The sequence below is a fragment of the Salmo salar genome, chromosome ssa15, assembly GCF_905237065.1.
Source record: "Salmo salar chromosome ssa15, Ssal_v3.1, whole genome shotgun sequence".
NCBI lineage: Eukaryota > Metazoa > Chordata > Actinopteri > Salmoniformes > Salmonidae > Salmo > Salmo salar.
In genome coordinates, this window is record NC_059456.1 from 28,386,514 (window position 1) to 28,453,570 (window position 67,057).

Sequence of the window (67,057 nt, forward strand, 5' to 3'; positions counted from 1 at the left end):
GTCACATGATCTCAGTGTATGTATACACCTGTTCTGAAAGGCCCCAGAGTCTGCAACACCATTAAGCAAGGGGCACCACCAAGCAAGCGGCACCATGAAGACCAAGGAGCTCTCCAAACAAACAGGTCAGGGATAAAGTTGTGGAGAAGTACAGATCAGGGTTGGGTTATAAAAAAAATATGCCAAACTTTGAACATCCCACGGAGCACAATTTAAATCCATTATTAAAACATGGAAAGAATATGGCACCACAACAAACCTGCCAAGAGAGGGCCTCCCACCAAAACTCACGTACCAGGCAAGGTGGGTATTAATCAGAGAGGCAACAAAAAGACCAAAGATAACCCTGAAGGATCTGCAAAGCTCCACAGCGGAGATTGGAGTATCTGTCCATAGGACCACGTTAAGCCGTACACTCCACAGAGCTGGGCTTTTACGGAAGAGTGGCCAGAAAAAAAGCCATTGCTTAAAGAAAAAAATAAGCAAACATGTTTGGTGTTCACAAAAAGGCATGTAGGAGACTCCCCAAACATATGGAAGAAGGTACTTTGGTCAGATGAGACTAAAATTGAGCTTTTTGGCCGTCAAGGAAAACAATATGTCTGGCACAAACCCAACACCTCTCATCACCCTGAGAATATCATCCCCACAGTGAAGCATGGTGGTGGCAGCATCATGCTGTGGGGATGTTTTTCATCGGCAGGGACTGGGAAACTGGTCAGAATAGTCAAAAAAAAAAGAATAGTCAAAGCCCAGACCTCAATCCAATTGAGAATCTGTGGTATGACTTAAAGATTGCTGTACACCAGTGGAACCCATCCAACTTGACGGAGCTGGAGCAGTTTTGCCTTGAAGAATGGGCAAAAATCCCAGTGACTAGATGTGCCAAGCTTATAGAGACATACCCCAAGAGACTTGCAGTTGTAATTGCTGCAAAAGGTGGCTCTACAAAGTATTGATTTTGGGGTTGGGGGGGGGGGTGAAGGGTTATGCACGCTCAAGTTCTGTTTTTTTTTGTCTTATTTCTTGTTTGTTTCACAATAAAAAATATTTTGCATCTTCAAAGTGGTAGGCATGTTGTGTAAATCAAATGACACAAACCCCCCCAAAAATCTATTTTAATTCCAGGTTGTAAGGCAACAAAATAGGAAAAATGCCAAGGGGGGTGAATACTTTCGCAAGCCACTGTATAATGTGAAACCGTGCAGATGTGCGTTCTTCTACAGCTAAGCTAGATATAACAGGCAGCATACAATATTATGGGTAATTTAGAAAATGCCACCAGGGGTCATCAGAGTTTGTGGTTTTAAGAAAGTGATTGAGCCCAATGCTACTTCCTTGTAAAAATGCATGTAGATACAGTGGTGAAAAAAGTACCCAAAAGTCATACTTGAGTAAAAGTAAAGTCACCCAGAAAAATACTACTTGGGTAAAAGTCTAAAAGTATTTGTTTTTAAATATACTTAAGTATCAAAAGTAAAAATATTTCCAATTCCTTATTGTAACGCGGGTCGTATAAAGGTGACCAAGGCGCAGCGTGTAAAGTGCTCATATTTCCTTTTAATGATAACACTTTAACAAAAACGACAGCCAACAGTTCCGTCAGGTACATAGACAAAACGGAAAACAACTACCCACAAAACCCAGGAAGAAAAACCCCTACTTAAATATGATCTCTAATCAGAGGCAACGAGGATCAGCTGCCTCCAATTAGAGATCAACCCAAACAGTCCCAACATAGAAATAGAAAAACTAAAACTTAAACATAGAAATAGAAAACATAGAACAACCCAAAACACCCCCTGTCACGCCCTGACCTACTCTACTATAGAAAATTACATCTTACTAGGATCAGGACGTGACACTTATATTAAGCAAATTGGACACCACTATTTTCTTGTTTTTTAAATGTACGTATAGCCAGGGGCACACTCCAACACTCAGACATAATTTACAAACGAAGCATGTATGTTCAGTGAGTCCATCAGATCAGAGGCAGTAGGGATGACCAGGGATGTTCAGTTGATAAGTGTGTGAATGGACCATTTTCCTGTCCTACAATGCATTCAAAATGTAACGATTACTTTTGGGTGTCAGGGAAAATGTATGAAGTAAAAAGTACATTGCTAAAGAAAATAAATGTAAAAGTTGTCAAAAATATAAATAGTAAAGTACAGATACCCCAAAAAACGACTTAAGTAATACTTTAAAGTATTTTTACTTAAGTACTTTACACCACTGTGTTGGTAGTGGTGTTGTTGTGTGTTTGTTCTGATGTTGTTTTGTTTGTTTGTTTATGTGTTGTTGGTGGTTTGTTTTGGGAGGAGGGGTGCTAGGAGGGGGGAGGAACATTTTTCAAGTGTTACCACAACAGCAGTTGTGCAAAGTGTTCATGCCAACACAAATGAACGGCATAAAACATTTGAATTCAAAATGAGGCCTACAACCCATGTTCAACCCTCGTCTGTATGGGACCAACAGTATGTCCCTTCTGTGTCCCTCTTTCTGAGCTCCCTGGTCTATTTTAAACGCTTAAGGTAGGCATAAACCTATTGTTAATATCGCCTAATCACTCATGTAATCATTGTTCATGCCTAAAGGAGTACCAGTAAATAAAACAGCTTTGTATCAGCACAAACTTGATCGCCTCTAGTTTTCAATTTGCCATAAAATCAACTGTGAAGTAAGTTAATAAACATTGATTTACTATGTATTTCTTTACATTTTTAGATTTAATTAAAATGATTTCTATCCCAGTTGATTTAGCCATTGAAGGTATATACGTGTGCACACTGAAGCACTGAGAGTCAGTTTTCTTTGACTACTTTTTCTCTTATCCTGCTTTTTAGAATTATGAATGCTATCTATGTAGCCTTAAATGTTTACTCAAAACATTTTCTGTACATAATAGTGTTCTGCAGTCCTGAGGTTACTCTTTTAAGGACTTATGCAACTTCACATTATGTTCGTCTGCCTGATTAAGTTATCTTCTCACTCTAGCCAATATCATCCCGCTGACTGAGTGCAATTCTGGGAATCCTGATCAAAGAGGTTCATAGATTTCTTTATGGAGGTGAAAGGGTGGACTATGGATCCGTCTCCGTCCATTCATACGTTAGTCACACACGATATGTCAGACACCACTGGCCTGATTTTAACGAAACTTGGGTAAATGATGCATCTTGCCATAGAGATCCGGCATTTACAAAATACCTTTGATTGGCCCAAGGGGGGCGCTATATTAATCAACTGAAATGTGTTTGTGTTACTGTTGCCTTATCTTAATGTACATATTAAAATGCCTCTGTTTACACTTCTGTCCATTATAAACGTGTACATATGATATTCAGTTGGTAAAATAGCATTCAGGGTCTTGTAGATAGAATTTCAGGGAAGTATAATTAAGCATACAGCAAACAAATGGCTGAAATACACATTTTTTCAATTACGTTTATCCATTCAACTAACCTATTTTGGTTGGTAGAGTAGATTATTCATGTTAGTAGGCATGTTCTGAGTGACTTGCAGGCCACCAATCTCATCTGACCACATTAATCGATACAACACAAATATCAGAACAGGTATAGAGTAAATCACATGTAACAATGATAAATAATGTGCTACAGTGCTTGAGCACCAGTGACAATGTTTAAAAAAATACACAAGTTTATTTTACAACCCCTTACTTCAATCACTTGTTTCTAAAGCATGAAAAACCTTAGTTTGTAAATTATAATAATAAAATATTACAATAATAAAAAATATTATAATAAAAAAGCTAATCTAATACAATCAGAGAGTCCAATCAAGTCCAGTGCTGACTGACAAGTCTTGGGAGTGTTTGTGAAATGAGTTAGGCCTACCTTTGCCCTGCCACAAGGACTGCCTGAACTCTGGAACCAGGGCGGCACTCTGGCAGTACTGGATCTCTGAAAGAGGGTTGTGAGAACTATAAAAGCAGATAGCCAAAGCAGAGGAATCAAACTTTACTGAAAGAGTGAAGAGTCCTCCTCTTCTATCCCGAAGGCTTACAGAGCTTCTTCCAACCCATCATGGGGGATACTAAGCTCTGCCTTCTGCTGCTGCTAGGCACCTATGCCTTGGCCCGTAAGTACAATTTACACATTGTTTTTGAGGTCCATTTTTAATACATGATTTTCATTCTCTACACAAACATTTTGGTAGTTTTGTGCTGCAAGCATCCAGTTGTGTTGAAATAGGTCTACATTTAACAAGAGACAATATAACTAATTCTGGGTAGCTTACTTACACTTTTTTTAATTGTCATTGACATATAGGCCTATATATATAATGAAAATATGCAGATACTCTGAATACATTTTACAGACAGACAATTGCTGTAATGGATCATGTTCTGTGCACTGGTATTTCAACTTTTTTCCTAATCCTTTTTTATTTTCATTATTCACAGAGCAAGATATTGGGAATTCTGAGGGACAATCTCCAACTTGTCTCTGTAAGTTTTTATTTTTATTTATTTAAATGTTAGATGAAGGTATTCTTCCAGTAGATAATGGTCTCTAGGGAAAAATGGGTTTTCAACTAGTTAGTTGCAAAATGTCAACGAGAAGAGAGGAGAAACAACCATATTGCTAGCTAGCTAGGAATCAAGCTTCAGGGGATTTTGTTTTACCTCACGATTACAATGAAAATACGTATTCTTCCAGACTCCACTCGAAAACCATAGTGGAATAAGAAAATCTTTATTATAACGTTTACTCCTTGTAGCCTACTCACAACAACTCTAGGGATCATTGCTAAAATTCACATAGGCCTACTGAACTTGCACTGGTCAGCTGAAATGTGTGACTTTGAACTCTTATGATGATATCACCAATCACTATCAGGTTGACTTTGCTAGCTAGCTACTGTCTGTAGCTATTTAGTTTCACCCCAGGATTACAATGAAAATAGCTACATGGTTTTCCAGACTAAGATACTAAGCGAGTTGTGTCAATACAACTATGATATGGAATTTTTGTGAATTAGCCTATAGACTATACTTAATTTGCAAACATTTAAAAAGAGTGAATGAACAGGATGGGACAAAACTTACGCTTAGCTTTTTCTCTGGTAAAATTCTGATAATTAACGTAGACTAATTCTGACGTCATCAGAACCCAAAACAGGATATCAAACAAAAAAGGAGAGTGATTTTGTAAGAAGTTATCACTGCTTGTTAAAACCATAGAGGAATAGGCAAATCTTTGTTTCAACTCCTTGTAGTCTAGTACTCACAACGGTTCTAGGGAACACTACTTCACCTAGGTCTACTCAATTTGCACTGGTCTCAGCTGAAATGTTTGACTTTGAACTCTATAATGAGATCATCGATCAGTGTCATGTTGACTTGCCAAAAGTCAACACTATCAATTTTATCATGCGAAAGATAGAGTCCAGAACTCCTTATCTCACTAGAGATTAGGTGTCTTTCATAACATGTCCCTACGTATTGCTCCCCTTTTGCTAATAACTGTAATTGCAACGTTAGTAATTTATGCCCCCTTATTTTTAGTGGCAAAGAGGTTCAAGAACTTCAGAAGATTTCTTTACCAGTATGAAGCCGAGACCCTTAATGGCGTAAATGGAGCTACCAACCTCAAGAATGGCCCTAAAGTAACCTGCAAGGTACGTGACAGACAGCTGAGCCAAGAGCCTTCCAGCAACTCTTCTGTGCTCTCACTCAACTTCCATTCCTCCCTTACAGAAGGGGACATTAAAGGGACAGTCCTCTGACCGTTCCTTTTCTCCTTCTTCTCACAGGTTGAAATTGATGTGCCCCAAACATGCAGTTTCATCCTGCGCACCCCAGAGTGCTCCCTGAGCGAGGTCATCCACGTCGACACAGAGGGTTCCGCTGTGTTCGCGCCCGCTGCTGGTGCTGAGGCTTTCCAGGCTGCCATGGCGAAGTACGTTATCACGTCACTCTTATCCCACAGGGATTTACAGACCTTTTCTATTGCTTGATAACCCAAGATGATAGAATAAGAGTATACTTAGTTCACTCTGATGAAGGTTTGATGACCAAAAGCTCAATGTAAATAAATAGAAAATTGTGCATTGATCCTGAATGTGTGGAGATTCCTTTTCATTTCAGAATGAGAGTATACGAAGTAAGATGATCACTCCTTTCTTGTCCAGGAACCCCCTGAAGGTCATGGTTGAGGGACAGACAGGTGTGAAACTCTTCCCTGAGGAGGATGAGACCACCACCATCTTAAACATCAAGAGGGGAATTGTCTCAGCCCTTATCGTGCCTGCTTTGGAGGAAGAGAAGAACAAGGACATGGTAAGAGCTGACCAAGGCAATTTCCTCACCTGCCAGCTCACAGCCAATTAGTCAGTGACGTGACATAACAGTCATCAGGTCCATATAGGTCTGGGTCATCAAGGCAATTTGATTTTGTTTGTGATGTATCAAGATACAAATTACATAATAAACAGATAAGATGCCACTATCTAGGGTGATAAATACCAAACAACAAGTTGTTACAATGACTACCTAGAATGACTGCACCATAGATAAAGCTGCAGGTCAAAGTCCTTAATAGCTTCATCTCAAAACTTTGTGTGTCCATCTGTGGTCTATCTTATTGAGTTGACCATTCTAGATCTATAATTTGTAGATATCCTTCTTGGTACCAGTCATGTGACAAGGAATCACAGATACCGAAGTATATTGGGTTAACCTTATAATCGAAATGGATGTATGTTCGTCATTCACTTTAACAAAAACTCTCTCAACGTTCAGGCCACCCTTCATGGAGTTTGTGGCACCAACTTCGCTGTTAACTCCAAAGAAGACATCGCCACTGACGTGACCGTCACCAGAGACCTGTCCAAATGCGACAGCTTCATTGCACAGAGGGACCACACCAGCCCCCTGGCTATCATCTCTGGCATGGTAAGAGGGGGGAAAAACGTGCAAAAAGAGAACTTTATGGTGATCATTTACAAAAAAACATTTGGTCATTCTTCGATTAAGCATTACATTTTAATAGAATATCATAGATTCAGCCGCGGGCCAATTTTTTTCTTGAGCGGATGGTCACTGGGCCCGAACATAATTGCAAATCATTTGTAGACTGCAAATTTACCACAGGATGACCAAACAGATTAAAATATTTGACTAAAACATCATCATTGCTTACATTTGTATACATTCACATATATCTCTCTATTATTGTTGGAAATACTTTGGAACAGATTTCCCAAATTAAAATCACTTGGAGCTGATTTGCTGGTGTTTTTAGTCTTTTATGTCCAACAATGAAAAAATATATAACTAACTCTTTTATTTATTTATTTTTTACTTGGGGGGGGACAAATAAAATCACGGCAGTTGGGGAACCTTGATTTACACCATAAACCCATGATGATTATTGTTCCTGACAAAGTGTTTAATTGTGCTTCCCTGTCAACAGCAATACCCACTGTCCAAGCTGATCAGCAGCACCCAGACTTGCAACTACAAGTTTGACAACCAGAAGAAGCACATGACTGCTGGGTCCTGCACTGAGAAGCACATCTTCCTGCCTTTCTCCCACCAGTAAATCCAGACAACTTCAAATCTGTTTAATCCTATGAATAGAATACTGAGTCTGCAATGATGTTAGCCCAGATTTTATCCTGGCCAGTTTAGAATTCGTCACATGTTCTTCAATCCTCTTCCTAAATGCAGGACTGAGTATGGAGTATCAACACTGGTCAAACAGACTTTGACTCTCCTGGAGACTAGCAAGATCAATGAAAGAGTTTTCAACCACAGTAAGAATTTCATTTTTTTGTTCCCTTTACTATTCAACCTTTTAAAAAAAAAAGAAAAGCAGGACAAAATTCGTCTTTTACCCAAATTATAAACAGAATGTGTACTGTACCAGGCGGCCTTTACAGAATGACCTTTAAAACTAAATGTCTTCTATCTTACTCTCTAAAGATGAGGCCAACCTCAAGGGTCTACCCATGGAGGCTGCTGAGGACAAAGCTGCCATCCAGACAGCAGATGCTGCTCTTGCCACCCTGAGGGAACTGAGCATCCTGTCCGAGACCAACCAGGGCCACCAGCGCGCCAGCACCTTCCAGAGACTCGTGTCTGAGCTCCGGGGACTGAAGGGTGAGACTATGAGCCCTGCCGTCCCTGAGATGGTGTCCGTATCGGACACCCTGACCTGGCAGGCCCTGGCCCAGTGCGGTACCCCTGAGTGTAGCAGCGCCATGCTCCAGCACCTCAGGACCTTCGAGCCTGAAGCTATGGAAGTCGACGCCGCCGTCTATGCCCTGGGACTCCTGCCCAACCCCTCCCGCCTCCTTGTCAAAGACATGCTCAGCATGGCTCAGTACAAACAGAGCAAGCCCATCATGTTTGCTTTAGGCAATGTCGTCAGAAAGTAAGTCCAAAATGTATACTCTACTTGGTTATTGACTGATAGACAATGACTGACGGTTTCAATTTAGTTTAATAAATATTATTGTCCAAATGTTCATTGCCACCCTCTTGTTTTGTGTTACTAGGCTCTACCAGGCTGAGGGCAAAGTCACCCCCGAGATCGCTGCTGTGTCTGAGTTCCTTGCCTCCCTTTTGGGTGCTGATTGTGCTGGAGAAAAGGAGCTGACCTTCCTGACCCTAAGAGTATGTTGTCACCTGTTGCTCAACTAATTAGGTTCTTCTCCCACATAATCACATGACATGGAAAGGTTGACTTCTTTGACTGCTTATCTGACTCTCTCTTTATTTGTAATGGACTCCAGATTATTGGCAACATAGGAGAAGCCATGGAGGCCGCCGACGCTACCGTGAAGACCACCCTGCTGAAGTGCATGAGACAGCCCACCACAACCCTGCAGGTCCAGCTCGCTGCCATCCAGGCCTTCAGGCGCATGTCTGTGACCGATGAGGTAAACTATATACAAACTCCAAAGTGAACTTGAAGGAATAAAAAGGAGTGTAGGAGTGCTGATCTAGGATCAGGTCCCCATATAATGTTTTTCATTATGATCTAAATAGACAAGCTGATCCTATATCACCACTCCTACTCTGAGACTTTGTGAATAAGGGCCATGCACTGCTATACTGTGGCACACATTCTCCTTTCAAGAATACATTGACTAATTAGCTGCCATTTGGTTTTTCCTTTCCAGGTGCGCTCTAACCTCCAGAGGGTGAGCTCATACGCTAAGGGTGCCGTGCAGAAGAGACTGGCAGCCTACCTGATTCTGATGAGGACACCTGAGGCAAGTGACCTGGAGCTGGTGAAGAAAATACTGAAGGCGTCGATGCAGGAGCAGAAACCAGACGTCCAGGAGCAGAATGCGCAGGTCAAGGCCTTCGTGACCTCTCACATCTACAACATAATCCACTCCAATGACCCCGAGACTATAAAGTATGTATAAATATCATCTGAAACAGACTGTCATAATATTATACAAGAAAGTTAAGTATCTAGTGTTAGTACTGATCTTTAATATTCTGTAATCCTAATCTCCAGGCTGGGCGACAAGATCCTTGATGTCCTCGCTGACCCTACCATGGCAACCACTCATGGTGACTACACTACAATGTCTCGCAACTACAAGATGGATGCTGCCATGAACAACATGAAGACCAGCGTGCAAGGAAACATGATCTTTGATCCCACCAGCCAACTGCCCAAGGAGATCATGCTTGAGACTACCCTAAAGGCTTTCGGCTATAACATGGACATATGGGAGGTATGTAATAACAGAAATATGTTTTTATGTCTAGTAACCCATAATAATAGGTTTGTAGTGTGATTTTGTTATATCCACTCTACATTGAATTGACTGTTCGTTGGGTTTTTTTGTCTATAGATTGGCATAGAGGGAAAAGACTTTGAGCCAACCATTGAAGCTCTGTTCGGAAAGAGCGGGTTCTTCCCTGACACCGTATCCAAGGCTATGTACTGGGCTGGAGACAAGATGCCAGACCAGGTGAACGAGGTTCTGAAGAACTTCGCTGCCCCATTGAAGAATGAGAAAACAAAGGTGATTACCACACATCTTGTAAAAAAAAAAGTTATTACTCCACTGCATTCAGTTTGTGTTACTATTGTCATTGTTAACTCTTCTCAAATCTTTTCTTCAGGTCCCAGAGAACATCATGAGGGAGATTATCCGCAACTTCAACAAGCTGGCGAAGGATCTGCAGGCTCAGGAGTCCCCTGAAGCCATGGCCTATCTGAGGATCATGGGAACTGAGCTTGGATACATCAAGGGCAGCGAGCTGAAGGGCATTGCCCAATACGCAGCCATGTACGCTGAGATCCTCCTCAAGGACATGCCCACGCAGGTAATTCACATGTTTACATATATGTGTACCTCCAAGTGTGAAGAACCCTCTTGTTTTTTCCTGCTAAGAACAATTTAATGTTTATAACATTTTTCAAGAATGTATGACTTTTAAGTCGCTTTGGATAACAGATTCTGCTGAATGGTATATTTTATATGTATTTATTGTTATGACATTGATTACATTTCTTCCTGGGTTTAGTTCATGCAGAAAATGGTGTCAGGCACTGACAATGAAGTGTTCGCCCATTACATCTTCATGGACAACAAGTTCTCCTTGTCAACTGCCTCTGGCTTCCCTCTGAAGTTCTCTCTGTCCGGTACCTTTGCTCCTGGAGCTAAGGGAGGCCTCCGCTTTCACCGCAACATGGTAAATATCCCACTCTCTGTTATCTTCCTGCACTCAATCAACATTCTTTCACAAGATTCTAATTCCATTTTTTGTTGAGTTTTCAGTAACAGTAGTTTTCATACTATTAATACATTTGTATCGAATTGTTTGTAGAAATGTATAAAAATTCTCAAGCATTTGTAATAAACATTTTTAATAATAATATATGAAACATTTATAATAATGAAGGCATTTATACATAAGAGTTTTGTAATGTTCCTCTCACTGCAATCTTTTTACAGCAGGAAGTGTCCTTCATGCCCTCTGTGGGAGTGGAGTTTGTGACCCAGATGGGAGTCCACATCCCCGAGTTTACCAGCTCCGTTGTGGAGATGCACACCAACATGTACCACGAAAGCGCTGTCAACGCCAAGATCACCATGGAGCAGAACCAGATCAAGCTGGGTATCCCTGCTCCTCAGGGCTCCACCCAGCTCTTCAGAGTCAGGTACATAAAAAACAAACAACAAATTCTCATTTTCAATTGAGTAAATGTATCAAAAGTCACATGATTTGTTAATTTTTGTTCTTTTGCACTTCTTCAACAACAGCAACAGAATTCTGACAGTTACCTCTGGTCAGGCTACTCTGATCCCCCCCATGGATGAGGGCAGGACCAACGTCGTGAACTGCAGCCCTCTCTTCTCTGGAGTGAAGTACTGCACCACCGTCCGTTACAACTTAGCTGGTGACAACGCTGCTGCTCCTTATTTCCCTCTCAATGGAGAGACTAAGTAAGTACAACATTTGAGGGAATCTGGATATGTTTATGGAAGGATATTGCTAATGCACCATATTTGAAGATCAAACTAGCATCATACTGAACAACAGTCTCTCTGTTCTAGGTTTGCTCTTGACATCCAGCCCACTGGCGAGGTCTCTGAGTACACCGCCACCTTCGCCTATGACCTCCTCAGCGAGGGAAAGGAGGGACGCCAGAAGGTTGACACCGTGAGGATGACACTGAGAGCGGAGGGTAGGAACATCTCTGTCCAAGCACTACATTTCCCATGGTTCATACTGTTTGGTGTGAATCAGTGGTTAAAATCAACTCACTCTCTTCCTCCTTGTTTCCCTAGGTGCTAAACCCACTGAGGCCACTGCCACCATGAAATACAACAGGAACAGGAACATCCTGACCACCAACGTCCAGATCCCTGACTATGATGTGGAGGCTGGAATCAGGATTGGTCTCACAGAGACCAATGGAAAGTCCATCACCATCGACATCACCAACAAGAACATCCCTCAGCTGTCTCTAATTGGCCGCGCCAAGTAAGTAAACGCAAAAGCCCTCCCCTTTAGCCACATTCATTGGTGCATGTCTTCATAGATCAGCACATGTTGGAAATGAATTGAATCACTAAGAGATTCTGATGGTTTTCTTTCCTCCAGGCTTGAGGCCATGAGCGACAGTATGCTGCAGGTCCAGCTGGTTGTCCCTGCCCTCAAGACTGACGCAGCTATCACTGCCACTATGAAGAGTGCAGAGGAACTCACCCTGGAGCTCAGGAGTGACATCAAGCTCCCCGAGACCACCTCCATTCAGGGAGTCATCTTCAAATACGGTACGCTGATTCTACAAATTCATAACACACCATTGTGTAGGGAGGAGGTCTATCTTTATGTGGTATGTTTATTTGACTAGTATGCAATGGACATAAGGTTCAAAGTTGAATGTACTAATAATACAACATATTTTCCTTTTAGATGAGAACAAGGTTGAGGTTCAGCTGGTGTCCGACATGGGTTCTGAGATCCAAAAACTCATCCCTCATACCGAAGCCCTCCAAGCCTTGCTGAAGCAGCTCTCTGAGGACATCCTGGACAAGCAGGTGGTCAAGACCGACATGAAACTGCGTCACATCTTCACCAAATCTCTTGAGGTAAGACAACACCCAAATCCTTTTCGTACAGTCTCCTCAATTCTTTCTATGTTTTATTCTTCCATAGAAGTCAAACCAATGGTGGGAGATCAACACATAACAAAATAGTTTTTTAACAGGCCGTCAACATTTGGATGGACAAGATCACCTTGGATGTTCCCATGGTTGAGACACTGAAGGACAACATGCCAGAGCTGGCGATGCCCACAATGCCCGAAAGACTGTTCCTGAAATCGTAAGAACATCTGAAAGCAGTAAACTCTTTTTGGGTCTCTTTTTTATAGAGCCTAGTAATTTTCTATGTGATGTCAGTGTCCAGTATCATAGTCTGATAGTAACAAACTATTTGCATTATTTCATTCCTTCAACAGTGAGAGCACATTCAAATACCAGTTCAACAAGGACCGTGTCACCATCACCATTCCCATGCCATTCGGAGGAAAGTCATCTGAGGAGCTGAGGATCCCTGCCATGCTGACCACCCCACATCTGTCCGTGCCCCAGGTCGGTTTGGAGCTTGCCTCCAAGGAGGTCCAGGTCCCCACCTTCTCCATCCCCAACGACTACAAGCTCACTGTGCCACTCTTCGGAATGGTTGAAGTGTCTGCTAAGGTGAACAGCAACTACTATAACTGGGAGGGAATGGTCTCCGGTGGCAACAACTCTGTGGAGACCCCCAGCTACATTGCCAAGTTTAAGGTGGTGGCTGACAGTCCCATTGAACTCCTCGCTTTCACATCTGAAGGTAAACCTTTTCTCTTAACTTTTTTTTTGCCTTTTTGATTTTTATAACCTTAACAAAAGTTCATTGAACTTCCAAATCAGAAATGTTTAGTAGTTTTACAGATTGCCATTTTATCATGTTTGGAAAGAAAGAAACATGTTACATAATGACTTCAAATTAGATCATACAATATAACCTACCTTGAGTCAGTTTGACTGATTTACCTTGTGTGTACTATAGTGACTTCATGTCCCTTGTTTTGTCTCATTACAGGAACTGCCCTCATCACTGACATGCCAGAAGACTCTCTGAATGCGATTTTGAATGGTTCCCTTAGCCACAAGCTCATTGACACCAGCTTTGAGGTAATGGAAACCGTCAGTATGTCAGACAAAGTGAGAGCCACAGGCAACCACAAGATTCAGGTCTTCAGCCCTCTGGGTCTGCAGACATCCCTGGACATCACTTCACAGGCCTCCCTGGCCTCTGACATGCTCATTGGAGATGCTAACATGGATGGTAGTGTAACCCTTGGATCCGTGACTGCCAGCACCACCTATTCCCAGTCTTTCTCTTTCGAACACATGAAGAAAGAAGCCAGAGCCGAGTCCACACTGAGGGTGAACTCCCCAATCCTGGAGATTGTCAACAAGCTCAAGGCCGGCTATGCTAATGAGCAGCTTCTGATTGAGTCCAAGACCAACCTGAACAACGACCCCATTAAGCACACCACCAAGTTCAGCATCAGCTACAAAGAGGCCCAGCTGACGATCCATTCCGACTCTGTGACCAAGGCTGAAGAGAAAATGATCCGCAGCAAAGTGGACTTCACTGCCTCCAGGGATGAAGCCATCATCAGGGTAGAAAACCAGGCTGATGATACCGAGAATCGTGCCTACTCCCTGCTCTCCGGAGCCCTGAACCCCGCCAGCCTGGAGATCAATGCAGACGCTTCCGTCAACATCTTCGGCAGCCGCGCCTTCCACAAGGCTGCTCTGACGATGAACCAGGAAGGTCTAGCAACAAGTGCCACCACCACCGCCCAAAGCAGCCCCATAACCTTCGAGAATGTCTTCAATGGTGGAGTCGATACCACCGGGGCCCATGTGTCCGTCAACACCAAGGGGGCCTTTGGGGAGACCACCGCCGACCTCAACTTGGAGGGGAAAGTGGCAAGCTCTGAGGTCTACCTAAACAGCATTTTCAAGGGCAATCTCTTCGATGCCAACACCATGAACAGAGTGAACCTGAAGGTGAATGAAGACGGCCTGGCCCTCACCAACAAGCTGGTCGCTGAACTGTATCAGATGGAGACTGAGAACACACACAGCCTGACTCTCACTCTTAAATCCCTGGCCCTCCGCTCCAAGACCGAGAACTTCTTCAACAAGGAGAACACCTACAAGCACGACATCTCTGTCGACATTCAGCGCTTGGGTGTTGCTGTGAATGTGAAAAACGACCTCAAGATCACAGAGATTAACTTTGTCAACGAGGCTATGTTCAAGGTAGAGGATTACAAGATGGAACTGACCGGCAGCCTGAAGGGAGTCTCTTCCGAAGAGGCCAATTTCAAGCACACTTATGAGATCAGTTTTGCTGACATGACCACCACTGCTAAGTGCAACACCAATGGAAAATATGCACTCTCTCAGATGACACACACTGCTGACCTCGAGGTTGCTGGTCTGTCCACCAAGTTCAACAGCGTGGCTAGCATCAACTCTCAAGCACTGAACTTGGACAGCACTGTCAACGTTGTCGCTGAGCCATTCATGGTTGACATTTCTGCTCTATTCAACTCCAACGGAACTCCGAATATGTTTGGAATTCAGAACATTGAGCTGTTCAACCAGTTCCTGTTGAAGGCAGAGCCCCTGGCTTTCTCCCACTCCCACGAATGCAAGGCCTCCACCAGCCTCCAGCTGGAAAATGGAGACTCTGTCAAGACCAACCTGGACAACAAGATCACCAGTCGTCTGACTCCTCAGGAGCAGTATGCCTCAATGAAGATGACATCCAAACTGAATAACCATGAATTCAACCAAGAGCTTAGCGCCGTGAACAATGCTGAAACGATGGGAATGGAGATGAGAGGAGCTGTCTTCACCACCATCTTGAACAAGGCCGGTGAAAACGAGGAATACGCCATCTCTGGTTCCCTGAAGTACGAGAAGAATGTTGACAGCCATTTCATTCAGCTGCCATTTGTTGAGCATCTCCCTGCAGTCATTGAACAAGTCAAAATTGCCACGATGATGACGATGGAAAACAGCAAAGGCCTGCTGCTGGATATTGACACCAAATACGAAATTAGAGCCAAGATCCAGGGGAAAGTGGGTGAACTGAAACAAGTTGTTGAGAGCTTCGACATCAACCTGTTCATTCAGGACCTGAAGAACTTCATCAATTGCATTGATATCCACATTCCTACACTGATGGCCAAAATTCCCATTGAAGAAATCATGAATGTCCTGAAGTCAATCAGGGACACTATTATGAGGTGGATCAAGAAAAATGACATCACTGGCAAGATGAATGCTGTTTACACCAAAATTGAAGAGATCCTGTCCAATTACGAGGTTGAAAAGATGGTTGAGAACATCATGGATGAGGTTGTGGAAATCATGAAGTCCTACCAGCTCAGAGAACACATTCAGTCAGCAAGCAATGCTCTTAAGTCTATTGATATCCAAGTCGTGCTGAACAAAATCATGCCACATGTGAATGAGTTTGTAAATGAACTGAATGCCTTTGACTTCAAGCAAATGGTCGACAACATCAGTGTCTATTTCGATAGACTGACCGAGAAGATCAGGTCTTTTGATTATGACACATTCGCCGAGGAGCTGAAACAGAAAGTCATCGAACTGAGCAGGGTCCCCTGTTTCGGAAAACTCAACGGAGAGTTCAGTGTCATCTCACCTGACTACAGTATGAGCACCAATGCTGAGTTCCGGAATGCCACAACTACCGAAGTGACACCAGAGTTCTACGCTGTCCTCAAATCTCAGGCCACTTCTACCTTTGATCTGCTCGCCTACACCCTGGATGCCAAAGTTGACATTGCTGTGCCCAAGATGAGCCACCTGTCTGTCTCTGAGAACATCAAGATCATGCACACGGAGTTCTCTGTGGACCACCAAGGAACAGTTGCCTTCTACGGCACATCAGTCCAGGCTTCCTCCAAGACCAATGCCAAGGCCACTACTGAGCCCTACACCGCCGAGCTGGTTAGCAATGCCTTCTTCGACATGGAGAATGGAGTCTCTACCACACTGGAGACCACCTACAACCACAATGTGAACCTCCCATTTCTCAACATCTTCAGCGAGGCTGCAATTACCCAGAAGGCAGTTGCTCTCCTGGAAGGTGGCATTGTCACTCTGACTCTTACCAATGAGGGTAACGGTAAATCTGCCATCCAGGATTACTCCGATGAAGGAACCCAGAAGTACGACATGCAGATTGTAATGTCCCTCAACACTGTCAAACTGATCTTCACTGGGGCAACCGACACCAACAACCTGAAAATGAAGCAGAATGTGAATGCTGAAGCCAGCATTTTCAGTCACATCATCATTGAAGCCAACACTGAGACCGAAACTCCCTTTATCAAGAGCAGTGTTGCTGAGCTGAAAGCAGAGGCTAAGATGCAGGATCTGAAAATTGAGGTAACTGCCTACTGCAACACAGAGCTGGTAGGCAAAGTTGAGGGAATTATTTCCAACTCAGTCAACTTCATCGCTACACCCTATGAGTTTGTGTTTGACACCAAGAACAAGGAAAACACCAAGGTTGCGCTTCCCTTCAAGCTGACTGGAAAGATTGATCTTCAGAATGACTTTGCCTTTACCCTCAACTCTGGAGTGCAGCAGGCTAGCTGGACTGGACTGGCACGATTCAACCAGTACAAATACTCACACTACTTCACAATGGACAATGGTGAGCAGGAAATCCACGTCTTCGCCCAGGTCAATGGAGAAGTGAACCTTGATGCGTTGAGGGAACCTATCTCCATTCCCAAGAGAGCTGTAGAATTCATAGGTAGGACTGAGTTCTCTCTGTGGGAGGACACCGGTCTGAGTGTGCTCTTGACCACACCTCAGCAGACCTTTGACATGGACACCAAGCTCATATACAAGAAGAACCCTGAGATGATCACCATTGGCATTGACATGGAGCCAATCTTCAATGCCATCAACAAGCACACCAGAAGTCTGAACAAGAACATGATCGTTGGAAGGGACAAGGCTGTTGCCATTCTCTCTACCTCATTTGACCAGGCGAAGGCAGAGTACGAGAAATACAACATTGAGCTACCCAAAACTCTCACTGTTCCGGCACACATAGTTCCAGTGCTGAATATTGAAGTGTCTGGTTTCACCATTCCTGTGCCTGACTTCAGTCTCATCACAATGCCTACTATGCATGTTCCATCTGCACTTAGCAAGCTGACCCTGCCAAAAATCACTCTGCCAAAAATGCAGAGCAACATCATGATCCCTGTCTTCGGTGACCTGACCTACGAGTTCTCCATGAAGACAGCTGTGCTGACAGTGAAGGCAAATGCTGCTGTCCTCAATCAGGATGACATCATTGTCCGATTTGACGCTTCCTCCACCTCTGAGTTTGATGCTCTGAAGGCCAAGATTGATGGTACCGCCACCTTGAACAGGAACAATGGAGTGAAACTGGCCTCTATCCTGAATTTGGAAGCCATGTGTGTTGAGGGCAGCCATGACAGCACCATCAGCCTCAATAGCGACGGTATGGATGCCTCCATCACAAATACAGCTAAGGTCAATGTCCCTACCCTCTGGACTCTGGAAGTCAACCAGGAGGTCTTTGGAAATGCCCAGGAAGGCCTCATCATCTCTGTGTCTTCTCCAAATGCCGGACTCCTAGGACTCCAGCTGCAGGCCAAGAAACCAGCCCAAGTGAAAGGAAGACTCTACGGCAGATACCCGGTAAGACTCGTGTACATTTCAATGACTTGATAAGTACTGTTTGCAATGTGTTCATGACAGCCATGTAGAGCATCTTACAATGCTGTTTCACTCACCTATTTCTGTTTCTGTTTTCATTCTCTCATGCAGTCTGAACCCACCACTGATGTGGAGATCATGGCCCTGAAAATGTCTGTGATCAACTCTGAGAAGCTGAACGTTCAGACCACCTGGAATATGGAGGTTCCCACTGAGGTGCTCCTGGTAGTGAAGGCGAAGGTGCCTGAGATCATGTCAGCAGTTTACATGGAGGATATCCTGTCTGTTCCCCAGAAGATAGCCGACAAACTTGAGGGTAGCATAGAACAGATCACGGATCAGGGCAAGGTCATCTACAAGAGGGCTGCAGAAAACATTGCAGCTATGGACCTTACACCCATCACAGACAAGCTCTCCGACAGCGTCATGTTCGTCCTCAGGCAGTACCAGAAGAATGTTCAGGTTTTGCTCGATGCTGCCATCAAGTTCCTGAGAGAGACCCAGTTCCAGATGCCTGGACTTGAGGGAAAGATGTCCGGTCTTGAGGCCTACCAGAAACTGAGTAGATTCTTTGCTGAATTGATTGAGGAAGCTATCAAGAAGGTTCCAGAATTCTTTGCCTCCCACGGTGCAGCTCTCCTTGAACAGATCAGAAACATCAAATTCACTCTTCCCGGCTCCAGCAACCTGGTCAGCGGGAGAGAAATCCTGGATGACCTTATGGCTGCCATTGAGAAGATTCAGGAGCAGGTGATCATCATTGTGAAGAGAGTCGGAGATGTCCCTCTGGAGGATATTGTGAGCAGGCTGTCTGCATTCCTGCGCTTAACCGTGACGAAAACCGAAGAGCTCATTATCTCCCTGAAATCTCAGGATGTGGAGAAACTCACCATGTGGATGAGTGACGTCTTCAGCGAAGCCATCAGCACCCATGCCATGTCTGATATTGCACAGCAGATCGAGGAAGCCAAGAGAATTATCCGAGAATATCGCGACCTCTTTGCTGAAATGTCCATTGAGCAGCTCAACGCTGACATCCAGTCTTGGATTGACTCCATGATTCAGAGTATTAATGCCATCCACACCAAGGTCACTGAGTTCCTTCAGGACATTACCAGAAATGCTGAGCCTTTTGTGACAGTGAGTGACAAACAGATAGACATTGAAATTCCTATTCCATTCATTGCTCAGCTTGACATGTAAAACATATACGCCCAATTCATTGGCTTTCACCTTGCAAACATAACTGTTATTCTCATGTAGCCTATTCATATTATAATGAATTTCCATTTATTTTTTGTAAGTTACTAATTTAGTTTATTATTCACAAGTTAAGACAGCCAACTTGACTGTTTTCATTTTGCTCCCTATGTGTCTTGTTCTTTTTTTAAACTTGAAAGAAAAACATGAATAAAAGACCATTTCATGCAAATGACGAGATTCATTTTTCTATATCACTCCCCACCCATTCATAACCTTGCATCTATCTTGCTCGGCCACAATCAATAACATTAACAGATCAAGCCTATGTTGTCTTGGGTCCTTGGTGGGTCTCTCTGATTTTGGTCAAATACCTTATGAAACAAAGCTTTTTAATTAAATTAAATGTACTATGGTAATACACTAAAATACACTGTTATGTATTTAATGTACTTGATCTATTTATAAATATAATTAGCTAAAATACAACAACTATATATTTTACTTAAACGTTTTACTTTTACACAGAGCAATATTTCAGTAGCCCTAAAGAAGATGCTGTTGCAGTCAAAAACCTATTGAGTGTTTCCAATGCCTAGGATTCATACACTAAATATGAGAAAGAAACTGAATTATTTCTTAATATGAGGGATTATACAGCCTGACACAAACTTGTTCAAAAGCTAGAACAATAAGGAATTTATAAAAACTTTTACAACACACTCTCTTAACTATCAAAACGTACTGTCCTTCACAGTATTAAGATATTTCACTGCATCATCACATTTGTATTCATCAGGTAATTAATAACCATACAATCTTATGGCATTCCATCATTAACACTCTGATGTAACTTTCTTCAACAAACATGCCCACCCTTAAGTTGAATGAAATCCTATGGTCTAAATATAGACTATGGCAGACAAAAATGACTTCATTGCTAGTGTGTCTCTGGAGAGAAGTTTTATTGTAATTTCCACAGTCCTTGGTTATGATACTGGTATGCCCAGTGCTGTAAAGCCAGTGGGTAAAATCCTCAACTCCCTCCTAATGGAACTTCTAAAACTATATCATCATCCGTCACTATTATTATGGGTGGCAGGTTGCCTAGCGGTTAAGAGCATTGGACCATTAATTGAAAGGTCGCTGTTTTTAATCCCCTAGCCGACTAGGTGATAAATCTGTCGATGTGCCCTTTAGCAAGGCACTTAAGCCTAATTGCTCCTGTAAGTTGCTATGGATAAGAGTGTCTGCTAAATGACTAAAATGTCAATGTAAAATGTATTACGACAACCAACTTTGTGATCATGAAACACACTGTGATCCATCGGTGTAGTTGTGTAGAATATTGTCTGTGTAATTGATATATGGGTTCAATTCTTGCATGCAAGCTCATGAACTGCTGTTCCTGGTACACACACTATTTCATGGGCCTGGATTTAAAACCATTTGTAATTTTAAACATCTTCACTGGAGCGTTTAAACAGAGTATCAAGTGTAGTGTACTTTATGTTGTTGGAGATGAAAATAGTGGAGAGTTGCTGTACTGTGGTGTAGGCCTAGCTAGCTCAATGTTAGGCTTTCAATTGAGGGACTATGAGATCATTAGAGGTCTTTGTTTATAATGATCAGTTCTCTGTTATACGTAGTAGCCATAAAGACGACTGGTATTAATATCCCAACTTCCCTGTGATTTACAAGAACAGTCTGATGTTACTCTTTGTCATATAAATGGGAAACCCGTTGGCACATAGGGGGATGGAGATCCATTGATTAGATATTGATGGTCCTGCTGCCGGCAATTGTTCCCTTGATTTCTCTATTGCTTTTCCAATTAAAACGTTCCATTATTTTCATTTTTAGTACTATTCAGAGATACAAAGTGGAGTTTAGTTACTAAACTCAGCAAAAAAAGAAACATCCTCTCTCTGTCAACTGCGTCTTTTTTCAGCAAACTTAACATGTGTAAATATTTGTATGAACATAAGATTCAACAACTGAGACATAAACTGAACAAGTTCCACAGACATGTGACTAACAGAAATTGAATAATGTGTCCCTGAACAAAAAGGGGGGGGGGTTAAAATCCAAAGTAACAGTCAGTATCTGGTGTGGCCACCAGCTGCATTAAGTACTGCAGTGCATCTCCTCTTCATGGACTGCACCAGATATGCCAGTTCTTGCTGTGAGATGTTACCCCCCTCTTCCACCAAGGCACCTGCAAGTTCCCGGACATTTCTGGGGGAAATGGCCCTAGCTCTAACGCTCCGATCCAACAGGTCTCAGACGTGCTCAATGGGATTGAGATCCGGGCTCTTTGCTGGCCATGGCAGAACACTGACATTCCTGTCTTGCAGGAAATCATGCACAGAACGCGCTGTATGGCTGGTGGCATTGTCATGCTGGAGGGTCATGTCAGGATGAGCCTGCAGGAAGGGTACCATATGAGGGAGGAGGATATCTTCCCTGTAACGCACAGCGTTGAGATTGCCTGCAATGACAACAAGAATCAGTCTGGTGATGCTGTGACACACTGCCCCAGACCATGACGGACCCTCCACTTCCAAATCGATCCCGCTCCAGAGTACAGACCTCGGTGTAACGCTCATTCCTTCGATGATAAACGTGAATCCGACCATCACCCCTGGTGAGACAAAACCGCGACTCGTCAGAGAAGAGCACTTTTTGCCAGTCCTGTCTGGTCCAGCGACGGTGGGTTTGTACCAATAGGCGCCGTTGTTGCCGGTGATGTCTGGTGAGGACCTGCCTTACAACAGGCCTACAAGCCCTCAGTCCAGCCTCTCTCAGCTTATTACAGACCGTCTGAGCACTGATGGAGGGATTGTGTGTTCCTGGTGTAACTCGGGCAGTTGTTGTTGCCATCCTGTACCTGTCCTGCAGGTGTGATGTTCGGATGTACCGATCCTGTGCAGGTGTTGTTCCACGTGGTCTGCCACTGCGAGGATGATCAGCTGTCCTTCCTGTCTCCCTGTAGCGCTGTCTTAGGTGTCTCACAGTACGGACATTGCAATTTGTTGCCCTGGCCACATCTGCAGTCCTCATGCCTCCTTGCCTCATGCCTAAGGCACGTTCACGCAGATGAGCAGGGACCCTGGGCATCTTTCTTTTGCTGTTTTTCCAGAGTCAGTAGAAAGGCCTCTTTAGTGACCTAAGTTTTCATAACTGTGACCTTAATTGCCTACCGTCTGTAAGCTGTTTGTTTCTTAATGACCGTTCCACAGGTGCATGTTCAATAATTGTTTATGGTTCATTGAACAAGCATGGGAAACAGTGTTTAAACCCTTTACAAAAGATCTGTGAAGTTATTTGGATTTTTACGAATTATCTTTGAAAGACAGGGTCCTGAAAAAGGGACGTTTATTTTTTTCACTGAGTTTAGGTTTTGGTTTAAATCAACCTGCAAATGCACAGATGCACCAATCTATGTATTATTGCAGAGATTATGCAGCGTAATGTTACATACTTCAGTTTGTTTCCTACCAATTTACTTTTGTTGATGAATTTATCTATGACTGAGATTTAAAAAAAATTGGACAGTCCCTACCAAAAAAATGTCCTCTACTTTGCCTTTTACATGGGAAAAAAACTCATTATTGGAACATTTAAGATCGTAGTATCCGAAGGCAGACTTCCTCCATTTTGAACCAGACTCAATAGCTATCTTTAAACTTGTTTTAACAATGAAAACCATGTTTTCTGCCTATCCTTCAGGAAGAATTAAATCATACATGATTATATATGGTAAAGGGAGGAAGGAAGAAATGGTATATGAAAGAGATCGAGAGGGTACATTGTGTCCTATCCTGAACATAAACAAAGGGTCCAGCAACAGAACTCTATAGTAAAGAATGTGACTTTTAAGTAATTGCAACCGAGAAAAAAAAGCAACCCTTAGAGAACCCCCCCCAACTCCAACAAGATCGTTATATTGCACAAAAGACCCCCGCTGTCCTTGGAGGGGGTCAGGGGGAAAGGAAAGAAAGGAAATTGTATAATGTCTCCAATGGATGTTCCAATGCTGTCATCTGTGGAGACCCTCCCAGGCTCCCACCACATAAAGCACAGTAATGTCACAGTAATGTACACAGCATCATTTAAGTTTTATTGGCCAGTGTTTGTCTCCTATAAAAATGAAATACTACTTGGATATACAGTACCAGTCAACATTTTGGACACACCTACTCATTCAAGGGTTTTTCTTTATTTGTACTATTCTACATTGTAGAATAATAGTGAAGACGTCAAAACTATGAAATAACACATATGGAATAATGTAGTAACCAAAAAATTGTTAAACAAATCAAAATATATTTTAGATTTTAGATTCTTCAAATTAGCAACCCTTTGCCTTGATGACGGCTTTGCACACTCTTGGAATTCTCTCAACCAGCTTCACCTGGAATGCTTTTCCAACAGTCTTGAAGGAGTTACCAACTGCACTGCGGACCAACTCATCCCAAACCATCTCAATTGGGTTGAGGTCGGGTGATCGTGGAGGCCAGGTCAACTGATGCAACACTCCATGACTCTCCTTCTTGGTCAAATAGCCTGTACATAGCCTGGAGGTGTTTTGGGTCATTGTCCTGTTGAAAAACAAATGACAGTCCCACTAAGCGCAAACCAGATGGGATGGCGTATCGCTGCAGAATGTTGTGGTAGCCATGCTGGTTAAGTGTGCCTTGAATTCTAAATAAATCACTGTCAGGGTCACCAGCAAAGCACCCCGACACCATCACACCTCCTCCTCCATGCTTCACGGTGGGAACCACACTTGCGGAGATCATCCGTTCACCTACTCTGCGTCTCACAAAGACACGGCGGTTGGAACCAAAAATCTCAAATTTGGACTCATCAGACCAAAGGACAGATTTCCACCAGTCTAATGTTCATTGCTCGTGTTTCTTGGCCCAAGCAGGTCTCTTCTTCTTATTGGTGTCCTTTAGTGGTGGTTTCTTTGCAGCAATTTGACCATGAAGGCCTGATTCACGCAGTCTCCTCTGAACAGTTGATGTTGAGATGTCTGTTACTTGAACTCTGTGAAGCATTTATTTGGGCTGCAATTTCTGAGGCTGGTAACTCTAATGAACTTCTCCTCTGCAGCAGAGGTAACTCTGGTACTCCCTTTCCTGTGGCGGTCCTCATGAGAGCCAGTTTCATCATAGTGCTTGATAGTTTTTGCGACTGCACTTGTAGAAACTTTCAAAGTGACTGACTTAAAGTAATGATGGACTGTCGTTTCTCTTTGCTTTTTGAGCGTTTGCCATAATACGGACTTAGTCTTTTGACAAATAGGGCTATTTTCTGTATACCACCCCTGCCTTGTCACAACACAACTGATTGGCTCAAACGCATTAAGAAGGAAAGAAATTCCACAAATTCACTTTTAACAAGGCACACCTGTTAATTGAAAATGCATTCCAGGTGACTACCTCATGAAGCTGGTTGAGAGAATGCACTTTTATGGTTACGACATGATTCCATATGTGTCATTATATAATTCTGATGTCTTACAATGTAGAATAGTAAAAAATAGTCAAAATAAAGAAAAACCCTTGAATGAGTAGGTGGGTCCAAACTTTTGACTGGTACTGTACGTAGTTACCAAATTGTAATAACAATGTTTTCTGTGGACATATGACTAGTTGACCCCAAGTATCATTTCACACATTATACATGTGGATATTTGTACTTTTTAAAGATGTGAATAAAAATATTTCTTATAGTTCTCAAAAACTTGATTACTGAGAATTAAATAGTTTAAAATAGGTCCCACCCATCACCTGTATGTTGATTCAAAGGCAATTTTAACATGGTACTGTAAAGGTAGAGCACCAAAAACATCAATAAAACACAGGGTTTATTGAGACACTGACAAAGACATATCAAGATGTCTTGTTAACTGAGCGCCTTCTCAAACATTCACTATGCAACTCATTTTTTAAGCTTTAAATTGAATTCCTTTCACCTTCCTCTGTAACCTGGCTGGGCATCTAAGAAATGAGGTGTGCTACAAAAGTCCCCCTCTGTTTTTCATGCATAATGTTTTTCATCCCTCCTTCTCCACTGCACCGGTTTTTAGACAAAGTAGCTTAAAACGACAGCGCAATATCCTGACAGTTCTCTTGATAGAAACATCGCAAAATAATAAATTATAGAAACACACTTGCTATCTCCCTGATTTAAACCAATAATGGAGACAGAGAATAGAAGGGGACAGAATTGTGTCATTGTCCTAAACCACTAAGCTGACCACCATCACATTTAGTAGGCCTACCAGTGCTTCCAGTCAATTGTGTGTGGTTGGGTTGTGATGGAAAGCAGTCTCCCAGTCTTCCTGTTCACCCAGTCCCCCCATATTACAACAGTGCCTTTGTGTTTTCTGTCCTCATTTCATCCCCTTGTGCTGTAATACTATTTCCAATATACATTTATTATTTTGATAGCTGTTAAAATAGCTTTCCATACCACCTAACCCCTTTCTGCATCAGAGGTAGTTTGTGTTGTCCTGAATTGTGATGCTAAAAAGTCAAATAATTAGGTTTTACCATGTGCATTTACAGTTTACATCCACAGCAGCAGGCCATACAAATAGAATTCCATTGGCAGTAGGCTTTACACATTCTAATCATATCTTTATTATTTAAAAACATAAAACAATAGAAACTGACAAATGTGAAACTAAGACAAAATATTGCACTTTGGGGATCTTTTGAAACTCCTCCACATACAGTATGTGAAATAATAGCATTCATGCTTTACACAGTGCTGCAGTGGTGTCCCTGTCATGATAATGCAATGACACACGCCTTTTAAAAACATTAGGAGAGCATCATAACAAACAATCACGGAAATGTTCCTTACAAGCTAGAATGTTGAATAATTTAAGTTTGAATTTATTCTACCGGTTGCCTGTGTGATTGGTCCTTCAGCTGCTTGGAATTTGAGGCAAATATCTAGACTTTTTAGAGTGCTGGTACTGAAGTTGAAATTTCTATCACCTGGCACATTTACAAATCCATGTAAACACCGGTTATTAGGCATACATCACGTCCATGTAGTTCTGTTTTGTGCACATGCCTTTGTTCATGAGCAAACATCTTGATTGCCACACACAGACCTGCGTTTTGAAGTTGGTTTAATAATACGTCCCTATGGATATTTTGTCTCAAATGTCGACCAGCTGAAGGGCCAATACCACTCACAATCGGCAGATTAAGTTGAAATATAAATTGTATTCAACATTCGTGACAGACAAGGGAAGTGTAGGTTTTTGTCTATGTAAATGTACGTGGCGTTGAAGGCATCACCACGTTTCGTGACTAACTGGTTGCATGTCAACATGCCTTGGCACCCGACACTCAAGTAGACTCCTTGGAAAAATATCCTCAAAGGCTACAGCATCATTTCAGGCAGCATCCGGAATGCTTGACAAATGTATTTATTCAGTAAATTACAATCGTCAGTTGTAGGCTACTTGTATTAGAGTATGTATTCGCGTCAATTAAGGGATCAGGTGAATAGATCAAGATGATCCACAATCTGAGGATTATTACATTTCTCATGGCTACCGGCTCAAAAGAAAGTCTTTAGCCTAATGGAAGACAGACTTGGTCATGCATCTTTTCAAGCACAATGACAACAGGTCTTGATGGTGTTGGCAGCCGTACATTAACGTAAGATACATTATTGCTCACGTTAGCAGTTCATTCACAACAACAGACAGCAGTTCAGACAACCGCTGGAGGGTTTTGATCTCTTCTGTAAAGAAGCACGTGTCGCAGTGTCGAACACCTCCCGAATACCATCCTTCGTTTTAGCAGAACACTCCAAATAGTCATATGCACCAATGCGCATGGCCATGGCGCGCCCGTCCTCCGTTTTCACTGGTTCCTGTTTCATTCTGGACAGCTCGCTCCTAACATTCTCGTCGTTGCGCAAGTCTCTTTTGTTGGCAACTAAAATAATGGGTACGTTGGGACAAAAGTGCTTTACCTCTGGCACCCATTTCTCGGGGATGTTTTCGAGGGAGTCCGGGCTGTCCACGGAAAAGCACATCAGGATGACATCAGTGTCCGGATAGGACAGCGGGCGAAGGCGATCGTAGTCCTCTTGTCCAGCCGTGTCCCACAGTGCTAGTTGGACTTGCTTGGTGTCCACTTCAATGTCGGCCACATAGTTGTCAAATACAGTTGGCACATAGACCTCAGGAAACTCGTCTTTGCTGAACACAATCAGCAAGCAGGTCTTTCCACACGCGCCGTCACCGACTACGACCAGCTTTTTTCGTATCTCTGCCATTTGCTGCTCTTAACCGATACTTTCCCTTGATCCTAACTGTTAAACAAATATGACGTATGAACTGTGAGTTAGCTAAGAAGTCAGATTCTGGCAGTACGAGCCTGGTTAAACTTCCTTGAACGTAGCCGTGTGCGTTTCTCCACTGGATTCGATATTTCTCAACTATTTGCTCCCTGTCCAGCCACTGAAGCGCTTCCTTTATAAAGAGCATGGGTGCTTTCCTAATATAGCAATCCAATCGGAAGTAGGGCGGTGAGATCATTATTTCGAAAGAAGGAGGTGATTGGATCCCAGACCTGCTTTGTCGGTAGAGGAGGGTCGTAGTCACGAGGATCATGTCTCGCCCAGACACTGACCTGGGACCAGCTCTATAGAATCAGAGCTCAACTATAATTTGGCAATATGATTTTGGGATATTTCATACACCATAAAAAATGTTTCAATAAATGTTTCATAATTCATAAATTTATTAAAAAACATTTGACATGGGCATATGCCACTAGTTTATCCTTCTGTCAAACACACAGGACTGTCCTAAACTGTAGCCTACAATAGGCTATAGTACAGTGGGCAGAAAAGGCTTCAACAATACTGATACTAAAATATTTCAACTGGCCATCAACTCCCAAGATAACAATTCCATAGGCCACGGTTTTTTTTCTTCGGGGCCTTAGCACAGGAAGATCTATGCTCCCCATGACCCCCCTCTCTGATTTACATAGAGATAGAAGCATAGGAAAGTGTGTCTTCGTCGGCTTTAGTTACACCTATAGAATTATAACAATCATTGTCATATTCATTAACCATCATGAAAAATATTGATCAGCATTTACTGAAACGACTCCCTAGAGTACTTTTATTGATACGGATAAATCATGCATATGCTACCACATGTCAATAATTGAGAATGTATGAGTGGGTATTATTTTATATTGTATTATAATTGCAAATAGCGGGTTTAATTAACGTACAATATGCATAATAGGCTGCAGGGAGGGCACTAGCGTGATATAGTCAAACTCCTATATATTGCATATTCAATCCCAAATCATTAAAACACCGATCTCCACGGATACAAAACAATATACATTTATACCCCTGACATTTTGTACAAGCATCGCTCTTCTACCGAAAAGACAGCGCGTGAGTATCTTCTAAATGTCTATAATGCGATGTTGTACGTATTCTCACTATTTTAAACGTGGATTATTGCCGTGGTCGTTGAGTATTTCCCCCTTTTGTTTAGCGGGTAAGGCCCCTCTGGAACTTGGAGGGGGGCCATGTTGTTAGTGAGTGTGTAGTTACCCAGCAGCAATGGTGTTTTGTTAATGCAGCTCACCAGACGGCATTTGTATGGTTCGCTCGGTTAAAAACGTTTGATTACAACTGATCAGCGGCGTGTGAACAACGGAGAGCTATGCTTTTATTGTATGCACTTATTTAACTACAATAGCTAGCTAGTAATTTTTTGGGTATTTATTTATTTTTATTATCAAACTGAAAAGGTAAGAGGCCTTCCTTAATCTGCCTAGCTAGCCATAGTAGCATCAACAAATCTAGTTATTTGGCTAGCTAGTGAAGTTAGTACATTTAACAAATTCAACATTAACGCTGGATTTGCAAGTGAACTGTTAACGCTAGCTAACTTGGCTTCTGTCAGTATAGCTAGCTAACTAACTAACGTCAGGTAGCTAACCGCTAATGATAGCTAGCTAACGTAGTTCACGAACGGTTGTTTTTCCAGTGAATTAGCCCGTTGTCCTGAACAGAGAACTCGTTAACTATCTCTATGTTAAATTGCCAGGAAACGTTAGTTGGCTAATGTATACATTTCGCATGATAACTAACATCATTCAGACAAGTTTTTTTAACTAGTCAAACTAATCCAACGAACAGTACGTTAGCTAGCTAGCTACATGCTCCCTGTAATATTTCGAAAACACACCCGACACCGAAGAGTTGAGCACTCGGTGGGCAGACATTCATTGTTCGATTGGCTAAGCTAACAAGTTATTTAGCAAGTTAGCTAATTTAGCTAGGCTAGATGGAGAGCTAGTTAACGTTATCCATCTAACGTTACCTAACATTGTTTTGATTATTATCAAGAGATTGGTTTCCACAGTCTATAGCTAGCTAGTTAAATTTGGCCATGTTAGCGATTGATCTTACCTAGTTTGGCTAAGAAGGCCAAATTGCGTATTACACGGACTTTCAGACACTGAATATTTATTAGGTTATGTTAGCTAGCTAGCAACGAGCTCAAGTTTATTAATGTAATAGCTAGCTACTTAAGTTAACTAGCAAGCTAGGTAGCCAAGTCAAAGAAAGGGCAGGTAACGTCCCCAGATAATATTATGTTACCTTATATTGACACTAGCTGCTAGTGCTTTATGCTGAAGTTCTACAGACCTTTCAATTTACAAATGTTATTGTAACTTATGAAACAAAGCAAGGAAACTCTCTCTGTTAGGGACCAAAGAAACACTGTGTATATATAGGTGTGTGGTTGGTTCAATAAGCATGCAGGGAGGATCCCTAATAAATACAAATACATTCGATATCAGAAACCTCAGGCTAATGTATATACACGATGTTTGATAAGTGCTATCCATATCCAATGTAAAGCAACGCTACTCACACATGTTCTGTTATTTGTTTTTATTTATTTCACCTTTATTTAACCAGGTAGGCAAGTTGAGAACAAGTTCTCATTTGCAACTGCGACCTGGCCAAGATAAAGCATAGCAATTAGACGCATACAACAACACAGAGTTACACATGGAATAAACAAAACATACAGTAGAACAAAAGAAAACAAAAAGTCTATATACAGTGAGTGCAAATGAGGTAAGTTAAGGCAATAAATAGGCCATGGTGGCGAAGTAATTACAATATAGCAATTAAACACTGGCATGGTAGATGTGCAGAAGATGAATGTGCAAGTAGAGATACTGGGGTGCAAAGGAGCAAGCTAAATAAATAAATACAGTATGGGGATGAGGTAGATAGATGGGCTATGTACGGGTGCAGTGATCTGTGAGCTGCTCTCACAGCTGGTGCTTAAAGCTAGTGAGGGAGATGCGAGTCTCCAGCTTCAGAGATTTTTGCAGTTCGTTCCAGTCTTTGGCAGCAGAGAACTGGAAGGAAAGACGACCAAAGGAGGAATTGGCTTTGGGGGTGACCACTGAGATATACCTGCTGGAGCGCGTGCTACGAGTGGGTGCTGCTATGGTGACCAGTGAGCTGAGATAAGGCGGGGCTTTACCTAGCAGAGACTTGTAGATAACCTGTAGCCGGTGGGTTTGGGGACGAGTATGAAGCGAGGGCCAACCAACGACAGCGTACAGGTCGCAATGGTGGGTAGTGTATGGGACTTTGGTGACAAAACGGATGGCACTGTGATAAACTGCATCCAGTTTGTTGAGTAGAGCGTTGGAGGCTATTTTATAGATGACATCACCGAAGTCAAGGATCGGTAGGATAGTCAGTTATACGAGGGTATGTTTGGCAGCATGAGTGAAGGATGCTTTGTTGCAATATAGGAAACCGATTCTAGATTTCATTTTGGATTGGAGATGCATAATGTGAGTCTGGAAGGAGAGTTTACAGTCTAACCAGACACCAAGGTATTTGTAGTTGTCCACGTATTCTAAGTCAGAGTGCTGAACGGAACTGAACTGGACAGGCGAGCAGGTGCGGGCAGTGATCGATTGAATAGCATGCATTTAGTTTTACTTGCGTTTAAGAGCAGTTGGAGGCCATGGAAGGAGAGTTGTATGGCATTTAAGCTCGTCTGGAGGTTAGTTAACACAGTGTCCAAAGAGGGGCCAGAAGTATACAGAATGGTGTCCTCTGCATAGAGGTTGGTCAGAGAATCACCAGCAGCAAGAGCAACATCATTGATGTATACGGAGAAGAGAGTCGACCCGAGAATTGAACTCTGTGGCACACCCATAGACTGCCAGAGGTCCGGACAACAGGCCCTCTGATTTGACACACTGAACTCTATCAGAGAAGTAGTTGGTAAACCAGGCGAGGCAATCATTTGAGAAACCAAGGCTGTCGAGTCTGCCAATAAGAATGTCGTGATTGACAGAGTCGAAAGCCTTGGCCAGGTCGATGAATACGGCTGCACAGTAATCTCTCTTATCGATGGCGGTTATGTCGTTTAGGACCTTGAGCGTGGCTGAGGTGCACCCATGACCAGCTCTGAAACCAGATTGCATAGCGGAGAAGGTACGGTGGGATTCGAAATGGTCGGTAATCTGTTTGTTAACTTGGCTTTCGAAGACCTTAGAAAGACGGGGTAGAATAGATATAGGTCTGTAGCAGTTTGGGTCTAGATTGTCACCCTCTTTGAAGAGGGGAATGACCGCGGCAGCTTTCCAATCTTTGGGAATCTCAGACGATACGAAAGAGGTTGAACAGGCTAGTAATAGGGGTTGCAACAATTGACAGATTGTCTAGCCCAGCTGATTTGTATGGGTCCAGACTTTGCGGCTCTTTCAGAACATCGGCTATCTGGATTTGGGTGAAGGAGAAATGGTGGGGGCTTTGGAGGGTTGCTGTGGAGGGTGCCGGGCAGTTGACCGTTGTAGGGGTAGCCAGGTGGAAAGCATGGCCAGCCGTAGAGAAATGCTTATTGAAATTCTCAATTATAGTGGATTTATCGGTGGTAACAGTGTTTCCTAGCCTCAGAGCAGTGGGCAGCTGGGAGGAGGTGCTCTTATTCTCCATGGACTTTTCAGTGTCCCAGAACTTTTTTGAGTTAGTAGTACATGATGCAAATTTCTGTTTGAAAAAGCTAGCCTTAGCTTTTCTAACTGCCTGTGTATATTTGTTCCTAACTTCTCTGAAAAGTTGCATATCACGGGGGCTATTCGATGCTAATGCAGAACGCCACAGGATGTTTTTGTTCTGGTCAAGGGCAGACAGGTCTGGAGTGAACCAAGGACTATATCTATTCCTAGTTCTACATTTTTTGAGTGGGGCATGCTTATTTAAGATGGTGAGGAAGGCACTTTTAAAGAATAGCCAGGCATCATCTACTGACGGGATGAGGTCAATGTCATTCCAGGATACCCCGGCCAGGTCGATTAGAAAGGCCTGCTCGCAGAAGTGTTTTAGGGAGCGTTTGACAGTGATGAGGGGTGGTCGTTTGGTTGCAGAACCATTACGGATGCAGGCAATGAGGCAGTGATCGCTGAGATCTTGATTGAAAACAGCAGAGGTGTATTTGGAGGGCGAGTTAGTTAGGATGACATCTATGAGGGTTCCCGTGTTTACGGATTTGGGGTTGTACCTGGTAGGTTCATTGATAATTTGTGTGAGATTGAGGGCATCAAGCTTAGATTGTAGGATGGCCGGGGTGTTAAGCATGTCCCAGTTTAGGTCACCTAGTAGCACGAGCTCAGAAGATGGATGGGGGGGCAATCAATTCGCATATGGTATCGAGGGCACAGCTGGGGGCAGAGGGAGGTCTATAGCAAGTGGCAACAGTGAGAGACTTGTTTCTGGAAAGGTGAATTTTTAGAAGTAGAAGCTCAAATTGTTTGGGTACAGGCTTGGATAGTAATACAGAACTCTGCAGGCTATCTTTGCAGTAGATTGCAACACCGCCCACCATTATTTTCCCCTCCAAAGGTTTCCCCGTGGAATGAGCGTTCCATGCAGCATCCTAGGTATGAATGACGTGGCCTGGCAGGAGACACGAGGCGGGATGCTGCACACAAACGGTGCTCCTGAAGCCGGGGGCGTCAGAGTTCACGGAGGTGGATCCCTGGCCGCCATAGGGGTTGCAGGTCAGGGTCCCGGAGGGCCACACCGTCTGCAGGGACCCAACCCCATCCCAGGCACCCCACAGCCTCCATTAAGTGGGCGCTCTCAGGATGATGCCACAGTGGGCTACTTCTTCCAGAGGCAGCCTGGGGAGCAGCTGGGAGGTTGCACCTCCAGCAAGCACCGTTGGCCCACTGGAGACGGCAACCACGTTGACCAGGTACAATGATTTTGCCAGAGCCAAACTACTTGTTTGATAATGGTAAAATATTTGAAAGAAGCAGATCTTATACTTTCTAGAAACTACTTTACAACAACAGAGACCCTTGCCGTTTCAGTCCAGAGCATGACATAAATTGCACCAGCCAAAGATTTCCCACTCTTTAGAAAGCTACACTTGCTTTTGTTTCATAGAAATCACTTTCAACAAATATCCATTGTAGAAAGCATTAGCCTGTCAAATATCCTAGTGGTTCATTCTAATGGCTTGTTAAACTAATTTTCAAAGTTGCACATGGAAGTTTTAAGGGTATGTTCCATTCCCAGTAAACACCCAGCCTGTTGACAACAACTGACTTAAGTGTGTGTGTGTGTGTGTGTGTGTGTGTGTGTGTGTGTGTGTAAAGAGGGACGGGTGGTCTGTCAGTGATCTCTATCTAAGGATAGAATTCAGATTTGTAACTCATCCTATGCTTCAACAACCCATACAGTAGTAGGATTTTTATTACTTTTTAGTGAACATGGTCATTTATTTAGACTCATGTCTTTTTTTGTTTAGGACAACCTCGCAAGTGTGGCTGGAGTTTGCATCAAGTTGTGTTCCTCCAATTTCAATATGATGTCCAGAACTTGCTTACATGAATGAGGATACCATTTTTGCCAGGTTGAAATGTGTATATGCTCTAACTGACTGAAGCCAAATTATTATTTTTATCAGGTTCGAACTGTGGATGAGATGAACTATGGTTTTCAAGCCCTTGCTTTGGAGTCCAGGGGCATGGGTGAGGTAGGTTGCGGTCCACCACATCTCAAGTTTCCTCCCTTTTAAAACTAGGATAGATTCTGTGCTACATCTTCCATTGAAGTTTCCCACGGTGACACAGAATGTTGAGAATGTCCAAGTAGCCATTTTGCCTTCTCTTTACAGCTCCTGCCAGCAAAAAAACTGTGGGATTCGGATGACTTGTCCAAGGATGGAAGGAAAGGGATGCTCCTTGGAGAGGAATGGAGGGAGAATGCTTGGGGATCTTCTCGTGAGTGGTTTTCTATGCCTCTGCTGGTTTGTCTGTCTGTTTTACCCTCAGGGTTTTTTGACAACCGATTTTATTTTTATCAACCCCTTGGCTCTCCCATATGCATACATTCTTAGAGGCACTATGCAGAAATCGCTCTGCCATTTCCTGGCTGCTAAAATTCTAATAGTTATCATAATTTCAGTTTTTATGTGACAAAACAGTGTACTGTAGTGTAGAGCAGGGTTCCCCAACTGTCGCCGGATGGATTTATCCCCCCCTCCCCCAGGTTTTCTGAGCACAAACAAAAATCTCTATATAGATATATAGTGTGTGTGGAATTTATTGTTGGACATAAAATACTGTAAAAAAACACCAGGAAATCAGCTCCAAGTGATTTTTAAATCAAGAAATCTGTTCCCAAGTATTCCCCATGCATAATAAAGAGATACGACATAATCATATACAAATGTAAGCATGGTTGAGATTGTTTTAATCAAATATATCTGTGCTTCTTTTGGTCAATTTGCAGTCTATAAATTATTTGTAATTATGTTCTGACCATCTGCTCAAGAAAAAAAATTGGGCTGCGGCTGAATCTAGTTCATTATTCCTGGTGTAGAGCATCATTATTCCATCTAAACTTCTGTAAAATATGTTTTTTGAAGCTGGTGTACAAAACCGTAAGCGAAAAAGACTCAAAAACAAAACTTAAGAACGGAAGCATAGAAATGGCGAACATTGACCAGATCTACCGCTTCTTAGTCCTGCTTTCAATGAGAATGACAAATCTATAACATGCATATCTATGTGAATAAGTGACATTTCAGCTTTAACTTCTTGGATGTAATGTCTGTTTAGGTGACCTGCATGGTTCTGGTACTGGTTCCGACTGACATTTCTGTGGACACTAGATCCAATTGGCTGGTTCCTATGGACACCGTAGTATATTTGAGCCGGTGTGAAGTAGGATGTGAAATCTGAAACCACTTGAAGCTGGGATGGCCCTCCTACCATTTCTTTCGCTCTTCCGACTGTCCAACTCCTGGCTGAACCCTATGCCACAACCACTGGCAAAGCACATGCCTGCAATCCTTACATCATAGCACAGCAGGAGAGCGTGGCTTCATCACTGTAGCACATTGAGATCGATTTATAGCCATTAATCTCAAAATTCATAGATTGACAAACAAACTACGCTTTTTTTTTTAGACTGATAAGATTAATATGAGATGAAAGGCTAGTTCCTAACAAGTTCAGGTAGCCAAGATACAGCTCTGCGAGACTTGCACAGCGACGTTTTGATCAAAAGACCCTTAGAAAACATGCAAAAAAAATCTAACATTAAACATACAAATATGAAGTTTACAGTTATAAGGAAGGTGAAATCTTATAGTTGGTCACTTTATTATTTGATGATCCTACACTGAACAAAAATATAAACGCAACATGCAAAAATTAAGGATTTTACTAAGTTACAGTTCATATAAGGAAATCAGTCAATTGAAATTAATTCATTAGGCCCTAATCTATGGATTTCACATGACTGGGGAATACAGACAATGCATCCGTTAGTCACATACCTTAAAATATATGGGCATGGATCAGAAGCGGTCAGTATCTGGTGTGACCACCATTTGCCTCATGCAGTGCGACACAACTCCTTTGCATAGAGTTTATCAGGCTGTGGATTGTTGTCCCACTTCTCTTAAATGGCAGTGCGAAATTACTGGATGTTGTAGGAACACGTCAATCCAGAGCATCCCAAGCATTCTTAATGGGTGACATGTCTGGTGAGTATGCAGGCCATGGAAGAACTGGGACATTTTCAACTTCCAGGAATTGTTTACAGATCCTTGCAACTTGGGGGAGTTCATTGTCATGTTGAAACATGAGGTGATGGCGGCGGATGAATGGCGCGACAATGGGCGTCATGATTTCGTCACAGTATCTCTGCATTCAAATTGTCATCGATAAAATGCAATTGTGTTCGTTGTCCTTAGTTTATGCCTGCCCATACCATAGTCCCACCGCCACCATGGGGCACTCAGTTCACAACGTTGACATCAGTAAACCACTTGCCCACACGACACCATACAGGTGGTCTGTGGTTGTGAGACCTGTTGGATGTACTTCCAAATTCTCTAAAACTAAGTTGGAGGTGGCTTATATTAGAGAAATTAACATTCAATTCTCTGGCAACAGCTCTGGTAGACATTCCTGTAGGAAGCATCTGCCCAGTACAGTTGAAATCTGGTTTCATCCGTAAAGAGCACACTTCCCCATTGTGGCAATCAAAGGTGAGCAAGATGGTGAGGACGACAAGCATGCAGATGAGCTTCCCTAATATTCTTCAGTTGTGCAAACCCATAGTTTCATCAGCTGTCCGGGGGTCTGGTCTCAGACGATCCTGCAGGTGAATAAGCCGGATGTGGAGGTCCTGGGCTGGCGTGGTCATACGTGGTCTGCGGTTGAGAGGCCGGTTGGACCTACTGCCAAATTCTCTAAAACGGCTTATGGTAGAGAAATTAACATTACATTATCTGGCAACAGCTCTGGTGGACATTCCTGTAATCAGCATGCCAATTGCACGCTCCCTCAAAGCTAGAGACTGTGGCATTGTGTTGTGTGACAACTTCACATTTTAGAGTGGCCTTTCATTTTCCCCAGCACATGGTGCACCTGTGTAATGATCATGCTGTTTAATCAGCTTGATATGTTGATATGCCACACCTGTCAGGTGGGTGGATGGATTGTCTTGGCAAAGGAGAAATGCTCACTAACAGGGACGTAAGCAAATATGTGCAAAATTTGAGAGAATAAGCTTTTTGTCATGAAACTCGGGACCGACTGTTTACATGTTGCATTTTATATTTAAATAGAATACTAGTCATTTCAAACTTTATTCATAGTTATGGAATAGGAAATGCATAATATAAAATATTTCATATTTTTACTGTGTACTTGAGCTTGTGTCCTCAAAAGTGACTACACCTCAGCAATGTCTAACTATTTTTACCAGAAAGGTGAGATTTTAACCTTTTTATTTTCTTTAAGTATGCAGCATTACTTAACTCAGCAAAAAAAGAAATGTCCTCTCACTGTCAACTGTGTTTATTTCCAGCAAACTTAACATGTGTAAATATTTGTATGAACATAACAAGATTCAACAACTGAGACATAAACTGAACAAGTTCCACAGACGTGACTAACAGAAATGGAATAATGTGTCCCTGAACAAAGGGGGGGGGTCAAAATCAAAAGTAACAGGTCAGTATCTGGTGTGGCCACCAGCTGCATTAACTACTGCAGTGCATCTCCTCCTCATGAACTGCACCAGATTTGCCAGTTCTTGCACCAGATTTGCCAGTTCTTGCTGTGAGATGTTACCCCACTCTTCCACCAAGGCACCTGCAAGTTCCCGGACATTTCTGGGGGGAATGGCCCTAGCCCTCACCCTCCAATCCAACAGGTACAAGATGTGATGAGATCCGGCAACAACGTCGCCTATGCGCACAAACCCACCGTCGCTGGACCAGACAGGACTGGCAAAAAGTGCTCTTCTCTGACAAGTTGTGGTTTTGTCTCACCAGGGGTGATTGTTGGATTCGCGTTTATCGTCGAAGGAATGAGCGTTACACCGAGGCCTGTATTCTGGAGCGGGATCGATTTGGAGGTGGAGGGTCCGTCATGGTCTGGGGCAGTGTGTCACAGCATCATCGGACTGCGCTTGTTGAGATTGCCTGCAATGACAACGCTGTGTGTTACAGGGAAGACACCCTCCTCCCTCATGTGATACCCTTCCTGCAGGCTCATCCTGACATGACCCTCCAGCATGACAATGCCACCAGCCATACTGCTCGTTCTGTGCGTGATTTCCTGCAAGACAGGAATGGCAGTGTTCTGCCATGGCCAGCGAAGAGCACTTTTTGCCAGTCCTGTCTGGTCCAGCGATGGTGGCTTTGTCCCCATAGGCGACGTTGTTGCCGGTGATGTCTGGTGAGGACCTGCCCTACGAGCCCTCAGTCCAGCCTCTGTCAGCCTATTGCGGACAGTCTGATCACTGATGGAGGGATTGTACATTCCTGGGGTAACTCAGGCAGTTGTTGTTGCCATCCTGTACCTGTCCCGCAGGTGTGATGTTCGGCCATACCGATCCTGTGCAGGTGTTACACGTGGTCTGCCACTGCGAGAACAATCCGCTGTTTGTCCTGTCTCTCTGTAGCGCTGTCTTAGGCGTCTCACAGTATGGACTTTGCAATTTATTGCCCTGGCCACATCTGCAGTCCTCATACCTCCTTGCAGCATGCCTAAGGCACGTTCACGCAGATGAGCAGGGACCCTGGGCATCTTTCTTTTGGTGTTTTTCAGAGTCAGTAGAAAGGCCTCTTTAGTGTCCTAAGATTTCATAACTGTGACCTTGATTGCCTACCGTCTGTAAGCTGTTGGTGTCTTAATGACCGTTCCAAAGGTGCATGTTCAATAATTGTTTATGGTTCATTGAACAAACATGGAAACAGTGTTTAAACCCTTTACAATGAAGATCTGTGAAGTTATTTGGATTTTTATGAATTATCTTTGAAAGACAGGGTCCTGAAAAAGGCACGTTTCTTTTTTTTGTTGCTGAGTTTAGTTATTGTTTATGGCCCTCTCATGATGAATTACTTTTGGGGATTACGTTTAGTTACGCTTAAGTTACTTATTTTATAAAATTATATTTGCACAGAATTAATGTTGCTTTTAACAAAATGGCCAATTCAACCCAAAATCAAAGTTTCCTTCTATGCATAAATACATAGCGTAACATTTTAGTGTGTGGAGTTAAAATACTGCAGTTAATACATAGTTGAACTGGTACCATGAAGACCATGCAAATAGCTTTTTAAAAAATCTGCTGAAACTCCTTCTCCTTTGAAAAAGGTTGTCTCTGCATTGACCCAGCACAATCTCCATGTCTCACCTTCCTGGGTGTCTATTCTTTTCCTCTGATGAGCAGATCACTCGGTGTCCCAACCAATCATGGTGCAGCGACGACCTGGACAGGGTTTCCATGGGAACGGCGACGCCAACTCCGTGCTGTCCCCTCGCTCCGAGGGCGGAGGCCTGGGCGTGAGCATGGTGGAGTACGTCCTGAGTTCCTCTCCCGGGGACAAGATGGATGGCCGCTACAGGAACGGTGGCTACGTAAGTCTTTCTGCCAAAGTCTCTTTCGCTCTCTGCCCTTTACGCCAATCCACTCAGAACCAACAGAAGATCTACAACGGCTTTAGTAGTGATACAAAAATTGTCAGGTCTAGAGTTATTCCAGAAATGCAACATCAAATTGTCTTATTGCTTAGGGTCTAGCCTCTTGTTCTCCGATGGAGCGTTGCGTTTGTTTGGAGGAACAAGCCTTCTGAATGTTTGATTTATTTTTGCTTTTGTAGGGCGGTGGGGACGCTGACCCGGACGGGAGGGAGAAAGGTAACGCGCAAGACCAGACGTCCCCGTTTGAAGAGGACAAGAGCCCAGAAATGAAAGTGGGAGAGGAGAGTGACGCGGCCAAGGCCAATGGGAGAGGCCTGCTCAATGGCATGGACAGAGACTGCAAAGACTTCAAGTATGGGCCATTTTTAGTGGTTGTTGGGGGGTGAATGGGGGGCCATGAAATAATCATTGACATATATATATTTTATTTACCAATGGGATTTAGTTATTTGAATTATGCAGATAAGACATTTTAATCCTTTGGCTTCAAAGAGCAACCGATTTTTAAGGCAGTCTGTCTGAGACTTTGCAGGGAGATAGTTGTGAACAAAGCCTCAAAGACCATATCGTCACATGTACTTCTCCTGTCGCCCCAGCCCCAACCCAGGAAGTCGCCAGGCCTCCCCCACCGAGGCGGTGGAGAGGATGGGCCCCAGCCAGGCCGGGCTGGAGATGATGGTCCAGCACCAGCATCAGCAGCACCAACACCACCTCCAGCACCAGACCATGCAGCCCCAGAGCAAGCCCCAGCAGCAGGAGGACTTCCAGAGCCAGGAGGCCCAGAACATGGGCAACATGGAGCAGCAGCAGGGTGTGGAGTCACTCCAGTTCGAATACGCCGGCAACCAGATCCAGGTAGACTCCTCCGGCACCCCCGTCGGCCTGTTTGACTACAACTCCCAGCAGCAGGTGGGTTGAACCAGGAAGTAGTAACAAGGGACTACATTTCTCTCTGGTGCGTAGATTGATGTAAACCTGTCACTTTTTGGTGGTATGAGCCATTTTGATCTCCAATAGACCTGGAGATCTGAAGGAACAATGTTTTTGGGGTCTGTGTCCTATCAATCATTGACTGAGCACAGAAAGTTAAATGTGTTGAACTTATTAGGAAAGAAGTTATGTTGCAGTAGTTTCTCACAATTCATGAACATGTTGGGGTTCGTTTCTTCGTCGTTGTCAATCATTGGTGAAATTAGCGGGACACGCTATTCAACAGCCAGTGAAATAGCAGGGCGCCAAATTCAAAACAACAACAATCTCATCATTCAAATTTCTCAAACATACAACTATTATATCCCATTTTAAAGATACACTTCTCGTTAATCCAACCACATTGTCCGATTTCAAAAAGGCTTTACGGCGAAAGCATAACATTAGATTATGTTAGGACAGCGCCGAGACAAGAAAAACCACACAGCCATTTTCCAAGCAAGGAGAGGCATCACAAAAACCAGAAATACAGCTAAAATTAATCACTAAGCTTTGATGATCTTCATCAGATGGCACTCGTAGGACTTCATGTTACACAATACATGTATGTTTTGATAAAGTTCATATTTATATCCAAAAACCCCATTTTACATTGGCGTGTAATGTTCAGAAATGTTTTGCCTCCCAAAACTTCCGGTGAATGAGCACATCAATTTACAGAAATACTCATCATAAACGTTGATAAAATATTCAACTCTTATTCAAAGAATTATAGATACACTTCTCCTTAATGTAACCGCTGTGTCAGATAAAACATTTTTAAAAAAAGCTTAACAGCGAAAGCACATTTTGAAATAATCTGAGTACGGCACTGTCACAAAACCAAACCCGCCATTTTGTGGAGTCAACAAAACTCAGAAATTACATTATAAATATTCACTTACCTTTGATGATCTTCTTCGGAATGCACTCCCAGGAATCTCAGTTCCACAATAAATGTTCATTTGTTTCGATAAAGTCCAACCTTTATGTCCAAATACCTCCTTTTTGTTCGCGCGATCAGTCGAGTTATCCAAATCCACTGTGCTCGCGCAGTTAGTTCAGACGAATAGTCAAAGTTGTATTACAGTTCGTAGAAACATGTCAAACGATGTATAGAATCAATCTTTAGGATGTTTTTATCATAACTCTTCCATAATATTCCAACCGGACGATTCCTTTGTCTTCAAAAAAGAAAAGGAACACAGCTAACTCTCACGTGAGTGCGCGCCACTGAGCTCATGTCATTCTCTGTTATCTGACTCCAGGAGCTCTTATTCTCTCCCTATTCACAGTAGAAGCATGACACAACATTCTAAAGACTGTTGACATCTAGTGGAAGCATTAGGAAGTGCAAAATGAACCCTAAGTCACAGTATACTGTATAGGCAATCACTTGAAACTACAAACCTCATATTTCCACACTTCTGGTTGGATTTTTCTCAGGTTTTTGCCTGCCATATAAGTTCTGTTATACTCACAGACATCATTCAAACAGTTTTAGAAACTTCAGAGTGTTTTCTATCCAAATCTACTAATAATATGCATATCCTACCTTCTGAGCCTGAGTAGCAGGCAGTTTACTACGGGCACGTCTTTCATCCGGACATCAAAATACTGCATCAGTTTTGCATCAAACAAAAGGTATCAAGTTGTTTTATTAAACTGAAGTCCCGCCTTAGGGATGTCACTGACTACGTCATTACCTTTTTACTCCTGAGACCAAAACCCTGCATCCATAGCTATACAAACATAGAGTTTCAGTGTTTATCTAAAAGCTAGGCAATAAATGTCCCCTCCCCAAAGTTGATTTATTGTGGAATGTCTGAGTAGTCTCTTATCTCCCCTGCAGAGTTCTGTCTCAGCAAACAACTGTGGAACAATTCTAAAACTTGTGTGTGTGTGTGTGTGTGTGTGTGTGATGTATTAGAATAATTTATTATGCTTTATTAATAGAAGGGGAGGGGTTATAAGACCCCTCCCTCCTTACATTTATAGGGTACTTGACTACAGATTAACTATATATATATCTATCAAACATTTTGGTGCAACCCTTTTCATGACCCCTAGGTGAACCCGACAAACATAATGCATCAGTGATTCTTATTTACTGCAACTTTCTGAAGAAGTACTGCCTGTTTCTGTGCACCTCTCTGTTGTGTAGCCAGTTAGCATGACTTTAATGTCTGCATAATCTAGTGGCTTTCCCCCAAAAAACTTTCCAATTAAATGTTGACTGCAAAGTAGGTCTACCTTACAGAATGATATCATAAGGATTTGTGTCAATCGATTTGCAAACACCGGTACAAGAACCGCTGCAGAAACACTGCCAGCCAAACACAGCTCTCTTCCTGGTGTGCAATTTTAATTTTAATTTATTTTATATAACCAGGTAGGCTAGTTGAGAACAAGTTCTCATTTACAACTGCGGCTTGGCCAAGATGAAGCAAACCAGTGCGACACAACAACACAGAGTTACACATGGAATAAACAAACACAGTCAATAACACAATAGAGAAAAGGCAGTGTGTGCAAATTAGGTAAGATAAGGGAGGTAGGCAATAAATAGGCCATAGTGAAATATACCTGCTGGAGCGCGTGCTACAGGTGGGTGCTGCTATGGTGAATTAAAGGAGAACGTGAAAAAAACAGGGAAAATCCAAAACCTGGAAACCAAACGGAATTTGGCAATATCTTAATCTCTCCTGGTTGTGAAAATTATAATTCGCCCAATTTCAATTTGTTACAAAACAAGAAATTTAAAGTGTAGAGAATCATTGTACCATATAAACCTCTGTGAAATATGTTTCCAATAACCAAAAATGTTGTATTTTCAGATGTTTGAAGCTGGTGTACATAACAAAGTAAAAGACTCAAACTTAAGAACGGGAAGAATAGAAATGGCGCACATGGAACATATCTAGTGCTTCTTGGACTTGCTTTTAATGAGTATGCAGATCTGTAACTCACTTTTCTATGTGTCGACTCGCCCAAAAAGTTACACACTCTAACTTTAAACCCAGACCAAAGAGTCCAACCCCCCCCACCCCAGGACAATATTTTTTGTTTATTAGGAATATTGAGATTGATCAATTCTCTGAATATAGGCAAACTTTTGCATGTTTCTGTGCAAGTAGTTTGTCACCTTTTTGGGTCCTTACCAGTTTGCATCCCTGTCCCTGAGAGTAGTGGAAGCTTGGGTATTAATGTGTCTAACTTGTTCCGTTTGTTGTCCAGTTGTTCCAGAGGTCCAACCATCTGACTGTCCAGCAGCTCACTGCGGCCCAGCAGCAACAGTATGCCCTGGCTGCTGCCCAGCAACAACATCTTGGTAAGTTCTATATGTTCTACCCTGGCTGCTGCCCAGCAACAATACAAGAACCCCCTAAATTATGATTGTAGTTTTGATTACTATATACAGTAATGTACTGTGGATTTATTCATTAATATACTTGGTGTAGTATTACGTCTGAATGTTTTGTACGTAAAAATGTACCGAATGCCGTACTCTTAAGAAAAAAAATCGTATTATTATAATCTTTAAATTTTTTATTATATATAAAAAATAAACCGTTGTTTTTGACGGCAATTTGATATCGGATGATGTGTTATTCGATATGGACACACTGCTAACTGGAGGTTTTTTTCAGCCGGCCTTGCTCCCGCGTTTGTGCCAAACCCATACATCATCAACACTGGACCCCCCGGAACCGACCCCTACACCGCTGCAGGACTGGCCGCAGCAGCTACACTTTCCGGTTAGCACACACACACAAACTGTATTCACACATAGCACCTCTTTCACTCTGAGTGGGTACTGTCATCAAAAGCTGCTTTATTGCTACATGAGTGTATCATCTCCTGTATAAAATTGAATTGCCAGTTCATACCACAGGTTTGGTAGTAGTAACTGAGGACTCCCTTCCCTTAGGGCCTACAGTGGTTCCTCCCCAGTACTATGGTGTTCCTTGGGGCGTGTACCCTGCCAACCTCTTCCAGCAACAGGCTGCCAGTCACAATGCTAACCAGCAGGGATCCAATCAGGGACCAGGGCCAGGACAGCAACAGGTAGGCATTTCGCCAATTAAATTCATTCTCTAGTTGGCTGCTGTTAAGAGTTAAGCGTTATAGCCGAAGGTGTATTGGAAGTGACCATGATTTATCTTGTACATTTTCCCCCTCTCAGATGACTCAAGTCATTCTAAGTGCAGTTGTGGTGTAACCCCTTGATCTTCTCTCTCTCCAGGTGATGCGCCCCGGGAACAACCAGCGCCCTCTCACCCCTGGTCAGGGCCAACAGAGCCAGCAGGAGTCCCTGGCAGCAGCTGCTGCCGCCAACCCTGCCCTCGCCTACGCTGGTATGCCAGGTCAGTGACGGAGTAGTGTTAGTTGAGCACACAAGGGTTTTTACCGACATGTACAAATGTCTTCGACATTGACTTTGTACCGGTACCCCCTGGTATAAAGCCTCGCTATTGTTATTTTACTGCTGCTCTTTATTTATTTGTTATTTTTCTTTATTGCATTGTTGGTTAAGGGCTTGTAAGTAAACATTTCACTGTAAGGTTGTATTCGGCGTATGTGTATTCGACGCAAATAAAATTTGATTTGAACACTACTGAGCCAAACCAAGCTGTACTTAGCAGCCCTGGTTAAGCAGCCACATAATTGCAGGAACAAAGGACAATGTCAAAAGAGAATATCTGAGAAGGCAGCGTTTTGGTTTGGGTCGGCGCGGTAGTGTGAAAAGTATTACACAGCCAGTCGCGTACAGGTCTGGAGTTTACCCAAGGGGTGAGAGGTGAAGAGTAGCATTTGAATATATTATACTGGCTCTCAGCATTACGTGCATCTATGCCACTCTTGAAGCCTTCCAAGGCATGTTGAGGTTTCCCTTTAGCCCCTTCTAATAGGCTTAACAGGTCTGTGTAGTGTTTTAGTGGGGGGGTAATTTGATATGAAAGCTTGTCTCATATTCCCTCTGGATTACGTTTGTGTACATACCTCTTTCAAACTGCCTTTCCTTCTGATTCTGGTGCAGTAAGATACCACGTCTTCAGCCCTTTCGTAGACCACACGCAACTTCATAGACTAAACACACACACACACACACTCGCCAGGCTGGTTTTCACAGTGTTTCCCCTCAGTTTGTCTGTCTCCTGCCCACCCAGGTTACCAGATGCTGGCCCCCGCCGCTTACTACGACCAGAACGGAACCCTGGTGATGGCCCCTGGGGCCCGCGGTGGTCTGGGAGGGCCCGTCCGCCTGGTCCAAACCCCGCTCCTCATCAACCCACAGGCCGCAGCGCAGGCTGGTGAGTACCACTGGTTGTCTGGCCCAGTGTTCTCCTAATGTTTGTGGGAAATTGTGTTTTTGGAGGCGGCTTAGCAGCTAGTGGAATGAGTGCCACGTTGATAGTGTGAACAGTATATTACTGTACTTTGCTTGTGAAAATTGAGCAAGGCTTTATAATCGAATCTCAATCTTACAATGACGTGAACTAATTGCTCATACCGACAGGTCTATCCAGCAGTTTTAATAGTGCTCAACCCACCCCATGTCCTCTCCAAATAGGCACCACACTGAACCGTGTTGACCTGGTTTTTCCTTTCCATCCCTCTTTCTCCCCTCTCTCTATATAGCGGCTGCGGCATCAGCGTCTGGCTCGGGCAACAACATGTCAGGCCCCCAGCCCAACGGCCTGTACCGCTCCATGTCCCAACCCCAGCAGCAGCAGCAGCAGAACCAGGGCCTACCCTCCAGCTCCTTCTACGGCTCCGGGTCGGTGCCGGCCAGCTCCCAGAGCAGCTCCCTATTCTCCCACACCTCCCAGGCTCCACCACCCACCTCGTCTCTAGGGTTCAGCGGTGCCGGCGGCTCGCTGGGCCTGGGCTCGGCGCTCGGAGGCTTCGGCTCCTCAGGTTAGTGGAGAAGGAACCTTCAGGTTCATTGTACATATGGCAAAAAGATGTGATGTCATGCACTCTTGACAATTAATTGCGTTTTCCAAAGATTCTGTACCCCGCTCTTTGGATGCCCTGCTGTCCTCTTTTCTCTCCTGTCTCCTTATTTCCCCATCTTCATCTCTCTCTCCCATAGTGTCGAGTTCCACCAGCAGCAGTGTCTCTCGCCGGGACTCCCTGCTGGCCAACTCTGACCTGTACAAGCGTGGAGGTGGTAGCAGCCTCACCCCCATTGGCCAGCCCTTCTACAACAGCCTGGGCTACTCCTCGCCCAGTCCCATTGGCCTAACACCGGGCCACTCCCCCCTCACACCCCCACCCTCTCTGCCCTCCTCTCACGGCTCCTCCTCCAGCCTTCACCTGGGTAAGACCAGGTGTAATAAAGATACCTTGGAGAGCATAGACATGAACATAAGATGGGCAGACGGATAGAAAACTTCATGCAGCGATACACAATTAAGTTCTGTCGCCACCTTGCCATTTGTAATTCAGTCACTCTTCAAAAGATGAAATGGTTTTGCACCATATGGAGATATGTCTCTCTCTCACATGTAATCTGTCTCTCACATATAATCTGTCTACTTCTCTTTACTCAACACCACTCTTAAGTGGATGGCTAGACATGCATAGAAATAGTAACCAGATGGGGAATTTCCATTCAAGCTACGTACTGAGGGTCGAAATTCTATTTCTATGGCAACACCGCCTCATCCTTTGTTCCCTCCTGGTATTCCCAACCTCCAGGCGGCCTGACGAACGGCAGCGGGCGCTATATCTCGGCGGCGCCCGGCGCGGAGGCCAAGTACCGCAGTGCAGGGGGCACCTCCAGCCTGTTCAGCTCCAGCAGCCAGCTGTTCCCGCCGTCTCGTCCCCGCTACAGCCGCTCAGACGTCATGCCCAGCGGGCGCAGCCGCCTGCTGGAGGACTTCCGCAACAACCGCTTCCCCAACCTGCAGCTGCGTGACCTGCCCGGCCACATGGTGGAGTTCTCCCAGGACCAGCACGGCTCCAGGTGGGTGACGAATAGACGCACAGTTTCTCTCACAGACTATAAACTTGTTTTCTCACACACACACACACACACACACACACACACACACACACACAGTCTCTCTCACGTTCACAAGCTCACTCACATAAAATGAACATGTATTTTCTCACGCCGCACGCACACACAGTGTTACACAGACACTCACATATCCTCTGCTGCATATTATGCCCTCCAATCATGCTGTTGAAACCCCCCCCCCTCCCTCTGTGTCCAGGTTCATCCAGCAGAAGCTGGAGAGGGCCACCCCAGCAGAGAGACAGATGGTGTTTGGGGAGATCCTGCAAGCAGCCTACCAGCTGATGACTGATGTGTTTGGCAACTACGTCATCCAGAAGTTCTTTGAGGTGGGAACTGTGGTCAAAGTTGTCGGGTTAGATTCAATGCCACTCTGGATACATGTGATATCATTGGATCATAACATATCAACTGTTAGTGTGCTTTCAACCAGTACGTGTCTGATAATTAGATTTTTACTAGCGCCGATATTGCAGATTGTGGCTTATTTTAAGGTTCAATATTAATCGTGTATTATCTTAACCGTACTTTAGAGTATATACCTATAGTACGTTATCTGGAAAAGAGCATTTGTTTTAGATGACTGGACATTACATAATGCAAACAATCAAAACGAACAAACTTTCAAGTCGCTGTCATTTTGCGTCGTAATTGAAGTATTGTTTGTCTCTGCAGTTTGGCAGTGCGGATCAGAAGCTGGCTCTGGCCACGCGTATCCGCGGCCACGTGCTGCCCCTGGCCCTGCAGATGTACGGCTGCCGGGTCATCCAGAAGGCCCTGGAGTCTATCTCCTCTGACCAGCAGGTAATTGTAAGTGGGATCTTCACTTCTCATTAGATTTATTTTATTGCTTCTAGGATGCATCCCAAATGGCATCCTATTCCCTTTTCTAGTGCACTACTTTTGACCATGACGTAGCCCTAGGGTTATCAGTTGCTGTCTTCTGATAAGTTGACTCTCCGGTAAGCATGGTGGATGGATAGAAACCTGTGTAATATGATCCTGTGACCTTTTCGGTCCACTTTGAAAAGCCTTAAGCGTCTTTGAAATTGCCCTTGACATTAAGGACTACAGAAATGAAATGAGATTGTTATCAATGAGCCATTAGAAGGAAGAGAATGTATGTACCGTAGAAGCAGAATGATAGAATGACTCAATTTCTATGGGAATGACCTAGACGGGTTGAAAATTGATAGATTACTCCTCTCCCTCTATCCCCTTCCTCAGAGTGACATTGTACGAGAACTGGACGGCCACGTGCTGAAGTGTGTGAAGGATCAGAACGGGAACCATGTGGTGCAGAAGTGTATCGAGTGTGTCCAGCCCCAGGCCCTGCAGTTCATCATCGACGCCTTCCAGGGCCAGGTGAGAGCCCATTCAATAGGGCACGCAATGGGGGAAAAACGGTTTGTAACAGAAAATTAGAGATTCTGTTGGCAACAATTGAATTATGTTTTGTTTACTGACACGGCCATATTCAATGGGTGTTGTGCATTTGTAAGTTCATTAGTAATTCTGTGCGCTGGCACACTCAGACGAGAGTGCTCTGAAATCGGAGTACATAGCCAGAGTGAATTTACAAACGCACCCCTAGTTATGGGTGTAGCTAGGCTCGTGTTCAAATCTGTTCTTTTTGGATCAGCTCCAATAGCAGTACCTGCCCGTTTCAGAAAAATCTAAATCTATTGAAAATGACCCAGACACACAGTAGAAATGTTTTCTCCTTAGGATTCAATGTAGGGCCCATTTGGCCCTTTTCAAGTGTTATTTTTTTTTATTTTTATTTAACACATTTTCACATATCGACATCGGGTGCCAGTTAATGACAACATACTCTACGCTTTAATCAATGTTCTTCTTAATTCCATTTATCTGAAGCGTTACTTTATTTTCCACTTATCTAGATCCGAGGGATCCTGCCACCCATTTTGTTGAGGTGTGCTGTCTGTCTCTTCCCTGCAGGTGTTTGTGCTGTCCACCCACCCTTACGGCTGCAGGGTGATTCAGAGGATCCTGGAGCACTGCACCCAGGAGCAGACCCTGCCCATCCTGGAGGAGCTGCACCAGCACTCTGAGCAGCTCGGCCAGGTAAGTGCAGCCAGTTAAGCCCCTGGTCTCCTCATAACTAGGCCCAAGTCGCCCAGATACAGACAATGTAATGCTTTGTGGTTGTTAATGTGATGAGCTGTGTGTGTATTGTAGTTCTTGTGATGTTTTCATTGTTAGTGTTGCTGTGTAGCCTGGGTTGTGTTCATTAGGGCACGAAAGGTTGACAGAAAACAAAAATGTCTGCTTTCTCTTTGGACAAGTCCCGGCAGTCCCTCCCTGTTTCAGTAGGTTTTCTTCCCTTTGGTGCATAACGAACACGACTGTGAGCCCTGTCAGTTAACGTTAATGATAGATAAGGATAAGTGTATGAATGCTGTCAATAATTTCTACCTCTGACCTATGTTAATTTAACCCCCCCCCCCTCCCCCCCACTTATTCCATCTAGAAATATCAAGGCGTTTCATTGGAGATGACACCCAAAACATATTATACAGTGTCCAGCGACGCACTGTTTAAGGTCAGAGCAATTCGCCTCCCTCCCACGCGGACGTTGTCCTCGTGTCACCTCCCTCCCCTCTTTCTCTTTCACTCTCAACAACCAGTGTGCTTTAACACAGTCAAGGCCTTTTTACCGTCACTAAACTCTCTATCCCTCTTTTGCAGGCCTCTTTCCTCCTCTAAACTCACAGAGCACGCCTCTTCCTCGCTCGCCTCCTTTTTCTCCTTCCTTTGCTTCTAAACAATCTGTTCTGTCACGTAGAGGATACACAGCACCCCACTTCTCGGCTGGTTCTGTTTAGATAATCCCTCTCTTAGGTCACGGGCGCCTCCTGATTCTTCCTCCTTCCCCCTCCCTCCTGCTCTCTTCCTTCTCTGATGTTTTAATCCTCACTGCTTGGTAGAAAGACTCCCTAAGTCGAGAGCATTTGTTTTGCCACAACTTGGACCCCCCCCCCCTCCAACATTGACATGGATTGTCCGATAGGCTTTGAACTCAACTGTGGGTTCTTGGAACATAGGGGTAAAGTCCATCAGACCATGTAGAGCAATTATGCCAAATGATGGGGGAGGTTTGTAAATCAAATGGGGGGGGGGGGGGCATGATACTCATGGGTGATTCCCCAAGAAACCAGGACAAAACATGCACTTTGAAAAATATGTTAACTTTTATATTTGACATTTGTATCTTAAAGCATTATTGAGAAATAATGAATTGAAGTTGTAACATTTTGGCCTTTAACTGTTTTCATGAGGAATTGCCATTTAAGATGGTCAAATGTTGGCACTATTGATGTTATTATCTGGTCAGGTGAGTTTCAGTGTCTGTCTTCCTGCACAGTTTTAGGTATAATGGGTTGTTTTCCCTCACAACCATAACGCTCTTATCAGCCATCCCTGAAGGGACAAAGATACTGCTGTTTGCTCGTGGACCTGTATCGGCCTGTGTCCCATACGAATCACTAGCCTCTCTCTGGTCTTTTGACCTTAATCTGCGGTAATGATGTGGCGCTATTGATATTATTCTGCGGGGGTGTCATGGTAGATTTCGTTCAAAAGAAAATCTGTCTGTAAATGATTGAATCCATAGTGGGGGTGAACTAAATGCCGTTACAAGATTATGTAATTGATTGTTTTCCTTTGTGGGGAATGGAAAACGTGATCCCACACATGCTCACTGTCTTCTGTTTCCATCGCCCTCTGCAGGATCAGTACGGCAACTACGTCATCCAGCACGTCCTGGAGCACGGCAGACCCGAAGATAAGAGCAAGATTGTGGCAGAGGTCCGCGGAAAAGTGCTCCTCCTGAGCCAGCACAAATTTGCAAGGTAAGGCAAAACCCTTTCGTTCTCCCATTACTAATCATAGGGCTGTCTTCATTTTCTATACCGTTTCATAGCTGGTGGGAGGGAGATCCATGGAGACGTGCTTTCCCTTTATTTCATTCCAGCCATTACAATGAGGCCATTTTTAAAGTGACACTAGCCTCCGCTGAGTGAGACGAATCACATTCTGAGACTTCTAGAGGCGGTTTTCAATGTAGATTCTCCAGTGAGTTGGTTTTTAGTTCAGGACTAGGTTGACTGTGTCCAGGACACCGGCCCATGTAGCCTCTCGTCTCTCCTTCAGTAACGTGGTGGAGAAGTGCGTGATCCACTCATCCCGTGCCGAGCGGGCCCTGCTGATTGACGAGGTGTGCTGCCAGAAGGACGGCCCCCACAGCGCCCTGTACACCATGATGAAGGACCAGTATGCCAACTACGTGGTGCAGCGGATGATTGACATGGCCGAGCCCGCCCAGCGCAAAATCATCATGCACAAGGTGGGTTGGCATATACCATCGTCTCTGAGGTGAATTCATTAGTGCAATACGTTTCACAACGGGAAACATTTTGCTACGAAAACGAGTTTCTCATTGGAGAAGTTCAGGTTAGTCCCTTTCCCGTTTTGGCCTGTTTTCTTGCCTTTGGTTCCTAGTGAGCACATCCCACGTCTCCTATTGCCTGTTCATTTAAATCAGAATAATTTAAGCCAGGTTAATTTATTGTCATACAACCAAAGGTTGGTGTTTTTGGGGTACAGCATGGTTAGGGTACTCTGAAGTTGTTCTAATTGTTAGCCGTAGGAGTCTCTCCTAATCACGTGCTGTGTGAAGTCCTGTATTATGTGGAATGTTGACCAGACTGCTGTCCCATCATTTTTAATGTTTTAGTATACTTCAAGGGCAGACTTTTTAAGTGGAAGGCAGACTGCATTGTTTTTTAAAATTAAAACGAGAACAACTTTTAAACCTCATTGGTCCAGTCCCACCATAAATGGTATAATTAATCTTTGCTCTCTGCTCCCCTAGATCCGGCCCCACATCGCCACCCTGCGCAAGTACACCTACGGCAAGCACATCCTGGCCAAACTAGAGAAATACTACATGAAGAGTAGCTCTGACCTGGGGCCCATCGGAGGGCCCACCAACGGCCTCATGTAGGCCTGTCCTGCCTTCTGTGTCCACTGACTAAAGACCAGAGTAGGAGCTGCCCCCCTCAACTTATTTCTAGTTATGTAAAGAGGTGCTCCTGAGTCATCAGGGCTGACCTTTGACACCCTCTGATGAATTACCAAAAAGATTTAAACGTCACCTGTGAAATGCTGTGACATCTGACCCTGCCATTCTAATGCTACCCTCAGCGCTTGTCCCCTTCGTAGCCACCATGGAGGGTAGCAGACAGTTTAGCAGGCAATCTCTTGGGTAAAGCACAGCCCCCCCCCCCACACAATTTGTTTATGCTGTAACTGACTGGTTTTTCTTATATAATCCTGTACATTTAGTTTTTTTACCTTGTAAATTCTCTGTAGAAAAAAAAAGAAACGCATTTGCTGATAATGTACAATTCTTACAATTACACCAGCAAGTGACTTTATAAGGCCGAACTTGAGTGATCCTTTTAAACAATTTTCCATTTGTTTTTGTACCCAGACTTACTACTACAATCAGCTGTTGTAATTAAAAGCCAGGAGTTTAAATAGATAGATATATATCTTTCTACTACCACAAAATGATCCCAAAGCAGCTGATTGGATCCATTTCTACTTCTTGCGCTGCATAGTATGGATAGGTTATGAAACCCATCTGTCCCACTGACGATTACTATGTCTCTGGTGCCAATGAGTTAGTCATCCACTGGTCTTTACTTGAACACCTACAATGCTTTGCGGTTCATTTTTAGTGGAGTGTCATCCACTTGCCGGCTTGTGATCGCCTCAATATACATTTTTTTTGCGTCTGTTTTCCAACAGACTGGCCTACTCTCGCTCTGTCACAGTGTTTGCTTGATTTGACTAGTCGACTCCGGGCGACATGGGTATTCAACAGTGCACATATGCTGTTGCATCTGTAAGCAGTGATTCCACTAAATCCCACCTATACGGTCTTACTCTTTATTTGTCCCCCTCGCAGATCACTCAATGGCTGCTTGGGGGCTTACGGCAGACACGGGTAGCGTGGACGTTTATTCTCTTTCAGAAGCAGAGCACAAGGTTGGGTTGTATAGTGGAAGTTTAACTTGGTTGTAATCTTTACATTAAATGACCGTAGCGGGGCTTGTGTGTGTGTGTGTGGGTGGGGGGTGGTAAGCATAGGCATGCTGTAACAGGTTTTTAATAACTTGACTGATTTCTTTATCATGTTTTGTGGAACATCTATCTGTCTTGTAGTTTTGAGATGAACACTGCCCTAGAAGTGGTATCTTTATGTACTGAATATTCATCTCTTGCGTAGAAATAGTTTAGCAAAAATGTATAGCATCTTTGTGTATGAGTAAATATTAAATGGTTGCTTTTTTGGCTAAGGGGCTTGGGGTAAGAGTTTTTATTTAATATTTTTTTTGAAGTGGCTCATCCCAAGTATGTAAAGCGGAGGGTAGAATTGGGAATGAAATGAGGAAAAATAACAGGTGGGTTTTATGCGAGACGGACCGTCATGAGGCTGTTTTAATTTAGTTATTCCTCATTTTAATTTTTTTTCTGGTCTGAATATTCAAGTGAATTAGGTGGGGAGAGTAGTGGGGCCATCTAAAAAGCTATACAACTCCTCTGTGACGCTAGTAGTAATGGCTTTTGCTTCATAGGAATAATTGTAGTATATGTGCAGTTGATCAGTGTGTAAGTTTAATTGACAAAAGTCTAGTTGTGGTGTTTGACAGGCCTTGATAAATTGGTAGTGATGCTTTTTTATTTCGTCTGTACAGTTGTACATTTGTAAACGTTGATGCTGTAAATGGATGTCTTTTACACTTTCGGGGAAAAAATAGCCTAAATGTGCATTTTGATGTATGTGTGTGTGTGTATATTCATCACTCCTTTCCCCTCAAATATAATGTATACAGTTTTATTTGATCAAGCGTTTGTTTTAAAACAATCTTTTTATGGCTTCTCGATCTGACATGGTTTTTGTTTTTAAATCTGTTATGAGAAAGGTCGGCCTCGTTTTGTATGCGGAGCTTTATAACGTCTCCTGTTTATATTGTCTTTCTGACGTGTGACAGTTTTAAAGGAATACCAATGCTCTGTACTTAAAATGAGGCTGCTTCTGGTCCCCTCTGCTGCCATGGAAACTTCACAGGATATGACAGAATTATTTTTGTACAGAAGAGTGCTGTATTTTGGAACAGCTACTACCTTGTAAGCAAAAGAAATGTAAGATATTGTCAATTATATAAATATGAACATATGAGTTTTGTCACACTGTCAAAGTCTTGTACATTTTCAGGTGGCCTTATGTACATTTCCAGACGTTTAGATGAAGAAAAAAGACTCATTTTTTGGAAGCAGAATTGTGACTATGATTAAACCGTTCTAACATTTGATCATTTATTTCTGTGCCTTTTTTTGTTGTTGTGCATTTCAATATCTTCTTTTAGGAAGTTGGTGTTGTGCAAACTACAGTACTTGAATTTGGAACATGAAGTTGGATTTAACTGACCTGTTTTGAGCAGTAGATGGTGCTTCTTGCCAGTCTCCAGTTTAAACTCAAGACAAATTTTCAATATCAATTGTTTTAAAGTAGTTTCTGAACAGGTTGCTGAATGTCTGTCTACATTCTGCAGATCAGATTTAATTGGAGTCAAGATTTGTCTGACTCTGACATTCTCACTATCTGCTTCTGTAAACAGAGGGCGGGGCCTTGAATCCTGCCACAGGTAGGTTTAACGTACACCTGTACTACTATGAGACGGAAAATAAATTTTAAGACCTACACGAGTAGTAATAAAATCACTGCAGACGACAAGATACAATGAGGACTTTACTGATTTTCACTTTACTGTTTGCTATGGGCGCATGCTTACCTGCAATAACCACATCGGTGAGTAGCCTGGTATACTTCTCATGTCAATGTCATTTACTTGTCATGAATGTCGATTTGTGCAGTGTACTTTTCTTGGTCGCCTTTGCTATGACTGCAGTGAATGAACATAGGCTTTGGGATATATATGCAGCTTGAAATATGAATACCTTGTGATCGATTGCTTGTGAATCAAATCAAATTGTATTGGTCACATATGCCGAATATAACAGGTGCAGACTTTACCTTGAAATGCGTACTTACGATCCCATTCCCATCAATGCAAAGTTAAAAAGTAAGTATTTACAGTATGTATGCCATTGGAATTGTATCATTAGACCTAACACCAATTATGCATTACTTGATAATGAATGATAAGATATCAGGCAGTTGAACTTCATTAAGATTTTATGATGGGCTAGGGGATCAGCTCTCGGACAGGCTTTCAAGGGATGGAATTTCAATACAACTTGTTGTGTACCTTTGACCAAGCCTCCTAACAAAGTATGGACTCCACTCAATCACATACAATTTTTCACCTAAAATGTGTAAGATTCCGATCTGGAAAGTACATCAGTGTAATTTTTCTTCTCAATATGAAGGATTACTGTTGCATTTTAAAAGTATGTTTGTTCATGTGTGATGATACTGTCATGGACAAAACGGAGTGTACATCACTCAGCGTTATTGTGAAGAGATTCATTTCACAGGGCTGCAGGAGTGAAATTGGTGATGTCACCATGATACTGACACAATCCTGGCCTAATTCTATATCTTTGAATTAGTAAAACAATGCCATTAGAAACATCAAATGAAACATTTTATTTTCCAAATTGATGCCCCTATTAGTTCTAGGCTCTAGCCACTCAGTTGATTCTGTCTGACACTTCATGAGTGTTTCTGTTGTGAATCATTCTTCTACCATCCATTTCCTAGCATACAAAAGATCCAATGTTCTGTTTGTTATCTTACTGGGTTAATCTGTAGTGTGTTGACACTCATTTACATTGTAAATATCCAGCCACTGCTGTTGTCCCTACAGTCTATGTATTGTCCCCTCGGGGCGTTTTTATAGGACAGTGGCAGCTTGCTGGCAGTGCCTCATCCTGAGTCATTACGTATCGGCCATGTTGTGTTGCTGGAGGGGCGACGAGTTGTTGGCGTAGCACTGGACTTCAGACCTCATGATTCACTGGCTGACTCACAGCTCTGTGTTATTGAGACAATATTGTTTTAGCCTTTCCTCTTGCAGTCCTTAATCTAGTATGACATGGTTTCAAAGGGTTGCATGAAAGTTAACCCTGTAAATACTATTCAGCCAGTAAATCATTAAAACTACCATGACAATGTGATATATACTCGTTTTCTGTTTCTGTGACAATCCTCCTCGCCAGTGAGAGAGAGGTAATGATATAGAGCAGTGATGGGGAGTCTACTCTGAAAATATAGTTTACCAAACTACCAATTACTTCACACTGGAAGAAGTTAAGCTACACGAAAGCTATCCTAAAGAAACATATAGTTTACTTCACTAAAGTTACTATGAAAAAGTAGTTCACTACTTTCTGAAAAAGTATATGTAAATCTGAAATGTCAGACTACAAATCACAAGAACAGATCACTTTGGGGTCATATATTAACATAATGTGGAATTTAGCCTATTAAACACAATTATGTTTCAAGTGAGAATTAGGCAAATCTGACCAACAAATAAAGGAAATTCTTGCCTACTTCACCCATATTTTGTTTTTGCAAAAAAAAGTATGCATAGTTCTAGTAGTTAGATACAGTGCATTCGGAAAGTATTCAGACCTCTTCATTTTTACAAAATGTTTTATGTTACAGCTTTATCTAAAATATATTACATTTATGTTTTTCTTCATCAATCTACACACAATACCCCATAATGACAAAATGAAATCAGGTTTTGGGATTTTTTTGAAAATTTATTTTTTAAAAACAAAGACCTTATTTGGACTAGTTGAGTATCTGGAACATCAGCATTTGTGGGTTCGATTTCAGGCTCAAAATGGCCAGAAACAAAGACCTTTCTTCTGAAACTCATCAGTCTATTCTTATTCTGAGAAATCAAGGCTATTCCATGCGAGGAAATTGCCAAGAAACTGAAGATATCGTACAACGCTGTGTACTACTCCCTTCACAGAACAGCACAAACTGGCTTATTAACTTGGATTAGCTAACACAACGTGCCATTGGAACACAGGAGTGATGGTTGCTGATAATGGGCCTCTGTACGCCTATGTAGATATTCCATAAAAAATCTGCCGTTTCCAGCTACAATAGTCATTTACAACATTAACAACGTCTACACTGTATGTCTGATCAATTTGATGTTATTTTAATGGACAAAAAATGTGCTTTTCTTTAAAAAACAAGGACATTTCTATGTGACCCCAAACTTTTGAACGGTAGTGTATGTAAATGTATGTTTCAGTTTTTCTTTTTATAAATATGCAGACATTTCTGAAATCTGTTTTTGCTTTGTCATTACGGGGTATTGTGTGTAGATTGAGGGAAAATAACAATTTAATCCATTTTAGATTAAGGCCGTAACCTAACAAAATGTGGAAAAAGTCAAGGGGTCTGAATACTTTCCGTATGCACTGTACACTGTTACATAGCAAAAAAGTAAATAACTAATGAAAACACAACCTAGATTTGAATTTAGTTCAACTACCACCAAGCTACTGTAAAATGTAATTAAATGACTAGTTGAACTACATATAGTTTATTACTCCCCAACACTGGTATAGAGGTACACAGTTATTGGCTTCTATGGACACTGGCCTTATGTTGGACTTCTGGGGTCATTTCTACACTGAAGTTGTACGTGTGTTGTTTTTCCTTGTACTCAGTATTCTATTCCTCCAGAAGACCTGGATGGATCGGGACATGATCTGGAAAGTTCTGGCTCAGGTTCAGGGGAATGGGCAGAAGGTAATCCTGTTCATTTTGTGTGTCAGGGTGTGTGTCTGTCTGTCTGTCTGTCTGTGTCTGTGGGTTTCACATTTCTTAGTAAACATTTCTGCTTCCACTCCCTTCAGTGTCCAAAGGCTCAGTGAGGTTTACCACAATCTCAACATTTACTATGACAATGAGTGAAGATGACTTAATGTTCAATGCCATTGATGAAGAGGATAAAACCGTCCCAATTATAATGACAGACAACACCAGAAATAAAATATCAGTAGGTAATTTTAGTATTTTAAGAATTGATTAGTCTTTTAAGAATTCACTATGAGCAAAATATGTTCTCTCTTGGTAGAGGTGAAAAAATTGCAACGTGTGAGTATCCCCTCTTTTTTGTGTCTTTAGGACTCAGACTTGACCTTTGACAAAAGGCCTAAGCTAGATGACAACAACGGATCAGCCATTGGCAATGTGGCAAAGAGTGGTGGTCTTCTAGCAAACAAAGAAGCTCTTGCAGGTAAAGTCCAACTTATTGAGTATATTATTTGGTATATTATTTCCTCCATATTTACTGACAGATGCGCTGAGGTACTTGTAGCCCAACCTTCTTATTCTTCCTCTTTGCAGCTATTATTGCAGGAGGGGTGGTGGGACTGGCCTTGGCTGCCTCCCTGTTAACAATCATGGTCTATAACATGAAGAAGAAAGATGAGGGGGGCTACACTGTCAACCAGAAAAACACATCAAAAGGAGGATATCAGAAACCGAAGACCAAGGAGGAGTTTATTGCGTAACTTCCCCTTAAAGACAAAATAATGTCTCATTTTTGAGAGTAAGAAGTTGGTTGGGTTTGCGCCATGAGAAAATTCACAGCAGAAAATGCAAACTTGTGGTGTATTCGAGGTTTAAAAAGACGGTAACACTTTACTTGACACCCAGCATCATAACACATAACATGGTCATAACCATGTCATATGTCATAACAGCTGACATAACTTGTCATATGGTCATAACACTGTCATGACACATAAACAGCAAAAAAAGAAATGTCCTCTCACTGTCAACTGTGTTTATTTCCAGCAAACTTAACATGTGTAAATATTTGTATGAACATAAGATTCAACAACTGAGACAAACTGAACAGGTTCCACAGACATGTGACTAACAGAAATTGAATAATGTGTCCCTGAACAAAAGAGGGGGGGGGAGTCAAAATAAAAAATAACAGTCAGTATCTGGTGTGGCCACCAGCTGCATTAGGTATTGCAGTGAATCTCCTCCTCATGAACTGCACCAGATTTGCCAGTTCTTGCTGTGAGATGTTACCCCCCTCTTCCACCAAGGTACCTGCAAGTTCCCGGACATTTTTTGGGGGAATGGCCCTAGACTTCACCCTCTGATCCAACATGTCCCAGACATGCTCGATGGGATTGAGATCCGGGTTCTTTGCTGGCCATGGCAGAACACTGACATTCCTGCCTTGCAGGAAATCACGCACAGAACAAGCAGTATGGCTGGTGGCAATGTCATGCTGGTGGGTCATGTCAGGATGAGCCTGCAGGAAGGGTACCATATGAGGGAGGAGGATGTCTTCCCTGTAACGCACAGCGTTGAGATTGCCTGCAATGACAACAAGCTCAGTCCGATGATGCTGTGACACACTGCCCCAGACCATGACGAACCCTCAACCTCCAAATCGATCCCGCTCCAGAGTACAGGCCTCGGTGTAACGCTCATTTTTTTAACGATAAACGCGAATCCGACCACCACCCCTGATAAGACAAAACCGTGACTCGTCAGTGAAGAGCACATTTTGCCAGTCCTGTCTGGTTCAGCGACGGTGGGTTTGTGCTCATAGGCGACGTAGTTGCCGGTGATGTCTGGTGAGGACCTGCCTACAACAGGCCTACAAGCCCTCAGTCCAGCCTCTCTCAGCTTATTACGGACCGTCTGAGCACTGATGGAGGGATTGTGTGTTCCTGGTGTAACTCAGGCAGTTGTTGTTGCCATCCTGTACCTGTCCTGCAGGTGTGATGTTCGGATGTACCGATCCTGTGCAGGTGTTGTTCCACGTGGTCTGCCACTGCGAGGACGATCAGCTGTCCTTCCTGTCTCCCTGTAGCGCTGTCTTAGGTGTCTCACAGTACGGACATTGCAATTTGTTGCCCTGGCCACATCTGCAGTCCTCATGCCTCCTTGCAGCATGCCTAAGGCACGTTCACGCAGATGAGCAGGGACCCTGAGCATCTTTCTTTTGATGTTTTTCAGAGTCAGTAGAAAGGCCTCTTTAGTGTCCTAAGTTTTCATAACTGTGACCTTAATTGCCCACTGTCTGTAAGCTGTTAGTGTCTTAATGACCGTACCACAGGTGCATGTTCATTAATTGTTTATGGTTCATTGAACAAGCATTGGAAACAGTGTTTAAACCCTTTACAATGAAGATCTGTGAAGTTATTTGGATTTTTACGAATTATCCTTGAAAGACAGGGTCCTGAAAAAGGGAAGTTTATTTTTTTGCTGAGTTTATATTTAAACCTGTTGTGACATATATTTAATTATTTTATGGCTGGTTATGACACCCAGATAAGAGTGTCAAAACACACAAAACCTACCACAGAAGGCAAAACATACAACATACACCATAGCCTACTTATAAAGGGAAAGGGGGATACCTACTCAGTTGTCCAAAAGAATGTATTCAACTAAAATATGTCTTCCGCATTTAACCCAACCCCTCTGAATCAGAGAGGAGCGGTGGGCTGAGCATATTGACAGTATGCTTATGTTATATAACATTTTGTGAAATTGACCATATTAAATTATCATTGTAATTGCTCACAAATTGATGTCAGACATGCCACACTCCAATGCTCTATAGCTGATGACTGGGATGAATGCAGGAGCATATTTCAGGAGCAGGACAAGACTCCCTCTTTGTGACTGATGACTGATATAAGGGCATGTATGTGGTAGGCCTATCTGGCTTATTTTTATTTATTTTATTTTTGGCTTATATGATTATGATGGTCATAATGCTTCTTGACAGTGTCATAAGGTGTATTTTCATAGTCCAGGTAAAGTGACACAGGAGGGTCATAATGCTTCTTGACAGTGTCATAAAGTGTATTTTCTGCAAGTTATTTAAAAAACATGACTGTAAACAAAATTCATTACAACAACAACAAAGGACTTAAGAAACACATTTTCAAAAGAAAGGACATTTCTTTGCAGGGAAAAAAAACATTTCAATAAATGTGGATTTTGCCACTCTTATGTAGGTGTCATAACCAGCCATAAAATAACAAAATATACTGAACAAAAATATAAACGCAACATGTCAAGTGTTGGTCCCATGTTTCATGAGCTAAAATAAAAGATCCCAGATATGTTCCATACGCACAAAAAGCTTAATTCTCGTAAATGTTGTGCACAAATTTGTTAACATCAAATCAAATGTATTTATATAGCCCTTCGTACATCAGCTGATATCTCAAAGTGCTGTACAGAAACCCAGCCTAGAACCCCAAACAGCAAGCAATGCATGTGAAAGAAGCACGGAGGCTAGGAAAAACTCCCTAGGAAAAAACTCCCTAGAAAAGGCCAAAAACCTAGGAAGAAACCTAGAGAGGAACCAGGCTATGAGGGGTGGCCAGTCCTCTTCTGGCTGTGCCGGGTGGATATTATAACAGAACATGGTCAAGATGTTAAAATGTTCATAAATGACCAGCATGGTCAAATAATAATAATCATAGTAGTTGTCGAGGGTGCAACAAGCACGTCCGGTGAACAGGTCAGGGTTCCATAGCCGCAGGCAGAACAGTTGAAACTGGAGCAGCAGCACGGCCAGGTGGACTGGGGACAGCAAGGAGTCATCATGCCAGGTAGTCCTGAGGCATGGTCCTAGGGCTCAGGTCCTCCGAGAGAAAGAAAGAAAGAGAGAATTAGAGAGAGCATATTTAAATTCACACAGGACACCGGATAAGACAAGAGAAATACTCCAGATGTAACAGACTGACCCTAGCCCCCGACACATAAACTACTGCAGCATAAATACTGGAGGCTGAGACAGGAGGGATCAGGAGACACTGTGGCCCCATCCGATGAAACCCCGGACAGGGCCAAACAGGCAGGATATAACCCCACCCACTTTGCCAAAGCACAGCCCCCACACCACTAGAGGGATGTCTCCAACCACCAACTTACCGTCCTAAGACAAGGCCGAGTATAGCCCACAAAGATCTCCGCCACGGCACAACCCAAGGGGGGCGCCAACCCAGACAGGAAGACCACGTCAGTGACTCAGCCCACTCAAGTGACGCACCCCTCCCATGGACGGCATGGAAGAACATCAGTACGCCAGTGACTCAGCCCCTGTAATAGGGTTAGAGGCAGAGAATCCCAGTGGAGAGAGGGGAACCGGCAAGGCAGAGACAGCAAGGGCGGTTCGTTGCTCCAGCCTTTCCGTTCACCTTCACACTCCTGGGCCAGACTATACTTAATCATAGGACCTACTGAAGAGATAAGTCTTCAGTAAAGACTTAAAGGTTAAGACTGAGTCTGCGTCTCTCACATGGGTAGGCAGACCATTCCATAAAAATTTAGCTCTATAGGAGAAAGCCCTACCTCCAGCCGTTTGCTTAGAAATTCTAGGGACAATTAGGAGGCCTGCGTCTTGTGACCGTAGCGTACGTGTAGGTATGTACGGCAGGACCAAATCGGAAAGATAGGTAGGAGCAAGCCCATGTAATGCTTTGTAGGTTAGCAGTAAAACCTTGAAATCAGCCCTTGCCTTAACAGGAAACCAGTGTAGGGAGGCTATCACTGGAGTAATATGATCAAATTTTGGGGTTCTAGTCAGGATTCTAGCAGCTGTATTTAGCACTAACTGAAGTTTGTTTAGTGCTTTATCCGGGTAGCCGGAAAGTAGAGCATTGCAGTAGTCCAGCCTAGAAGTAACAAAAGCATGGATTAATTTTTCTGCGTCATTTTTGGACAGAAAGTTTCTGATTTTTGCAATGTTACGTAGATGGAAAAAAGCTGTCCTTGAAACAGTCTTGATATGTTCTTCAAAAGAGAGATCAGGGTCCAGAGTAACGCCGAGGTCCTTCACAGTTTTATTTGAGACGACTGTACAACCATCCAGATTAATTGTCAGATTCAACAGAAGATCTCTTTGTTTCTTGGGACCTAGAACAAGCATCTCTGTTTTGTCCGAGTTTAAAAGTAGAAAGTTTGCAGCCATCCCTGTTAGTGAGCATTTCTCATTTGCCAAGATAATCCATCCACTTGACAGGTGTGGCATATCAAGAAGCTGATTAAACAGCATGACCATTACACAGGTGCACCTTGTGTTGGGGACAAAATGCCACTAAAATGTTCGGTTTTGTCACACAACACAATGCCACAAATGTCTCAAGTTTTGAGGGAGAGTGCAGTTGTCATGTTGACTGCAGGAATGTCCACCAGAGCTGTTGCCAGATCATTTTATGTTAATTTCTTCACCATAAACCGCCTACAATGTCGTTTTAGAGAATTTTTGCAGTACGTCTAAATGGTCTCACAACCGCAGACCACGTGTATGGCGTCGTGTGGGCGAGCGGTATGCTGATGTCAATGTTGTAAACAGACTGTCCCATGGTGCCAGTGGCATCAAACAGAATTGCATTTTGTCGTTGGCAATTTGAATGCACAGAGATACCGTGATGAGATCCTGAGGTCCATTGTCGTGCCATTCATCCACTACCATCAAATCACCTCATATTTCAGCATGATAATGCACGGCCCCATGTCGCAAGGATCTGTACACAATTCTGGAAAGCTGAAAATGTCCCTGCATACTCACCAGACATGTCACCCATTGAGCATGTTTGGGATGCTCTGGATCGACGTGTACAACAGCGTTTTCCAGTTCCCGCCAATACCCAGCAACTTCGCACAGCCATTAAAGAGGAGTGGGACAACATTCCACAGGCCACAATCAACAGCCTGATCAACTCTATGCAAAAGAGATGTGTTACGCTGTACACCAGATACTGACTGGTTTCTGACCATGCCCCTACCTTTTTTTTAAGGTATCGGTGACCAACAGATGCATATCTGCATTCCCAGTCATGTGAAATCCATAGATTTGACCTTAATGAATTTATTTCAATTGACTGATTTCCTTGTATGAACTGTAACTCAGTAAAATCTTTGAAATTGTTGCATGTTGCTTTTGTTTTTATTCAGTGTATGTCACAACAGGTGTAAATATATGAGTCCTGACAGTGTTATGACCATATTATGACAGGTTATGACAAGTTATGTCAGCTATTATGACATTGTATGACATGGTTATGACATGTTATGACGCTGGGTGTCAAGTAAAGTGTTACCAAAAAGGCTTCTAAAGTTTTAATTTCAATTTTAATATTTATTTGCCCTTACTAAAAATGTATCAACCTCAACAAATATTTCTTAATTATAATCCACACAATAATTCACATTTCCTTTTGCTTAAGGTTTATTTTCCTGCTGTGAGAAACTGGTCACATTAAGATCCTACACGTGTATATGTAATTACAAGGTTTATTTTAGAGTAAGAAACAGGTTTAACTTAAAATCAAAGTACATTTTGTATTACTGTTCAACATTTGTATTATGTTATGATCTGTAACATGTGTGCACTGTGTGGATATTATACACCTTTATGTAATGGACACTTTACATACACTGTGTTGAATGTAATTAATATAGTGTGGCCTTGAGACTAAAGTGTACCTTGTAGTTGTATGTCCTATGTCTCATCCCTTATTGCTTAAATAGGAGCGGAAATTGACCTCCCTAACACAATACACTCCTTGTGTTGCAACAGTGAGAAGCACCTTATCACAAAGCAAAGCCATATAATAACCATCTATCTCGCTGACTCACCGAGGTCATAAAGAACTATTTTACTACATTTCTGAACCAGATTCTATATTTTACCATGCAAAAACACATTTCTAAGATATTTTCACATGTTCATAGAGAAACTGTAGACATTTTTAAATTTATATTTATAGGTCCATGTGAGTGGAATATTGTTATGTGAACCATAACTGTTGTTCTGCTTATATCTTAATGCATACAAGTGTCTGCTAAATTAGTATTCAGCCTATGCAGTGATGGAAAAAGTATTTAATACTTGATTAAAAGTAAAGATACCTTAATAGAAAATGACTCAAGTAAAGGTGAAAGTCACTCAGTAAAATATTACTTGAGTAAAAGTAAACAAATATTTAAAGTAAATCTAATTGCAAAAATATAATTAAGTATCAAAAGTAAAAGTATGAATAATTTCAAATTCCTTATATTAAGCAAACCAAACAGCATAATTGTCTTTTTTAAATTTAATTTATGGATAGCCAGGGGCACACTCCAAAACGTGCAAATAATTTACAAATTAAGCATTTGTGTTTAGTGAGTCCGCCAGATCAAAGGCAGGGATGTTTTCTTGATAAGTGTGTGAATTTGACCATTTTCCTGTCCAGCTAAACATAAAAAATTTAACTAGTACCTTTAGATGTCAGGAAAAATGTATGGAGTAAAAAGTACATTATTTCCTTTAGGAATGTAGTGAAGTAAAAGTTGTCAAAAATATAAATAGTAAAGTAAAGTACACATACTACCCAAAAATACTTATTAGTATTTTTACTTAATTACTTTTCACCACTGAACAAATTGCCCTGATAACACATTGCTGCCTCTGACTTCAGAGTTTGTCTTGAAAACCTTGGTCTCACTATTGCTCTCCTGCCATCTAGGGCTCAAAGTAGGAATAATCTGACTGGATCTCAGTTGAATTTGTCACATGTAATAATAGCCTTAGCCTGGCATACATGGTCTTTGTGCTACATACTTTGTGCCTTCAGAAAGTATTCATACCCCTTGACTTATTACACCCATCTACACACAAGTATTCATTATGACAAAATGAAAACATGTTTTTAGAAATGTTTGCAAATGTATTGAAAATTAAATAAAGAAATATCTAATTTACATAAGTATTCACACCCCTGAGTCAATACTTATTAGAATTACATTTGGCAGCGATTACAGCTGTGAGTCTAAAATTCTTCAAGCTCTGTCAAGTTGACTGTTGATCATTGCTAGACAGCCATTTTCAAGTCTTGC

The 67,057-nt window shown here is 42.8% G+C and overlaps 4 protein-coding genes across 11 annotated transcripts; 3 read left to right on the plus strand and 1 right to left on the minus strand.

The window, feature by feature from the left end:
• Window positions 1–3,852: 3,852 nt before the first annotated feature.
• Window positions 3,853–19,747, plus strand: LOC106571178 (apolipoprotein B-100). Its single transcript, XM_014143938.2, has 26 exons — window positions 3,853–4,107; window positions 4,433–4,477; window positions 5,537–5,649; window positions 5,785–5,930; window positions 6,163–6,310; window positions 6,773–6,925; window positions 7,446–7,570; window positions 7,703–7,788; window positions 7,958–8,408; window positions 8,533–8,650; window positions 8,770–8,916; window positions 9,160–9,401; window positions 9,507–9,729; window positions 9,850–10,023; window positions 10,124–10,327; window positions 10,529–10,696; window positions 10,960–11,165; window positions 11,269–11,451; window positions 11,563–11,693; window positions 11,797–11,992; window positions 12,113–12,285; window positions 12,428–12,603; window positions 12,723–12,838; window positions 12,975–13,348; window positions 13,601–18,297; window positions 18,427–19,747. Exons 1-26 carry the CDS (start codon window positions 4,053–4,055, stop codon window positions 19,516–19,518), a joined length of 9,942 nt encoding a protein of 3,313 aa, XP_013999413.2. The 5' UTR covers window positions 3,853–4,052; the 3' UTR covers window positions 19,519–19,747.
• A 6,404-nt stretch (window positions 19,748–26,151) lies between these two features.
• rhob (ras homolog family member B) lies at window positions 26,152–27,968 on the minus strand. The gene is given in 1 exon segment (NM_001141807.1): window positions 26,152–27,968. A coding segment is annotated over 1 exon segment (591 nt). The 5' UTR covers window positions 27,835–27,968; the 3' UTR covers window positions 26,152–27,243.
• Window positions 27,969–28,860: 892 nt separating this feature from the next.
• LOC106571179 (pumilio homolog 2) lies at window positions 28,861–55,496 on the plus strand. 8 transcript variants are annotated; one of them, XM_014143944.2, is made up of 23 exons: window positions 28,861–28,977; window positions 33,478–33,832; window positions 34,550–34,618; window positions 34,760–34,865; window positions 39,841–40,028; window positions 40,271–40,443; window positions 40,688–41,000; window positions 44,298–44,391; window positions 44,711–44,818; window positions 44,992–45,128; window positions 45,307–45,427; window positions 46,232–46,375; window positions 46,704–46,982; window positions 47,161–47,388; window positions 47,769–48,036; window positions 48,290–48,419; window positions 48,766–48,900; window positions 49,318–49,455; window positions 50,053–50,178; window positions 50,585–50,656; window positions 51,844–51,965; window positions 52,267–52,459; window positions 52,988–55,496. In XM_014143944.2, exons 2-23 carry the CDS (start codon window positions 33,491–33,493, stop codon window positions 53,117–53,119), a joined length of 3,618 nt encoding a protein of 1,205 aa, XP_013999419.1. In that variant the 5' UTR covers window positions 28,861–28,977; window positions 33,478–33,490; the 3' UTR covers window positions 53,120–55,496. The 8 variants fall into 8 exon arrangements, with proteins under 8 accessions (XP_013999419.1, XP_013999418.1, XP_013999416.1 ...); XM_014143943.2 differs by lacking the exon at window positions 28,861–28,977 and adding an exon at window positions 29,095–29,339; XM_014143941.2 differs by lacking the exon at window positions 28,861–28,977 and adding an exon at window positions 29,098–29,262 and having other exon boundaries at window positions 48,766–48,894.
• Window positions 55,497–55,860: 364 nt separating this feature from the next.
• LOC106571235 (syndecan-1) lies at window positions 55,861–60,429 on the plus strand. The gene is made up of 5 exons (XM_014144026.2): window positions 55,861–55,993; window positions 58,849–58,930; window positions 59,038–59,180; window positions 59,309–59,420; window positions 59,531–60,429. Exons 1-5 carry the CDS (start codon window positions 55,925–55,927, stop codon window positions 59,695–59,697), a joined length of 573 nt encoding a protein of 190 aa, XP_013999501.2. The 5' UTR covers window positions 55,861–55,924; the 3' UTR covers window positions 59,698–60,429.
• Window positions 60,430–67,057: the final 6,628 nt, after the last annotated feature.

Coding starts and splice junctions, on each gene's coding strand:
- LOC106571178 (XM_014143938.2), top strand. CDS start 4,053: ATGGGGGATACTAAGCTCTGCCTTCTGCTGCTGCTAGGCACCTATGCC. Junction 11,166..11,268: donor ACCCAGCTCTTCAGAGTCAG/GTACATAAAAAA, acceptor CTTCAACAACAG/CAACAGAATTCTGACAGTTA. Junction 13,349..13,600: donor CCTCGCTTTCACATCTGAAG/GTAAACCTTTTC, acceptor GTCTCATTACAG/GAACTGCCCTCATCACTGAC.
- LOC106571179 (XM_014143940.2), top strand. Junction 40,029..40,270: donor GCTACAGGAACGGTGGCTAC/GTAAGTCTTTCT, acceptor TTGCTTTTGTAG/GGCGGTGGGGACGCTGACCC. Junction 48,420..48,765: donor TCATCCAGAAGTTCTTTGAG/GTGGGAACTGTG, acceptor TTGTCTCTGCAG/TTTGGCAGTGCGGATCAGAA.
- LOC106571235 (XM_014144026.2), top strand. CDS start 55,925: ATGAGGACTTTACTGATTTTCACTTTACTGTTTGCTATGGGCGCATGC. Junction 58,931..59,037: donor TTCAGGGGAATGGGCAGAAG/GTAATCCTGTTC, acceptor CACTCCCTTCAG/TGTCCAAAGGCTCAGTGAGG. Junction 59,421..59,530: donor AAACAAAGAAGCTCTTGCAG/GTAAAGTCCAAC, acceptor TCCTCTTTGCAG/CTATTATTGCAGGAGGGGTG.